Raw genomic sequence first — 72,089 nt, 5'->3', positions numbered from 1 at the left:
CATCCAAATATTATATATATTATACATTTTATTCAAATATGTATACATATATATATACAACATAAGTATATATGTATACATACAGGTATGTTACTGTTTCCATTCATTCCAATTTCTACAGGAACTTGTCTTTGTCTTTGCAAATAAAACTCTGAAATGCTGCTCAGGAAGGATTTGCAGCTATAAATAGTTGAAATGGGGTCAAATTATGGTAAAGGCTCTGTGGAATGCCTTCATGCTATGCACAGCTCTTACTGGAATGGAATCGTGTGTTTATAAAAACCACTCTTACAAAGTGAAAACTGACCCGACCTTGTAATATATAATTGCATCTCGACTCCTTATGGTGTGTGCATTTTCTCTGATTATCTCTGAAATTATTCTTATGCTACCCCTGCCAGATTTTTTTCCAGTAGCCAGGGGGATCAAGAAAACGTGACCTGGAATTGGTGACTTGTCTTGGATCTTGAAGGGAGCCAACCTATATGAATTCACTGTCTCCTCCTAGACATGGAATAAACCAAATGGACTTCATTATGTTCCTGTAGGACTTTCCTAAAGTTTCAGTGCAAGTGACCTCCCATGATTATCTAACCATAGCACAGCAGGGTTTAATAGAGGGGGTATTTTTACTGCCTCTCATTCAAGAGGGTTTATTTATTGAACCCTCAAAACAATTTCCTATAAGGTATTTCAGCTGGAAGGCAAGCCCACGACCTTTAATCAAGAGATGTTATTCCAAGGCATCTCCATGGAGTTAGGCTGAGGTTTCTCCCCAGGTATGAAAGAAGGCGCTCTGCCAGCCAAATGGCCAAGGATGTCACTCATCAGGTCCATCCTCATGACATCATCATTGCAGAAGTGGCACTTTAGTGAATGCTGAGCTTGTGGTCACATTGGTCTTCAATTTCTAGATAACGCTCTCCTCAAAGCCCCATTCTGTCGATGATGGAAACCAGATGCCTTTCTTAGCAAAGGTGTGGGATGGGGGCCTCTACTGAATTACCTCATTCTCTAAGTGGTCCTCCAATATGCATGTGCTGTCACTCTTTTGCCCCTTGTGGAATCAGTCATGGAAGCCTGACTCTTTCATTTCCTCCAGAAACTAATGGAGGACCAGGTGAAGGAGTAAACAAGTAACATAAGTCATGTGGACCTCTTTGTTTGCATCAGCCTTCGTTGAGAGTTTGGGGAACGAGGGAGAGACCAATAGCAAGCCTGGACAAACAGTTTAAAATTAAAGATGAAACAGCCTTGTCCCTTAAGTTTTTGGTAGCATTCCTACTACTAATGGAGATTTGTCATGGGTTCCACCACCCAGGGCGACCGCTAGCATCAGGTCCCCAGGTCCTCTCTCTCCCTCTTCTACTCCCTGCTCCCAGGCAGAAGCAAAGAAAATGCGAAGCATAGCTCCAGGGATGTCCCACCCTATCCTTACATAGCTGTTCTCCTTATGGTCTGCATCTTATCTTTGCAGATCCTCAAACAGGGTTTCTTGACCTCAGCAGCACTACTCACACTTTGGGGTGGATAATTCTTTTTGTAGTGGGGGCTTTCTTGCGCACTCGAGGATGTTGAACACCATCCCTGCCCTCTACCCATGAAATGACAGTTGGCCAATTATGCCAGTTGTTATGGTCCCAAACTGTCCCCAGACACTCCCAAATGTCCCCTAGGAAGCAAATTCACCCCTGGGTTGTGAACCACTGACCATAGATAGACAGATAGATAGATAGACACACAGCACATAGAGTCTCTCATGCTAAGGCAGAGTTTCTCAGCCTCAGTACTGATAACATTGAGGGCTGGACCATTCTCTGTGATGGGAGCTGTCCTGTGCATTGCAGCTGTGGAGCAACATCCCTGGTCTCCATCCACCAGATGCCAGCAACACCCCCATGTCCCAGTATGACAACCAAAAATGTCCCCAGACATTGCCAAGTGTCCCCTGGGGTGGGGAGGCAAAGTCACTTTTTGTTGGGGGGCTACTCTTCTGAACCTCATAGAGCTCTCTTACCAGCCATAAACAGCATCTGTCTGACCATTTTTATTCTGTTTCTCAAAATTGCAAACTGAGTCCTTTCAACCCTTTTGGTTGACTTAGGGTTGTAATGTCTTCACAAGTTTTTAGTAGACTGAACATCTTCAAGACCATAGAGGGTGAGGTCCCACCCTCTAAAAGCTTTCTGCATCCCTTATTTTGATTTTGAGTGACAGCAAACACATCTCAACCAGGCTTGCCTCTGAACGTGTGTCGCTGAGGGAATTAAAACTTTTTCCCCCGCTGCACTTCACAGAACCCACAAGCATCGTACAGCTGTGCAGCCTGATCAAAGTGCCTTAAGATTTTCAAACTAATTATGTATGTCCTCTCTTTGCATGCCAAAGAACAGGCTTCCAGGAGAGCTAAGCAACTTGAGCCAAGATGTTACTCTCAACGTTGAAATCGAACTAATTTTTGCAAGGATGAAAGAAGCCCACCAAATCTGCTTCAGTCATACGAGTTAAACCCACGTCATGATACCCATATCAGACACTTGGGCATATTTACTGACCACCAACTGTAGTGCGGAATTGGCAATTATCCGTTTAATCCACTGTGGATGGCCAAATCGAATAATTCAAAGCCCAAAGTAGATGCACGCTACAATTTACCAACTTGAGTTTATATATCTCAATTGCCCATATGTGTAATCTCCATGTTACTGATCTGAATCGAGCTTTTAATAGCTGTATGAACATTTTTCACAAAAGAAGACCTCCAATGCGGAACCATTGAAAATTCAGGCACTATCACAGAATAATACCCCCACCCCCAATTTTATTCTTGTACAAATTCAGTTTAAATGAAGAAACATCCATCAAAGAACCCCCAAAGAGGCAGGGAATCCCATTTTCCCATTGCGTTAACTCTTGGACTCTTGCTAGGCTGATAAAGGTTATTCATCCTCAGAAAACTGGCATATCATATCTTTGAAAGTCTATGTTCTCACCAAGTCATTACTCCATAAAATAAAATATTATTTTACCCCAAACCATGGGGCTAAAGTTTTTGTTATACTTTTTTTAATGCAAGAAAAGAATGCACACACACACACACATACACGTATACATATATAAGTAGTTAACACAAAGTAACTCCTGCACAAAATGAAAATTTTCAAAAGAATATAAGACCCTTGAATGGCTTCTCCTAGGAGATGCACCCAGGCTGTGTCCTATTCCATCCTATTAGTGAAACTAGTGGGTTGAAGCGTCTGCCCTCTTTTACCTGCTTCCAGTGGGGTAGATGCCGTTCTTCATGTTGGCTGGACACAGGGAGATCTGTGGTCAATAAATGCATCCATGCCAACCCACTCAAAACTAGACCAGGAGACCAGACCACTGGACACACGCCCTTTTGGTGTCTCACACTGCAGATGAGAACATCTTTCTTTATGGTCTTCTCCATCTCGGAACCTAAAATTTTATTTCAATGAGGGTTCTTTTGATTTAAAAAAAGGCAGCTCATATGTTATATACCCCTTAGTAGTTATGTTTACTGGGTTGAAGAGCAGGAAATAAGCAGGTAGAATCTGCTTTTACCTATGGGACATCTCAGAAAGCTTACAAATCCAGCTACACCTGAGACAACTATCCAAAAGTGAACTCCAGCACGGAACTCAACAATGAGTAATCAAAAGTGAAAGCTCTTCTGTTTGGGGAAATGTCTCTATATGGTCCTGATATTAAATGCTTCCTTGGGAGGATGCGTTGCTTCTGGTATTAAAGACATAAAATGTATCTGATTTAGTCAAACATGGGAGAGGGCTCTCAGAGTCTAAGGGATAACATAAAGGATGGAATTCATGCAAATGTTTTAAGTTTTTGGTGTGTTTCACAAGGCTGGCTTCCTCTGGGTTATATTTAGCCTGCAACCTATGATTAAAATATTTTGTCTGTCTATTTCTCCGTCTTAATAGACCCCTCAGGTGTCTAAAATATGCCCAGCATCAGAGAGAGGCCAAGACCTGTTGTGAATGCTGTCGCCAGATTAATCTCACGAAAACATCACTTCGATCTCCTTAATGCAGGAAAAGTCCTTAATCATCATCCACCACTGACAGGATGAAAAGAAAACTACATACTAGTCATTCAAAACCCACCATAGTATATAGTCTTCTTAGAACCCTATAGAATCATCTTATTTGAATTATCCTCAGTTTCCTTTCAAACAAAGATGACCCCAGCAAAGCTTGCCTACCAGTGACCAGCGAATGGTCCTGGACCAGCCTCAGAACCTCTAAAGAGCCAGTCTGTGCAAAATTAACCTCTCTTTCTGGTCATGGATGAGCCAAATGGGCTTCACCCCGTTCTCACAGGATTTTTCCTTTTTGTTCAATTTTTGGTGAATAGACGTGGCCTCCTATCATTATCTCACCGCACTACAGCAGAGTATTTTTACTGGCTCCTGGTCAAGAGGGTTTATTTATCAAAATGTCAGAACAATTTCCTGGAAGGTTATTTCAGCTGGAAAGCAAGCCCACAATGTATAATCCTGCTGGTGACTCTATCCTGAAGTCCCACGGCTGGAAAGGGGCATGCAGTGGGAATGTCAAGTGAAGAATCAGGGAGCATCAGTCCAGTTCAGAAGAGAGAGCCAGAGAATCGAGTGGGGGACTCGTTGGTGGAGGAGTGGAACCTACATTCGTTGAGTATCCTGAGGGCAAAACCAAGCCAGTGTCAAGGTGTCAGCTGACCACATGTTAGAATATGAACATCATTCAGTGTTCCAGTGTCCTCATTTGAAAACTCAAGCCAGGCAGGTTCAAGGAGACAATATTAGAGACACAAAAACCAACCACCGACCCAACAGCCCATTCCACCCAGAGACAGCCTTCCAACCCACCACCCCAGGAAAGGCGGGACATTTGGGCTTGGCAGTGGATGTGTCGTGCCATTGGGATGCAGGTGCTGATCAATGCCATCAAGGTCTGGCTGGCATCTGTCCTCACTCATGGCTAGACAAGTAGGGGCCATCAGCCTCTTCTCTGCCCTTGGTGTGCTGGAGCCCTTCAGGATCCGATCCTTTCACATCACCCTCCACAGCCTGCGCAGACCTCAGTGTTCTGAATGTTCAGAAGCAGCCCCCTGTTCCCCGTGAAGTTGACCGTGGTCTTCCTAGCAGCATGTACTGCCCTCCTTTTCCAGACTTCCAGAACATTCAGAATCAAGACCATGAATGCCCCCTCCTTCCTTCCCGTAACTTTGAGATATTTCACTGTGTGTATATCTTGAACACTCGGCCACTGGCACACCGTAAGAGCCTGGGCTTGTGTAGCATAAAAAACAGAGGAGTAAATGTTGTCCAGGGGACCTCTGAAGATCACCAGGTTGATTCCCTCTTTTTTCCCAGATGCTGTTCAACCATTGCCCTTTGATTACAAGGCATGGTCAAGGGGAGCCAGGAGGAATTCTCTGGCAATCCCAACTCCTGAGTTCTTGCCCCAAAACTGCTTTTTGAGATCCAACAAATGATGCTCTCTGCCTGGCATTTCTTGAGGACCCTTAGGGAGAAGCATATGTAACCAGTGGGTTGAATAAGCATGACTCATTGGGTGTAATCACCAAGCAATTTTATTTTGTCTCCTACCATCCTTTTCAAATATATTCAGCGAGGATGGGGGTGGGATGCTCTGTAGACCCCTGGAGGAATCATAGGCAGTCTCATGACTTCATGACCTTCCTCTGCTGGTTCCCTAGCTCTCTTCCTCTCTGTCTTTCTTTCCTCTCTCTTTCCTTCTCCTCTCTCTCTGTCTCTTTGTCTCTTCTCTCCTTCTTTCCTTCTTTCCCTCTCCCTTGGCTTCTCGCTCTCCCTCCGTCTCTCTCTCTCTTGCTTTTTCCCTCTCTCTCTCCTTTCCTTCCTTCTTCCACTCTCTTCTTCCCTCCCATCCCCATCTCTCTTCCCCCCTTAGGAAATGTCTTTCCTAAAAACATTTCCTCTCTCCCTCTCTCTGTCTCTTCTTCTCTTTCCTTCCCTTCTTCTCTCTCTCTGTCTCTGTCTCTTGCTCTCTATCTCTCCATCTCTTTCTCTCCCTCTCTCCCCCTCACTCTCTACCTGCAACAGGTGTGTGTCCTCTCATCTCCTTCCTCCTCCAGGTGGGGATCTCTGAGGAAGAGACAGCTGATAAGGGAAGGAGGCCTTGAGTCACACAGCTGCTCTGATCTCCAGCCAGCAGAATGAGCTCACTGAGGGAGGAGGGGGAGCTGGCTTGGGCCATGTGCCAAGCGCCCTTTCCAGCCCAGCTGGAGAGGCAATCAGCAGAAGTCTTTACTTCTCTCTGACACCCGTATGGACTTTGCAGTGGGCTCACAACCCAGCGGGAAGGGGTGTGCATTAGTTGGCCTTTCAAAGATTGCAGGTCAGGGTCTCACAGATATCCCCAAACAACATGAGGGGCAACAGACTTTGTACTGTGCTGCAGAATCACAGTTTTCCCTGTGGCCAGGCAGAGGCTGCACAAAGTTCTGGCCATGTGGGCCTGTGACCTTGCACTGTGCAGCAGCTCATATCATGGCTGGGGATATTTTGGGGACCTCCTCCAAACCTGCAGTTGGTGTCAGAAGTGAGGATGGTCACGTGGAATGTCCCCTCCATGGAGGGTCCACCTGCTTCCTTAATTCACTGGCCTCTGCCATCTCTCTACCTTGTGGGGACTTAGTGGGTACATTCAGTTCTGCAGGGAGACGGGGGTAGGAGGGAAGACCACCATGGGCCGTGTCTAATTCCTTTGCTTCTAAGCTAGCTCTGAGCTTAATGAAACAGCTGTTGGGTCATGATGTGAGTTCTGTGGATGTCTCAATTGGCCAAGCTAGGACTTCCCTTCCAGGCTATCCGGGAAGCAATCAAAGAAAAGAACATACACATCACTTTCTGTTCCTAACAGAAATGAAGGCCAAATACAGCCCCCTGCTGTGAGGGTCCAGTGATGACGGTTTGCTAAAATAAACCACATCCAGAACTTGACCCAGATGGAGTATATAGACTTGTCTCTGGCTCTTGCAATCTTAAGAAGAAAAAAAAAAAAACTAAACTAAAGTGTGGTATGTATATATACAATGGATTATTATTCAGCCATAAAAGGAAATGGACAGATACATGCTGGAACATAGATAAATTTCAAAAACATGCTGAGTGAAAGAAGCCAGTCAACAAGTCACAGATTGTTTCATCTCATTGATATCAAAGGTCCAGAAAAGGCAAACTCACAGACACGGAGAGCAATAGTGGTTGCCAGAGGCTAGGATGCAAGGATGATGAAGGGGCAAAGTGGTGGTAATTAAAGACATGGGGTTTCTTGTTGGGGTGATGAAAATGTTCTGAAATTGATTGTCAGTGATGGTTGCACTACTCTGTGAATATATTAAAAATCACTGAGTCGTACATTTTAAATGGGTGAATTTTACAGCATGAGAATTACAGTCAACCATCAGTATCCACATGGGATTGGTTATAGGACCCCACCCGTCAACAGATACCAAAATCCCAGATGTTCAAGTCCCTTAGGAGGCCCTCTGCATCCACAGGTGCCACATCCATAGGTATGGAGGATCGACTATATAGTATCTCAAAAGAGTAGTTACAAAAGGAAAACACAACTCTTTCTTCCCATTCGTCCACACTGGGTATTGGACCCATCTGTCTCTGGACATCACAGGCTGCACATTCCCTCCTGTAGGCTCACACACAAAACACAGCAATTCTCTGCCACAAACCACAGTGCTGCCTATGATAGCCCAATGCATGCTCATTTAGACATAATTGATACCCCACCTACTTCCGCATGGGATCAAAGGATTTGAGGTGGCTTATAATAAAATCACATATGCACATGATAGTTAAAATGAAGACACAAGAAATGCCACAAAGCAGGTGCGAGAAAGACACACCATTTTCTGGGAGCCTAAAGGAATTCTTGTCATGATCCTTTAAGCCTCCTCAAGACACAAACCTGAAAGCCTTGTAATTCTTCCCATATTCTTGGGGTTCTGTCGATTTTTTTTCATGCATTACTGAGACCCTCTCCTCCCCTTTACACAGCTTTTAAAATGGCCTTAAGGCTGACCTATATATTTACATATTAAAAAATGTTGAACGCTCTATTTCCTTCCCTGGAATGCAACCTAATTCTCCACCCGCCCCTCAATACAATGAAACTGCAAGCTCTTGCAAGAAATGGAATTCCAAGTGAGTCTGCCCTGTTATAAAAATTATAAATGATTTTATAGTTGTAATGCACCTTAAAAAGTCATTTCCAGCATGTCCTCACATTGCAGCAATAATAATAATAATGCCAATAGAAATAAGTTTCACAAAGACATAGCTAATAAAAGAGCAGGAATGCCAGCCTGCATATACCCACGCTTTCACAAAATTTCTGGGAGGTATTTAAACTTTCCTCTTCAAGCAATTTCCTAACTTTGGTGAATGGGACAATAAAAATAACGTTTAAAGAGCATTTGTAAGCAAATTCCATTTTCTTTTATGGAAGACTGCTCCTCACAACGAACACTTTGCTTCCTGTATACAGGGGATAGTTTTGTTAATCCCAGCTGTATAATCAGAGATTCCTGGATGCCAAGATGCACAGTGGGTGGATGCCCAACGGGAGAGTGGAGCCAAGCAGAATCCCCATGGACTGCCCCTGGGATTTATATGGCGTAGATGAACAAGGCTCAACGCTTTTGCCATCTTCAATGCTCCCCTCTCAGTCCTTTTGCTAGCCTTCTGATGATCAGTCAATTGTTGCCTCCTCTGTTCTGAAGATCCTGGGGCTGGTTGGATTCCACAGGCTTCACGTTCTAGGTTCAGCTGGCCCCTCAAGCCTTCAATCACAAAACCATCATTGACCAAGGAGTTATCTTTTGCTGGCAAGGGTGGTGCATGAGTTTCCTAGGGCTGCCATAACAAATTAACACAGACTGGGTGACTTCATCAACAGACGTTATGTCTCCCAGTCCTGGAGGCTGGACGTCTGAGATCCAGATGTGGGCAGGGCTGGTTTCTCCTGAGGACTCTCTCCTTGGCTTGTAGATGCTGTTTTCTCCCCGTGTCCTCACATGGTCATCCCTCTGTGCATGTCTGTGTCCTCATCTCCTCTTCTCATAAGGACATCAGTCCTATCGGATTACAGCCCACCCATGGGACTTCATTTTACCTTAATCACCTCTTTAAGGACTCCATCTCCAAATACAGTCCCATTCTGAGGTATCCTGGGCATTAGGACTTCAACATATGAATCTCGGGGGACATAATTCAGCCCATAACAGGTGGTTAGGGTGGTAGACAAGTGGGCACACAATGTGCCTGCTAAAAATGCCCCCAAATGTGGGTGGTATTTGCTCTCATGCTCCTAGCCCACCAGCCGTAGATTCCAGCTCCTGTATGTAGTCATATCAAGTGACGGACTGGTCAATCTGCCAGTTAACCAGTTTAATTCATGCTGTACTTGGAGCAGACATCTCTGACATAAAATAATAGGTGACTGAAGATACCTATTCTGCCATCTCCAAACTCCACATTGAAAATCTACCAGACCAACGAACCCACCTAACAAATTAGTGTCTCAAGAAGGTCCGGCATCTGAAAGTGTCTTGTAAATCTTGTGCTTCGTCCCCACCACTATGTTGTCCTCTGAGCATTTCAGGTTTTAGATTATCATTTGACTGGGGAAAACTTAGACTGTCTTTCTGCTTTCTGTAGTTAATTTAGAGTTGGAGGCCAATATAGTGTGCCAGATTGTGCTGGGCACGGGATGTTTGAGATAACCTTCAAGTCGAATTACATGGACTGTAAAAGAATTTTGTTTTAGGATCACGTGAATTGTCTTAGTCTATTTGGGCTGCTATACCCAAAATACCACAGTATGGGTGGCTTCTAATCAACAGAAATTTATTTTGCACAGTCCTGGAGGCTGGAAGTCTGAGATCAATGTGTAATCAGCTCCTATGTCTCATGAGAGTCCCAGTTTGTGGTTCACAGACGACGTCTCCTCTCTGTGTCCTCACATGGTGGAAGGGGCAAGGGAGCCCTCTGGGGTCTCTATCCCATTCATGGGGGCTCCACCCTCATGACCTCATCACTTCCCGAAAGTCCTATTTCCTCATACCATCTCCTTGGGGCTTAGGATTTCAACCTATGAATTTCATGGTAATGCAAACCTTCACAACACAGCAAATATCACTTATATTTGACTTTTTTGTTAATTTTTTTTATTTGGTAGGGTTATGTTTGTTTTTGAACATGTGTTTATAGATACTCCCCTCTGTCTCATGATTATGTTCCCCAAAAAAAATTAAAAAGGAAAAAATTAAAAGGGAAAAAAATCAATGTTATTCAAAGAAAATAAATCAATGCTATGGTGTCCAATGTTTTTTTTTAGATTGGCCCTGAGCTAACATCTGTTGCCAATCCTCCTCTTTTTGCTTGAGAAAGACTGTCCCTGAGCTAACATCTGGGCCAATCTTCCTCTATTTTAGATGTGGATGCCACCACAGTACGGCGTGATGAGTGGAGTGTAGGTCCGCGCCTGGGATCCAAACCAGCAAACCTGGGGCAGCCAAAGTGGATCCTGAGCCCAACAACTACACCATCAGGTCAGCCTCTCCAATGGTTATTTTTAATAAAAATCACTTTGAACCTGGTTTCCATCATGTCTTCATCCAAAGCTGAAGTGTGGAATCACATGAGAGCACAGAGGACCGGTGTACATCAGGACTCCACCATCACAATGAAGAAATCTCAAGATCCAGTCATGTTATCAACCAACAAAGAGGTGTTTTCACCAGTAGGTCACTTTCTTCATTTGCATGTAGAGGAAGGAAAGCATGTCTCAAGAGTGCCTTCCAGATCTGAAGCCCCATCTAACCCTCCAGGGTCATTCCAACGTTTTTGGAGATGAGAACGGACAAGGACAAGATTTAGGAAGGTCGACTGTGAAGGTTGTATCAGATGACTTTGTAGATAGAAAGCTGGACGCATGGTGACTTTTTCTAGAGGCAGCTATGTATGATCTTGATGTTTCACACCTGGGTATCTGGACATGATGGTTGAAACTCAGATATTACAAAAAGGGATTCGGTTTAAGGGAGTGATGGAGATGCTGAGGTTAACAGTTTTGGAAATATCCAACAAAATACCAAGGACACATTCTAATTTTAACAAGAAGTCCATACAATTTCTTTAACAGTGGAGGCATACATAGGAATAATCAAGAAATAATTCAGTCAAGAACAAATTTAATCGAGCTCCTTTCACGTCCTGTTTCTTTAAAAAAGAGTCAACGGTGCTCAAGTTTGTTAATTTTGGAAAAGTTCATAGTTTCTTTTCCTAAAAACAGAACTTGAAATGCTTCTTGGACGTCAAAGATTTCTATAAAACAACATATTTTTTTCTTTTGGTTTACTGAGGTATAATCACATACAGCAGTGTCTAAGTTGAAGGTGTACAGCATAATGATTTGACTCACATATATTGTGAACAATATTGTGATGAGTTAATTATAAATTAAACGTGTCGTTAAAAACATATGAATAAAGTGCTCACAATATAAAATTTTAAGAGAACTTGAAGGGAGGAATTTTTTTGCAAAAATCTGCTTTGCGTTTGCCAAAAATAAAATATTTGAGTCTATTTGGTTCACTCTAAGCAGCCAGATCTGACCATTCCCATTAGTTGGATCCTATTTGACAAGAAAAACAGAAAATAATTTCACATAATCCAGGGCAATATTTTCCTAAAATAAAAAGCCATAGAGCTGTGGGTTGGAAATTAATTTTTTATTTGAAACCTCTCATTCAACACTTTTATTTCAGGTGTGTTATGATTGTAGTTATTAGGTCACAAGAAAAAAGATTTTTGAAAGGTGAAGATTAGCATGAAGTTTTAAAAAGCTAGTTACTATGGTGGCATGCTCAATGAAATCATTTGAATTGAAATTCTCTCTCTTCAGATACAATAAAATGACACAAGCTTAACACATGAAATTGTCTTAGATACGGTCCATCCCTTTGTTTGTCGTAATTGGAAACTGAGGTTCAGAGAAGCTCATGTTTTTCCAAAAGATTCATAAGAATTAGTGATGGAAGCAGCTAGATCTCATATATCTTTAAATGACTATTTTAAAGTCATGCAATTACTGAAACGCTCAAAAAGACCAGTCGCAAGTGTTGAGTTCAGCATTCACGCTCTTAGCGCCAACATTTTATTCAACACTAATTAACTCTGTTTCCATTTCAGGTATTACCAAATTTACTCACCTCATTTCTTTTCCTTCATCCAAAAAACAGAGTTCACGCAATTACTGTAATCCTCAGCTTTCAGGTCGCATGCCTCCTCAACAACCTCCGTTAAAACTAGAAGATTGTTAATCCCAACTTGCTACAGAAATTTTACTAAATCAGAATTACAGAGAAAAAAGTAACACACATTCTTTCAACAACTCTTCCATACTTTCAGTTAAAAATGGTTGCATCCAAAAAAAACAATCTTTGTGTCCGTCAAAAAGTTGTAAAGAAACAGAGAAAGAGATTGCTGGTGAGTTTGCATTTAAGAATTTCTTTCCTTCTGAACATTAGGCAGCATTGGGAAAAACCCCAGCTCTACTTCTTTCAAGTTAAAAGTGCTTTGAAGAGCTGATCTTCACAGGTGAGTAAAGAGAGAGAGGAGATAAGAATGCAGTGGCCTGGGGGAGGCAGCGGAGGAGAAAGTGTGAGGGGCCCCCATCTCCTTGCATCTGACAAGGGGGGGAAGGCTCCTACGAAACACGAAATACCATGCTTTAGTGAGGACACGGCCATTTTTATGTAGCAACACAGGCATTTTCTGGCAGCTTGGGTTCTAATTAATGGTGAAGAAAGCATGGCCCAAAAGAAACTAGGAGGATCACAGACAGTCGTCTTCGTAAGTTACTCAAAGCATAGATAGCAAAAGTGTATGATAATTTACTATTCTTAGGTATTACAAATACACAACCCATTGAAAGAAGAATAGACAGACATCAGTATACAAAGTTCCAAGCATCGTCCAAATAGTTACCAAAAGGTCTTTAAACAATTTGCTTGCTTTTTTGGCACACTGAGTGGGAACCTACTTCAAGGTTATCAGAGTAACAGAGACAAAGAACATAGCATCCCAGGCATCAAATCCACAGGAAATGCAGACCTCAGCCTGAAGCACGATGAAAAGGCTTTTTATCGGAAATGTTGATAACGTTGCTTTCAACTTCAGTTACGGGACAACATGGAAGAAACAGGCTTTCGGCGACAAAGAAGAAAAAGCTTGTTTGTGCTCCACCGGGTTCTGTCCAACTTCTCGATGTCCTTTTTTTCATAAACAAACTTCAAAGAACATTTGTCTAAGGCCGAGTTAAAGCACAGTTGAGATGCAAGGTTGCACAACCTGGGTCTGCAATTAAAAATATAACATAATACTAATAATTTTGTAAAAAGGTGTTGTCTCGCCAGCCATTCGGAGGGACCAGGATCACTTTTAAGGTGTGGTGCCACTGTCTCTGTGTGTGTTCGTATATAGGGTGACAAGGAAAACATCAAGACTCCACAAGGAAGACGGGAGAAATGGCTGCAGATGAAGTCTTTCGTTGTCTACAGAAGGCTATTTGGTTAGAGCAGCTCATAATTCCCTACTTTTCAGGGAGCCCCCTGGTTATTTTATGAGAATGCATGAGGACTTATTTTAAGTCTTAAGATATGACCCCACTGTGGGACCCAGTTCAAGAGCAAAGTGTGAAGTTATTTATCACACAACACCTCTTGCCTCGGTTCAGGATTAAGATCCCTGTAATGACACGTTTTCTGCTCTGAGTACTTTCCGTAGATGTCCCTGGATTATTCCCTTTTAACTAAATGAAGCAGGGCTTTCTCAGAAGTGGTAGAAATGTAAGGCATCCTTGCAGGGCAACTCGGTTTTAATGAGATGAACTGTGCAACATTCCAAAGTGGAGGCAAGCCCAGTTGGGACACTGGGCATCCCGGTCACTGTGGACTTGCTCATGCCCATCCTTCGCTATGCTCACCCCGTAACTTCTTCACAGTTTATCCAGCCTTCACTAGGAACCCAGTGTGACCCCTGTAATCAGCACTCATTCTTTGCCAATAATCTCAGCCATCCATCATCTTACCAGATACCATTTGCAGCAGGGCGAGCTGAAGCGGTGCCTCTGGGAGACACACAGTCTCAGTGATGCCAGAAATGGCAAAAGCCCAAAAACGTAATGTCCCCACTGCTCCCTGGCATGCAAAAGCTTTTCTTACTGAATCACCCATGCTTTTCACCAAAGCCAGTTTTCCTATGCTGATTCTTATAAGAGTGCCCTTGGAAAAACAAATCAAACCTGTGAGTCAGTCCTGTGGGATCTGGGCATCATGGCTTTAGGACCCGAGGCAGATACGTGCCTAGATCAGCAAAAATTCCCTATTCTCATCACCGCCATAGATCTGGTCAAGAGACTCAGAGGCTTGCCAAGAGCTGTGTTTTTAAGGCTATTACTGTAGTTAACTGGAGGATGAAATAATAATGACAATAGTCATAATGACAGTAATCATAAACCTCTTGACTTGAAAAGATCAGGCAAAGGAAGTGATGAGAGCAGAAGTTTATTTGTGCTAAGCTCTTGCTTTCTAACTCCCTTAAAGATTTGAGGTGGGAGGGAGAGCAGACCTCTCCATTGCTCTGGCCATCATCGGGATGCATTTGAAGCTGTGTTGTCATCTTCCCAGCCAGTTGGTACATTGAACTTTGCACAAGAAAATATTCTGGGAAGAAAAGTACTTTAAAGATACAGTTTTTAAAAGCCAAGCTAGATCAGAAGATTAACAGAACCCATGTCACCTCGAATGCACAGGAGACTCTCAATGAAGATAAACCCCCATCATGGCTAGGTGCAAAGAGGTAACTCAGAGAGATGGAATCTGTGCCAGGTCTCTGTGTCAGGGTCTCTGCCCACACTTTTCTGGTCCTCACGCTATCTGCTGCCCTGGTGGTACTTAGCCACAAGTGTGCATGGGAGAACATTTCTTGGCCCCCTTGGGGACTCTCGCTTGTGGTTCACTGTGGCCATGGTGGCTGTGACCATGGGTCCGGCACCCACGGTGACTCCTGGCTGCAATCCAGACAACCTTGGGGTGGAGGAGATGCTGGCAGGCTGGTGTCAGGCTGGTGTGCCCAGCTTTTCCCCCTCGCAAGGAGTTCTAGAGAGCCAAGAAAGGGAACCAGCATCCATCTTTACAGACGATCAGTGCAGACTTGTGTATTTTTCACAAAAGGGCAGTGCTTCCTCTCAAGACACCAGTGGGGAAACCAAGTCACTCTCCGACACCTGGGCCTTTTGGATAGATTGACATATGCAACATCTGCTTCCCGTAATTGATTATCCAGGAAAATGAAAATAGCCCCTTCTCAGAAATGCACCTTGAACCAGCTCAGAGTGAAGAGTCTGGGAAGGATTTTTTGGCTCACGTCTTCTGAAATCAAGTCCGGTTCTCCTATTTGGAATCTTATCATGTCATCCTTGCCACCACCAAGAGACAAAGTCTAAGGGATTCAGACAAGTTCTTGGGCTCCTAACTCAATACAACGGTTGAAGGAACGTGTTAGCTTTGGGTGGTACTTTGTAAAGTTTATAATAAAAATGCTCACTTTGTTAAAAATCATCCCATTCTATGACTGGACTTTTCTGCTCTTTCCATGTCAACTCTTCCCCAAAAAAGACCTTATTGGGTGACCTCTTTGAAAGCCAATTGCAAAGGATTTCAGAATTTCTCTGTCACAACCAGTGCTGAGAAGGACTTGACCGTCTGCCGTGTTGCTTTTATTTATCCACTGCCAAAGTCTGACAACAGATGTCTGAAACCCGTTCAACTTATTTTTATCTGCCCAAATTACACATTTGGCAGAACACAGCCCTCTGAGATCCCAGGCAAGACATGAGACAGGTTTCCTCTTCGGAGTTACTTTGAAGGCGTTGGAATCTCTTTGGTTTATTGTTCTTTATTTCTAGCTTTTAACGATAATATAAACGCTTAATCCAATGTTGTGTTTAAGATAAACATGATCATTCTAAAAGGGCGTTGTTAGGTTATGTTCCACTAATGATTTTACATCCTGGGCATGTCCTTCCGCCTGGGATAGCGTGATGGAAATAAAACACAGTAGATCTACGTGGAATGGAAGCATTGAAGAAGGGCATTCTTGGTTTGGGGACAAATGGGTGGTTTTGCATCATCTCGAGATGATGTATTATTAGTGGAATATGAAGTGAGAATAATGGACTTTGTCCAAAGGTTCTGTCACCTAAAGTGGTTAGGTGACCTAAATCGTCAAGGATCCCAAGAAGACGTTTCAGAATCAATGCTTCATTGAGCCACCATTTCGATGGTTAAACCCACTTAGAGAATTCTACTTAGGTCTATGCTTATTTAGCCAATGAATTTGAAAAGAAGAGGAGGGTAACAAATCCATTTAGCATCATCAAGGGAACACAGAAGAATACAAACACCCTTATGTCTTCAGCGTGTAGTAATGGAGTTTCTGCCCATAAAAACACACGCCCTCATTGCAGGCTCACCAACTTTCATTCTAAAGGCTCTGAATACCTGAAAACATCTTCCAGATGTGCAATAAAATCCCTGTTCAACCAAGTTTCCTGGTAAAATTTCTGTGATTTGTTTTTCTCAAACTCGGTTCACAGAAGACCTCGGATTAACCAAGACCTCTGTCTGCCTTCCCCAACTGCAAGAAAGGCTCACCCTCTGAGACTGTCCAACCTTCCCCTCTGGGTCGCTGCTTCCTGTTTTAAATTAAGCCAAAGCTTTCCCGGATTTTTGTTTATAAACCAGCCTCATATGGCTGGAGCCGCGATCGTGGCAATAGTCCCTCGCGTTTCAAGGGGAATTCCACATGCAGATCTCTCTGCCAGAAGAAGCTTTTGCCATTCATCTTCCCAAAGAATCATCCCACATTCGTGATGGCATGGTGACTTTATCCACAGACACAGCAGTGACTCCCTGGGTTAGGATATAAATTCCATTTTCAGAGTGTCCTGTAGGATCCTGGCTTTTGAGATGTATACATTCCTTAGCCCTCTGCTTGCTATACCGGACCAACAGCCAAGACTAGAAATGGATGATAAATCCACAGATTAAAAAAAAAAGCAAAACCAACATTTTAGGTGATTTTTAGGTACAGAGTTTGGCAATCTGGTTCAGACAAAAGTTCTTCTCCCAGAAAAATTACATTTGTGAAAAGTAACTCATATATGGGACGCAGACATGAAGTTGACCATTTATACCAGCATTTAACTCAGTGTAGGCATTTTATATGCAAGAACGTATAGTTTCTCAGAAAAAGTTCCCTTCAGAGAAGAGATTTGCTACAAACAGGCCCTTATTAATACTGTTTTTAGCATTTGCCTCTTTCTACTTTTCCGTACCATACTGGTTGGAAAAGCTATGTCCACATCAAATGCCTAAAACCTCAGAATGTGACCTTATTTGGAAATAAGGTCTTTGCAAATGTGATTAAGTGAAAGATTTAAGATGAGCTCATCCTGGATGAGGTTGGCGCTAAATCCAATGACAGTGTCCTTATAAGACACAGAAGAGGAGAGATACAGACACAGAGGAGAAGATGGAGGCAGAGATGAGAGGGAGGCAGCCACCAGCCAAGGGACCCCTGGAGCCCCCAGAAGCTGGAAGAGGCAGGAAGGACCCTCCCCTGGAGCCTCCGGAGGGAGCACGACCCTATGACACCTTTGTCTCAGACTCTGGGCTCCGGGTGGGGGAGGATGAATGTCTGTGGTTTGAAGCTCTTCAGTTTGGGGTCATTACGAAACAAACACACACGCTGATATAGAATGTGCATTAAGTAGATCTATGAAAATACATCTTCATATTTGGAACATGATGTCAACAGTCCAGCTGCTATTCCAGAGCAGATTTCCCTTGGTGGAATCACACAAGTTCAGAATTGGAAAAGTGATGAAGGATGAGGAAGGCTCCACACGCTGGTGGATCTGGGCATCCTCTCTTCCCACCAGGGTCCTCCTTGCCTCCTAGAGAACGCAGTGCCTCTCTGGGCAGGAGGGCTTGGCAATGCAGGCAGAGGATGGTCTGGTAGATCAGTGTCCCAGGGCTTAGATTTGGGCACAGATGTCAGAGAGCGGGACTTGCCCAGGCTCCCAGGAAGAACCAGAGATGTGGGATGGGTGAAAATTGGCCTGAGAACCACATGGTGGACCCAGAGAGCTCCCTCATCCAGGCGGACGGGAGAGCTCAGCCAGCATCTCAGGCAGAGTGAGGGCCAGCAAAAGAGGGAGTCGGGAAGGAAGCCCTGAGTCACTGCCAGTACTGGACTTCAAAAGGCTGATGACATCATTGTGACCAGGAGGGAGCCATGAATGGCCCCAAGCTGGTCTGGACCCCGCCCTGCAGGCGTGACCTGTCCCATCCCCAGCCTCCCTCTTTGTCATCCTGCCCTCCTGGTCTCTATTCTCCTTACCTCCTCCCTCTTGCCTTCCTTCTGGCTCTCGGAGTGTTGGGCAGCACCCTAGCCATGCCCAAGTCCACATTACCAGTGTATAATAAACTGGCTGTTTGACCATATCAGGGGTTCCTGGAAGAGAAGGGGGAGCAGGTGAGAAAAGCATAAAAAAAATACCCCCAACTTCACATCTCCCAGCTATTATCGCAAAGTATACTAACACCAAAGTTGGTAACAAGACCCACCCCGCACTTTCCAATCTTATTTGACCATAAAACGTTTTTATTTTCTTCCTTTCTTCCTTGTCTCTTTTCTTTTTTTCTTGTCTTTTTCAGAGTTCCTCTCAATAGCTCCAAGAACAGTTTGCGAGAAATGCTGATTTACGTGAACGCCTCTCGGATTTCTGCCTCCATTCTTCTTTCTTTCCACGTTCAGCCCCGATTTCAAACTTCTCTTCTTGCGTATTTCAAGCCACCTGGCCACTGTCCCACATGCTCACCATGAAGATGATAAGATGTTCCTTCATCTTAATCCTCCCGATCAATTCCGTCCACTCCCAGGCTGCCCTATTTCTAGATATTTTGACATGGAGCTCCCATCTCTCTTCCTCCATATTCTCTTCATTCCTACTGGCTTTTCCCACTGCTGCCAATCACCGCCTTTGGTTGACTAGTTGTCACAGACTGAATTGTGTCCCACCCTCAAATTCGTATATGAAGCCCTAAACCCCAATGTGAATGTATTTGGAGAAAGAGCCTTTAGGGAACTAATTAAGGCTAAATGAAGTCATAAAGGTGAAGCCATAATCTGATCGGACTGATGTCTCTTCCTCTTAGAAGCTCCTCTCCAACTTTCTCTCTCTCTCTGCAGGTGCACAGAGGGAAGACCACGTGAGGACACAGTGAGAAGACAGTGTCTACCAACCAGGAAGAGAGATCTCACCAGAAACCCGCCTTGAGGGTACCTTATCTTAGACTTCCAGCCTCCAGAACCATGAGACAATAAATGTCTGTTGTTTAAGTCTCACAATCTGTGGTCCTTTGTTACGACAGCCAAGAAGATTCGTACACAAGTCCGTAAGCCTCTGATACCCTCTCTGCTGTCACTGCCCTCATCCAGACCTTCATCAACTCCAGCACATCTGGTCGATACTCAGTAAATAATCTGCCAAGTTTTCTGTGTGGTGGCTGCCAAGAGAGGTTGATTCATCTGCTGAGAACTTTTAAAATTTACAATGATATGGCAAGTTGTGTTGGACTCTGCTCAGTCACTCAGAAATGGAGTAGAGACAACGGCTTTAATCAGTTCCATTTCCTCTAAGGTTGCTTTTTTTTTCTTTAGACATATTTTACCAGCCTTCTGCCAAGACTTTTCATCATTTTCCATTTCTCCCTGGAATCTCCCCAACTTCTTCAGGTCTCAGTTCACTCTGGCCTGCCTTTCAGCCATGAGTCAACAAGCCAGCTCTTCTTGGATGTGAGATCTAAGGACGCTGGAGATATTTCGGAGTCCATGAGAAGAGCAGAAACGTGACTCGATTATATACAAGGCTGGGTCTTGCTATAGGGGGCGACTCATTCTCCGGTAACAGGAATATGCCGATCTGAAAAGGTTTAAGCACTACAGAATCATTCAGTTTGCATCTGGTACTCTGTGATATTCTAAATACCTACAAAGCAAGTTTAGGTTACACGTTCTGGCCATTGAGGTCAACCTGATGGACTCCAACATCAGGTTCCTCCCTCTTATATAAATTTATAATGCGGTTATTGCATCTCTTATATCTTTTATATGGTGATTGTGGTCCCAAAAAAGATATGTTGAAGCCCTAACTCCCTCAGTCTCTGAGAATGTGACCTTATTTGGAAATAGGGTCTTTGCAGGTATAAATAAGCCAAGATGAGGTCGTCTGTGTGGGCTCCAATCCAACAGGACTGGTATCCTTATAAGAGGAGTGTTTCTTTCTTATCGTTTGAATATTAAACTGATCTTTATTTTAGGAAATCTTGAGAATAATGAATGAGGCTTAACTTTTTAAAAAAGTGATCTGACTTAGAAAAATTAAAAAGTCGTCAACTTGGCCATTGAATGGACAAAGAAGATGCCATATATATATATATATATATATATATATATATATATATATACAATGAAATACTACTCTGCAATAAAAAAGACAAAATTGTGCCATTTGTGACAAGATGGATGGACCTTGAGGATATTATGCTAAGTTAAATAATGCAGAAAAAGAAAAACACCATATGATTTCACTCACATGTGGAAGATAAACAAACACATGGATAAAGAGAACAGATTAGTGGTTACCAGAAAGGAAGGGGATGGGGGGAGGGCGAAAGGGGCACATATGTATGGTGACGGATAACAACTTGACTTTGGTGGTGAACGTCATGCCGTCTATACAGAAATTGATATATAATAATGTACACCTGAAATTTACACAGTGTTATAAGGCAATTTGACCTCAATAAAATTTTTTTGAAAAGCAGTCAACCATTGATCAGTCCTCAAAACACTTTTTTTTTTCACTCTTTTACTCTCTGGAACATAACATAATAATTCGTTATTACAATCCTTTTAATTTACAGAGCATTTTTTTTTAACGTGCACCATCTAATTCACCTGTCGTAGCATCCCTTGTTGGTAGAGTCATCCCCAGGGTGAGATTGGCTGACTTGTCAGGTCACATGGATCTGTGTTTGCTCAGGACTGTATCGTGCTTTGAAGGGAAAATAGACTTGCACGTGCATCAGTTCAAGATGGTGCGCCACTGAATGCAATGAAAAGATACACTGCATACAATGCAAGAATATCTAACGCCATAAAGGGATACGTTAAATGCGATAAAAAGACACAGTGAATACAATAAAAGGACACATTGCATGGAAGCAAGCCAACACCAGTCAGGAGAAGTCAGGCAGGTGGAAAACCATGTGGGCTGGCATCACTGCCTGCATCTGGGCAGCTGGGAGACCTGATTCATCCCTCAACAAGCTACTAGAAGACACTTATTTCTCAGAGTCTGTTAACATCCAAACCATGAGTTGATGGAACCTCTAGATGTGCCCTTATCAATCGTGGCAATTTTACAGCGACCTCTTGCCTAGCTGTGTGTGTCCTTAGGTCTCATCACAGATTTCAATCCCCGAATATTAACCTCAACAACCACTAGAGACGAATGTGCGGTAAGAGTTCAGAGGAGGAGGAATGTCAGCAGGATTAGATTTAAAAGAAAAAAAAATACATGGTCACATTTCCAAGGACACATTGAATATTATTCATATTCATACAGAATAGGATTGATACCTCTGTTTCTGCTTTATGGCAGGTTAAGCACTAAGAAGGAGGAGCTCACCGCTTGCAAAACTAGGTCCTCAAAAGAGTTCTACACACATCTATGGAATGACAAGAGTAGCAGGATGTCTCCAAGTCATGCCCAACCTCCACCCCCAGCAGAGCAGAAGAGGGTAGACTGGGGTCCAAGAAGGAGGCAGCCAGGCAGGCAGGGTGCCCTGAGGGTAGATGTCCATGGCAGGTCTTCTGTCGGGTCACCAAACCCTGGACACATGGGAGAGAAGTTGCACTTGAGAACCAGGCAGTGACACCAGGTTCCCCCAGAGCCCAGGCTCTTAGGAATGGCTGAAGTGATCTCAGATGACCTCTGGCTGCTAGCAGAATGGAGTCAACTTTCCTGGAGGAAATCACATTCAGATTTTTTTTTTAATTACGCTTGTAAGTCACTCCTGGGTCAAAGAGGAAATGATCATAGAAATTGTATGTGAGCCAGAACTAAATTATAATGAAAATGTTACCAAGAAACATGGATGGACCTCCAGGGTATTATGTTAAGTCAAATAACCCAGACAGAGAAAGAGAAACACTGTATGATTTCACTCATATATGAAAGATAAACAAACACATGGATAAAGAGAACAAATTAGCGGTTACCATAGGGGAAAGGGGAGGGTGAAAGGGGTAAACAGGGACATATGTATGACTACAGATAAAAACTAGACCGTTGGTGGTGAGCACGATGCAGTCTATACTGAAACCGCTATGTAATAATGTAAACCTGAAATTACACAATGTTATAAGGCAATATGACCTCAGCAAAATAATTAAATTAAAAGATAATAATAAAGGAGATACAAAGCCCCCTCCCCCTCCCAAAGAAAATTGAAAGAAGTAGCAAACAGTAAGGGGAGGAAAATGCATAGTCTTAAATGTGTATATTCGAAAACAAGATACACTGAAAATTAATGAACTGGGTATCCATCAGGAGAAATTAGATAAAAACAGCAGAATAAACTTGAAGAAGCCAAATGAAGTTGCCAGAAAAGATAAGGCTATAAGTCTATGAAAGAGATGATGGATCAGCATTTTCTGTAAAGGACTGAATAGTGAACGTTTTTGGCTTTTCAGGGCTAGATGTTCCCGCAAATGAGAAGTTACGTCCGCCATGATGGCGTGAACGCAGTCATTGGTAATCCGTATTGATAATCCCATAAAGGGATCAGGGTGGCTGTGTGCCAACATGTTATTTACAAAAACAGAGGCAGACAGATTTGCGCTGCAGACCAAGGTTTCTGAACCCCTGAAACTGACAGTAAAACAAAACGAAGGGATCAATAAATCCCAAAGTTGGAACTTTGGGAAGACTTGAAAGACAGCAGTGAGATGGATCAAACCAAGAGAATGAAGAAGGGAACACAGTGATAGATCCAACAGAGATTAAAGACATAAAAGAAAGTGCTATTAAAACTTTGTGCAAATAAATACAAAAATAGATAAACTGACCTTGAAAATCAAAATACAAATACCCACCAAAACAAATCTCGTGAAGAAGTAGAAAGTTTGATCTGTTTATAACTCATTAAAAAAATTATATTGCACTTTGAAATATCTTCATCTACAAGACAGCAGACTTAAATTATTTGTGGACAAGTTCTCCCACATTTTCAAGATACCAATTATTCCAAAATATATATTAATCCAAAAGGATAGAAAAATGACTACTTCTTCATTCATCTTCTGATACCAGAATAACCTGGATCCCAAACACCAGACAACAAGAGAATGAGAAAGAAAAATTCCAGGCCAATCTAAGTTTATCTAAAGAGACTGAAAACGGAATAAGACAAGGAAGTCTGTTACTATTTCTATTCAAGACACTATGTTGAATTTCTAGTCATCACAGTGAGAAGGAGAGAAAAAATAAATTAGTGGTATGAAGATCAGAAAGAGACAAAAATATATTTGTTCATAGATGATACTGCTTTCTACATATATCTACATAAATATGAACATATTCTACAAGATTTTAAAAAATATATAATAGTTTAGCTGTGAGTATAATATATAAAATCAGTTTAATTTATATGCATTAGCAACAAAAAAATTGTAATGTGAAGTAATAAAAGAGACCGTTTACAAGAACAACAAAAATCTCTAAGACTCCTAGGAATAAATTTATTGAATAACGTGCACACCCTGTATCAAAAAAATCATAAACATGTATTAAAATCAATTATATGAGATCTAAATAAATGGATGGGGGCTGGCCCTGTGGCTGAGTGGTTAGGTTCGCACACTGTGCTTGGGCAGCCCAGAGTTTCGTCGGTTCGGATCCTGGGCGTGGACATGGCACCACTCATCAGGCCATGCTGGCAGCGTCCCACATGCCACAACTAGAAGGACCCACAACTAAAATATACAACTATGTACTGGGGGGATTTGGGGAGAAAAAGCAGAAAAAAATAAAATACATAAATGGATGGATATCCCATGTTCATCATGAGAGGACTCACTATGAGAAAGATGTTCATTCTCCCATGTTGCATCTACAGGTCTAATGCATTTGAATAAAAATCCCAAATAAGCTCTTTCCTAGAACCTGATAGGCTGATTCCAAAATTCTTATGAGTTGGATGATGAAGGAGTAGGCAATTTGCATAAACTGCCCCCGAAGACAACTAAAAATACTGTATGAAATGTTTTTTTTCCCCATATCTTGCTATAGTTAAAGTGCTGACAAGACAATAAGGAATCCTGGGCTTAGATAAACGGACAGACAGAATTCCAGAAGGCGAGCCCAGCATCTGGGGCGGCTTTGGTGGGAGGGCCCCAACACAATCCAGACAATGGGACTGAAAGGCTGAGCAGAATGTTTAGCTTCCTTGCAGAAGTAGGGAGATAAAAGTTGGAATCTCAGGCTCACCAGGAGTAAGGATAAACATCCTGTTCTTTAGATTGGGAGCTAAGTGATTACACCTAGGAATAATGATGAACCAAATGTAAGTGTGAGCCCCTGTTTGGAAGCAGCTTTGGGTCATCTGGGTGACCCAGAGAATCTGAAGCCTAAACATGGATTAAGGTGATTGTGATCCTGATGTGGCAGGGCCCCCAGGTGCCGGGAAACAGCAAATGAAAATGGTTCTTTAATTATGATCAGATATTGAATTCTCTCTGTCTTTTCACTAGGACCTTTGTCTTTGGCCCATCATAGGGACAGTGGGTAGATACAGTAGAGAGAACTCAGTAGTTAGAAATAGCAGATCAAATTACGTGTAGATAGATACACACAGATCTCATAAAGTTTTAGTGGGAAAAGTAAAAATCCAATTGACATAGAAAACATAATGCCATTTAAAGAAGTGAAAAATACTGCCCCCAAAGAGCCCCCAAAAATGCAGCTTTTGCAAGAATGTACTCAAATAAAGAGTCACAAATTAAAAGGTTGCCTCTGATAAAGGAGAGCAATGGTAGGGCTGAATGGAGACAGAAGGAAAAGTTAACAAATAAGTGAATACATAAAAACAAGAGAGGGTCTTACAAGGAAGGATGATAACACGATGTGGAGACAGAATGATCATTAACTCTGTCTTGCATTTGAGGTACAGAGGAGGAAAACAGACAGAAAAAGGAGGAGGAGGAACAGAAGGAGGGGTGGAGAAGGAAGCGGAGGAGATGGTGAAGGAATTAAGGACTTGTCTGATCGTGTACCATGGAGTCAGGGATAAAAATATCACCTATGCAAAATAGGGACCAAAGAAAAAGAATAGAGAGATAGATAGGTGACAGACAGATGGATAGATATAGATAGACAGATATAGATAGATAGATAGATAGATAGATAGATAGATAGATAGATAGGTAGATAGATAGATAGATAGATAAGTGGATGAATGGATAGATACATGATAAAAAATATAGGATGATGATAGATGATAGATAGGCGATAGATAAGTGGATGAATGGATAGAAAGATGGTAGATATAGGATGATGGGTAGATAGATAGAGTAGATAAATGGGTGTGTGTGTGTGTTTGTATCAGATATACATACCCTTTTGTGTACCCCTTTTAGACTGGGTTCCCTCAGAAACAGACCTTGAATTCTATAGTCAGATTATTTTAGTAGGGAGGACCAACAGGAAATGGGGCAGTGAGGCAGCGAAGGGAGGAGGCAATGAACTGCTGTTTATCAAGCAGGTTACCACCTTGGACAACTGGGTTCAATCTCGCTGAGAATTTTGGAGAGAGTGTGGAATATGCCCCAAAGCTATGCCAGCTGTGGGGTGAGGGAACTAGAGTACTGACCACTAACACTTATCATTCTTTACATCAGGGTTGTTTCTTGGGGGCCCTAAATCCCCTGCATTCTGGCCTGCCTCCAAAGTGTCCATCAGGCTCCAGTGGTCACACAGAGGCCCCAGGAAAATGGACCCAGGACCTAGGATTGGAAGTGGTTGGGTCAGCAAGAGCTATAACATACAACAAAGGAAAGATCAGTCAGTAAATGAGGGATACAGTGCTGGGACGATTGGCTTTCCATATGGAAAAAATGAAAACCATATGAACACACACACACACACAAATTCCAGATGGATTAAAGTTAAACTCCTTCAAAAAACAACACAGAAAAAATATCTTTCTTTTCTTGGAGTCCAGAGAGTTTCTTTCAAGAAGACACAAAAATGTTAACCATGGAGGAAAATGCCATGTGAGCTAATTTACAGTTAAGAACTTCTGTTTATCAAAGGACTCCACAAACAAAATCAACAGTGGATGAATAACTTTGAACAAAATCTCTTGAACAAAGGATTCAAATGATGCATATCTAGGACACGTATAGAGCTTCCAATTTATAGGAAAGACATAATCCTTTAGAAAAGTCAATGAAATCAATGAGGGGGCATTTCACTCAAGAGGTATATACACATGGCCCCAAAACACTTGAATTGATGATCAATTCTGTTCATTCAAAGAAAGATAAATCAAGACCACCACATAATAAACATCAGTATTTCCATCTGATTACCTGCATGTAAATGTTCTGAAAATGCCAAGCATTGTCAAGAGCGTGGATCTTAGATAATGCTCTTGGATCTGTAAATCAATATGACCTCTTTGGAAAACCATTTTGCATAATCTGTCAGTTCTAATCATACCACCATGACTCTGGAATTCCTCTCCTGGGTGAATATTCTACGGAAAATCAGGCAGGCGTGCACCCAAACACATGTATCTGAGTGTTGATATCATCTCTATTGGTAATAGCCAATCCTGGATGGAAGCCAAGTATCCATCAACAGGAAAATGTAGAAATATATTGTGGTCCACTCGCTCAATAGAGTATTTTGTAGCAGAAAAAAAGGCAAAAGAAAAAGAATGAACAATATAACAACAACAATATAAGAAAATCTAAGTGAAAGAATATTGAGTGAAATAGAAAGCCCAAAAAGCTATTATAAAGATACCATTTTTTAAGTACCAAATCAAACTGTATATGCTATATTAATGATATATTTATAGTACACATCTGGTTTAATATCATATATATACACATACACACAAGTACACACACACATACATGGTTTAAACTTATTTGCATATACATTAATGCCATTTTAAAAGCAAAGAAATGATAAAGTCTAAATTCGCGTTAGTAGTTAAAGCCAGTTGGAAGTAAGGGATGGGACAGAGAAAAGGGAGATAAATATAAGGTATTGTTAATGATATAATTCTCATGTTAGGCAGTGGGCATTTTGCTGATCGTTTTATTATTATGCCTTACACATTGCGTATTTTATATATACCAATTACAGTCACGTGCCCCATCACGACGTTTTGGACAGCAGTGGACTGCATGGACAATGGTGGTCCCATAAGATTAGCACCATATAGCTTGGCTGTGTAGCAGGCTGTGCCATCTAGGTTTGTGTAAATACACTCTATGATGCTCACACAAAAACGAAATCACCTAACAACGCATTTTTCAAAACGTATCCCCATCGTTAAACGACACATGACTATATTCCTTTAAACTATAACAAATCATTATTTCTGCAAAGATGGAGAGCTCTTATTATCCTTGCAAGCTTCATTGTCTTGTATTTATGCATCTGGTGAAATCCAATGATGTCGAAGAAATTCTGCCCAAATTAGAGAGCAGTTAGAAAATTGTCCTTCTGCTGCCCTTCTCTTTATTCTGATTCGGTCCTCAGTGTGAACATTCATTGAATATTTCTGCAAAATAATGCACTTTTTATTAGTGAGTGTTTGCTTAAATTCTTTTAGGTTCATGTGGTGAAATACGAGCTACTTGAAGTTTCTTGCTCTACCTAGACAACTTCCAGCCAAGAAGATGAGGAGCACAGCATGCTGGATGTCTTTACTCATTAAAAAACACGGGGAAAGTTTTCATGTGTCAAAAGAGACATCAGCCTCAAATCTCCTCTACACATACCTTCAACACACCTTCAGCCTGTTTCGATTACACATCACCGAGAAACTTGTGCATGCATTGGAGCGCAGTTTGATGTTTACCACGATGCGACCAGCAGCCTATTTACATTCTTTTTTTTTTTAATTTTTTATTGAGTTAATGATAGGTTACAATCTTGTGAAATTTCAGTTGTATTATTATTGTCTGTCACTCGTGTTGTAGGTGCAACCCTTCACCCTTTGTGCCCACCCCCGACCCCCGCCCCCCTTCCCCCGGTAGCCACTAATCTGTTCTCTTTGTCCACAGGTTTAAATTCTCCATATGAGTGGAGTCATACAGAGATTGTCTTTTTCTATCTGGCTTATTTCACTTAACATAATTCCCTCAAAGTCCATCCATGTTTTTGCAAATGGGACGATTTTGTTTTTTATGGCTGAGTAGTATTCCATTGTATATATATACCAAATCTTCTTTATCCAATCGTCTGTTGATGGGCACTTAGGTTTCTTCCACATCTTGGCGATTGTAAATAATGCTGCAATACACATTGGGATGCATAGGACTTTTGGAATTGCTGACTTCAAGCTCTCTGGATAGATACCCAGTGGTGGAACAGCTGGATCATATGGTAGTTCTATTTTTAATTTTTTGAGGAATCTCCATACTGTTTTCCATAGTGGCTGCACCAGTTTGTATTCCCACCAGCAGTGTATAAGGGTTCCTTTTTCTCCACAACCTCTCCAACATTTGTTACTATTTGTTTTAGTTATTTTTGTCATTCTAATGGGTGTAAGGTGATATCTTAGTGTAGTTTTGATTTGCATTTCCCTGATGATCAGCGATGATGAATGGCCATACCACCCTGAACGCGCCTGATCTCGTCTATTTACATTCTTGAATGGATTGGAACTGGGCTCATGGAGGAGCCTTTGGGAGAGCCGACCAAGTTCTGTTTCTTGACCTGATGGTACTTCCATAGTGTGTGCCTGCTAATAATTCACTAAGCCTCATTTGTGCAGTTTTCTGTATTTGTTTTATTTAACTAAAAAATTGTTTCAATTTTATTTAACAATAAATTTTTATTTTTTAATTTTTTAATTAAATAGTTTGTTTAAAAGTATATTTCAACTTCATTGGATGATAAAAAAATTTATTGTCAAATGAATTACTTTTATTTAAAAATTTAGAAGTTACTTAACACTGAGGGTAAAATACAGACATTTCAGAAAATGAAAAACAAAGATTTTTAGTAACGATACACACTTGGTACGAGTAATGCTTGGAGGTCACGGAGTGGTTGAGTTCCCTTGGAAGCTAACTCTGAGATGGAGTTTAGCCCACAGGATGCTCTCTACTGATATGCACAGCTTGATTCAACAGCAGAGTTGCATTTGATGTGAAGATGTCAATCAAAAGAGAAGTTTATCTTCCTTGAGGGATGATGACCCACGCATTATATCTGGACCCAAATGAATTTTACCCTTCTTTTTCTTCCAACAACTCAGGCTGCTGCCTTAGTTTTTACAAAGTCATCTTCCATCCCATTCCGAATCCTCTGATTAGTAGACAGGAGACTTTCAAATTTCCAAATAACCCCTCTGAAAGTTTCTAGGAAGGGCACATTGACTGTAGATAGGTAATAAACAGATAATACATAGATACATACATAATAGATGATAGATAGATGATAGATTAGATACATAGATAGATAATAGATAGATAGACAATAAACAGATAGATCTAGATAGGTAGATAGAAGGATGGATGCATGAATGGATGGATGTGTTTGTGTGTCAGTGGTGGACAGGTGGATGGATAGGTGGATAGATAGATATGATGGATAGATAGATACAATGGATAGATGTAAATACACATATATCATGTATATGTACTTAGAAAAGAGCCTGGGTCATTGCTCATTCACAGCATCACTAGGCACGCACTTCATTTTTCATCCTTGGTGAAGTAGTTACAGGCTATGATTCAAAAAGAAGGAAGAAAGGCAGCTGGGAGTTCAGGAGATAAGGCAGAGTGGGGCCAAACTGTGTAATTAGAGGCACCTCTAATTTCACCATTAATTTCCCTGCAAATAAACCATTTCCTTCTTGTTATGGACACTGAAACTATTATTCTGTGAGTCAATTCCTTTTTAAGGAACCCACCCTTATCGATCACATTGCCTTCAAAGAGACTTTGTCATCGGAAACTTTGCTTGTGGGTGGGAGTTGGGTTTTGATGGGGAAGGAAGCTGGGCTTGAAGGGTGGACAATAAGTAACTCAGGGACAGACGAGGGCACCGCAATGAGGCCACGTTTTGTGGCTGTACACTTTGGCAAAGCATCCTTCCTCCGTGGGGAAGTGCATCTGCATCCGAGGCCATTTGAGGGACCAGGAGCTCCAGGAGGAAATCTTGGCAATGACATGTGCTGTCACATAAGCACTGGTGGACTGGGTGGCAATGAGGGGAAGCAGGCACAGGAGGGAAGTTGTGCCTAGGATGACGGATGGAAACAGTGTGGTTTGTGTGGAGCCTGTGTGGCTGGAAAATTATGGACTGGTTTCTAGGTACCAGGTGGGTGGTAAAGAACAGAATGAGGCCACTAATAGGGAGAGCTCTCATCCAGCCTTTCATTTCGGCCCTGGAGACAGTTAAAAAGAAACCAACAAAAGCTTGACCAACTGGCTTTTGGAATTTATTTTGCATGAATTGGACACATTGTATCCAATGGCACGATAATTGTGACTAAGTTAACTAAATAGTGATGGTTTCAGAATGAAAAATAATACGATGGTCTAGAGGGAAACAAGGTATGGAATAAATCCTTAAATACTGGATGTAGCATTAATCCTCTTCAGTCTCTACATATGTGTTTGTGTGCATGTGTATGTGTATAGTGTCTGTGTGTGTGTGCACATGCATACTTTTTAAGAAATTAACAGATGTCGACTGGCAAACTTCCCTTAGAATAATCTGGAAACATATCCTGGATCTAGCAGGGGGATTTTGTAGTTATTATCAAACCACATAGACAGACACGAATATGGGTCAAGAAAAGGCCAAATCAGAGCAGGAATTTGTTATGTTTAGTAAACACACTTCTCTGACCGTCTCTGACTGCTAAGTGAAGGCAATGTGATAACACAGTTGCTCAGTGTTAGCAAAGTTCTACCAGCTGGTACAGCAGGTAGAGAGAGTTTCTCATTGCTATTAGTGACCAAGATGTGTCCCAGCAGAGTTTTCTCCACGTGGAAGTGTATTTGCTTATTTCTAAATTCTCTGGGTTCAGTCGTAATGCTGGCTCTGTCCTCAAATATAAGATGCAACCTACCCAAGTTTATCAGCAGCCAGTTTATGAAACGTCTCCTAGCTCCAGGGCAAGGGGTATATGGTCATGGTGAATGAGCCTCCAGCCTTCTCCCAGACTCACTCCTCTGACAAAGGAGACAGAGCAGCTGCTAATTTGGGTGGTGTGGCCAAGACTTCTTGGACCAGCCCCTATTCAAAATACTCTCTCTCATTTAGGAAAGAAAAGGAAAGGGTGAGAGTCACTCATGGAAGAAAAAGGGAGATAGGATAGGAGAAGAAAGAAAAGGATAGAGACTCCTATTTACAGAACCCTAACTCACCAGCCTTATAACAAAAAGCAGATAGAATCCCCACTCCATAGACAAGGAGATGCAGGTTAACGGGTTAACTGGAGAGTTAAGAGCATAGAAATGATCAGTTCCAGCACAGGAGTTCCAAAACCAGTGTTCTAGCTTCAGTGTCCGTCTTTGTCCCCGTGCCCTCTTCCTTCTCCATACTCTGCCATGTGGACTGAATTTGGTTGGGACAATATGACCACCATATTGCTGGCAAAGGGATCAAGGATGAATTGTACCAACACCAACGGCGCATGAGTCACTCCACATTTTTTTTTTTCTCTTGAATTTAAATGCTCAATGCTTTCATTGCAGATCAAAAAGAATTTTTTCTTTCAGAGAGGAGAAACCTAAAATTTAGCTGTCCTGGCTCTATAAACCCAACATTTTAGGAATTCAAAGGGAAGAAAAAATGAAAAGCCTCAATTGTCCTTTAGTTATTTCCCTTAGAAGAAGAACGGAGAGAAACAAGCCAACAACCAACCAACCAAGGCCATCTCCACAATGCGGCAGGGCCGTGGCTGTGCCACATGCATCTACCAGATACTACATATATCTTACGGGACAGCCTGAGCAGATGATGGAAAAGTCAAGCCATTGATTCCAACACATTCGCAACAATACGAATTGCTGAAAATGAAGGATATACACTAAGAAAAAAAAAAATCAAAGTTCACCCATAGTCGCACCATTAAGAATGTCAGTATTTCACAATCTCTCATTTTCATGTATTTACTTCTACTGTAAATAAGCTGGAAATAAATTGCAAAACTTGAGATATAGGTTTATATATACAGTCATGTGTCACATAACGACGTTTCGGTCAACAATGGACCGCATAGATGACAGTGGTCCCATAAGATTAGTACCACACAGTCGAGGTGCCCCGTAGGCTGTACCATCCAGGTTTGTGTAAGTACACTCTGTGATGTTCACACAACAACGAAATCACCTAATGACACATCTCTCAGAACATACCGCGGTAGTTAAACGATGTGTGACTGTAATAACATGGTCCCCTCAATTATCAGAAAGTCGTGGGCAAGAAAGTGAGATGCAAATTCACAGCTCACTAGAGAAGATAGTGTGGACATATATACATATAAATTTACTAAGAGGTGCCAATGGGGAATTCAAATTTAAGGAGTAAGGAAGAAAACCTTTGTAAAGTATTCTTACTTTACACAGGAAAAGAACTAAGTTTAAAGATAAGGAGCACTTAAAACAGGACAAGGACACAGAGATTAATTACACTCTCTTGAGCTCTTGGTAATAATATCTAATACTTATCCTATACTGAGTTTTACACGGAGATGCCAGGTAATTAATTCACTCAAAAGCACCTCGTTAATGCACATTCTAATTAATTTGGGAGAATTATAAAACATAATACACAGCCTCAAAGAATTAAAAGCTTACAACTCCTTTTTAGGAACATTCACATTGTGTTTTTATGGTCTGTTTCTAACAGACACCAGTTTGGTCAGCAATGAAAAGGGAAACAGAGATTTCAATATGTATCCACTAAAATTATATATTGCACACTGACAAATTTTACTGAAGACAACAGAATCCCGTTTTTCCTTTGATTAATTTTTAGTCCTGAAATATCCAAGTAATAGCATAATTTAATCTTGAACACATTGAGATGTAAATCAAGGAGAGTTTCTGATCAGGTGAAATGTCATAGATACGTTGTTATGTATTAACAGGCTATTCTAATCTCTCAACAGGAGTTTTTAATTTAAAGTAGAAAATTCTTTTCTTTCAAGTATTGAAAAGATGAATTCTCCCCCATTCTTCTCAAAGATAATATTGATATGAATTGTGAGGATTCTCCTTGCCTATACAAAATGAGGCCAAAGAGAAATCACTAAACTCAAAAGGCATTGTTAAGAAGGTAGTGCTTAATAAAAAGGAAATCTGGATGTCCTCTTTTCCTTTCTGTACCCAAGCCTGACCTCAGAGCTAGGCTGGCTTCCCTAACATCAGTTCTGACAAAGGATAGGGGCTACCAGTGAAACCAAATGGATCCCAAGATCCAAGAACCATGAAAATATAATGAGGGAATGACAATGCTAAAGTTCCCTTGACGTGTGGACCACAGTATTAAAGCTAATATGCACTGGAATTTCCATGATATTGAGTGCACACTAGTTTGAAATTAGGTAATGCAAGTGTTCTGACAGATGTTCCGGCTAATTTTAACAAGTTATACAAGAAGGAAATTGAAATAGGTCAAAGGATTTCTAAAGAGAGAAGGAAAAGAAAAACCCTGTTGATTCTTGATTCTTCACAATCAACTGTACACCTCCAAGATAAAGTTTGAATATCCTGGTACTCACAGCTCTTGAGTAAAATGATTGTGGATAAGGACACTTTTTCGCAACTCTCGTGGAGCTCTCAGTGTCATCCTTCATCTAATCTCCACTTTTTGTTGCTAGCCAAGCCCAGGTTTTTTGGGAGTACGTTGCTCCTTCCTGAGGTCATATATTCCTAGGGAGGATTTTGGTGAAATGCTGCTTGCACCAAGCTAAGCATGAGTGGTTCTGTTTTCTACATCATGTATGGGTCAGGCATAGGCGTACAACACAACTTTATGTAAAGACACGAGGTTGGGTCTTCCAGGGAGCTATGAGGTAAAAATTTCCTTTCACTTGAAAAGAGCCACAGGATGAAAAGACTCCTTTGCTGCCACCTCTGGACATCGTGAGGGACATCTGGTCTACATCTGAAGACCACAAGGGAAGCTAACCTATAAACAAAGCTGACGGTAGGAGGAGGCCAGAACCCTATCATTTCATTCCTGGAACGTCCCGTCATGAGCAGTAACGTATTTCCTTGTTGTGTGAACCGGTTAGGCTGATATTTTGAGTTAGTTTCTGCTAAAACTGTTTGTGTAGACCTTCTAGCTGGGGAAGGGGAGATAGGCACGCCCAACAGTGAACCCTGCAACAACCACATTGATTTTAAAGACCGCTGTATCGAATTCATTTCTGGAATTCCTATTCCATCTGCTTCATTTAGATAAGGGAGAGCAGACGCTCAGCCTTTGCACAGTGTGCTGTCAGATAAAAACAAAAGGTCTAAATTCAGTCAGCGGCAGAGATTTGGCAATTGGGAGATGAGGAAAGAGAAACCATGGCTTGGAGTGTTGCTGAAGTCGATAAGTGAGAATCTATCAAGATGGATGGAGCAGACAGTGGAGGACGAGATGCTCAACATGGAGCACGAGAGAGCTCAAGAACCGTGATCTAATTTTGGGGACAATTCATCATTGGTCATTGTTTTAACACATTCTTCTCCTTAAAGGGTGAAGGCAGAAATCCAGTTGTGGACCATATTGATGGCCTACATGAGGAGATAATGAAGCCAGGAAACAGAGAAATCTAACCGTGGGAGCATAGAGCAAACAATGTGGGACCTCCGAGAGGAGCAGCAATGGTTGTTGGGGTGGCAGCATCATTGAAGACTGGCTCCATGCGACACCTGAGGAGAGCTCAGTCTGCACCCTAAACCGCTTCACCTTGCATCTTTGTCCCAAGAGGGAGATAGACACATGCTTCACGGGAAGCCAATATTGAACCAATGTGAAGTTAGCTGCCACTTTCTGCAAAACAGAGATCAGAGTCTGCCCCAAAGGTAAACTCAACTCTCCCCTTCTAAGACCATGGAAACTGGCAGTGCTAGTCATTTTAATTACTTTCTAACTAGAAAAAGTTAAGATAGGAGACAAAATTCAGGAAATTGCAAACTGTAAGAAGAAAATCTAAATTGTCCAAGATGGTCTCACCCAGAGATATCAACCATTAATGTTTTTATTTTAAAAGGAAATAAATTTCATTTAAAAGAAAGAAAAATGCTTGAATATCATGCATATCACAAAATGAGATATTATCTTATAAATAATTTTGCTAAGGAAAAAAATCTGAAAATATTGAATTTACTAAACTATATAATATGTCTTATGAGCTTAGCTTTTCAAGGAGCAAAATATAGTTATTTCTTTGATTGATAAAATTGTGACTAATTTGAGATCTACAAAAGCACTCAAATAAGCACTGTGTTAAAATTAAAGCAAAAAAGAGACAATTTACAGCTTAAACCACTCTTCAGCATGAGCCTCTCAGAAAAACCATTACATCTAATAAAGTAGAAAATCCATTTAAGAGGAAAAGAAAACTACACCCAACACGAGGAAATTATTTCAATGGAAACTCTATTAGTTCAAAGAGATGTTAATGAATTCACAGTGGCTCTTGTTCCCGGAGAATTGCCTGAACAATGAAGAATTATCCTCATTTTCTTTTTTTGTTCCTGACAGTACTGTTTCTTACATGGCATTCATTATTTAAAAACTAAGTGCTTACACATTTTGGTTTGCTTCATATTAAGACCTAATTTGAACAGCAAGTCATTTTTCCTAATTATTTTTCATTCGTGGAAGAAGCATAGTGTTTCATCTGCTCAACAAGTTCTTCTGAATCCAACTCTTTCATTGAGCTACATACTTTCTTTCTGTCAACATTCTTCCGGGATTGTTTGACTTTCTCTTCTCCTTGAATCCAAATGAATTAAGCCCACTGCTCCTGGGGTCCCACCACTTCTTCCTTCTTGGTCTGGAATACATCAACTATTAGTTCTTTGTTTTGTTTTCAGAAAGGAGATTTAGAATATAAACTCTCTGACATTTTCCATATCAAAATTCCTTTTTTCCCCCCTTCAAGTTGATTCACAAATTTCCTTAGGATTCTTAGGAATCCTAAGAGGAAAAAAAAAAACGTGTTCATGGAAAGTTGAAGGCGTTATTCCATTGGCTCTCAGCATCCGATACGGCTGATGAGAAGTTTAATGTTATCTGACTGTTGTTTCCACTTGGGCAACTTAATGTTCTCTTTATCCTTGGAGGGTATGGATCTTCACTACTGCCATTGTATCAGTTAGTTCTTGCTGTGTAACAAATCACCGTAAATTTTGGTGGCTTAAATCAACAATCCTTTCTGAGCTCAGAGTTCTGTGGGTGGATGACTTGGGCAGGGCTCAGCTGGGCTCACTCAAGTATCTGGGGTCAGCTACTGGTCAGCTAGGTGGCCTTGCTTATGGTGGGTGGCTGGCTGCTGGCTGAGGTGCTGGATGCAAAAAGGTCACTTAGCTCCTATCATCTAGCAGGCTGGATAGCACTTCTTTCCATGCTCTGAGAAAGGAAGATCCAACCAGAGGTGGAATCAGCATGACCTCACTTTCCCTGAATATCTTGGGGACAGTGAGTCAGAAGACAAGCCACATTCTATGGTGGGGAAATAAACCACCTCTCGCTGGGATGAGTGACAAGACTTGTGGCCTTTTTTGGCAATCTCTCATAGCCATCTTTTGCACATTTATTTTTTTTCTCATTACTTAGTAACACCTTCTAATTGGAAATTGCAAGTGGATTTTTTTTGTCCTGACAAACAAATATATATATATTTACAAATAAATATAAATATTCATATATGTACATTTGTATATTTATTTATATTTATATATTTTATTATATATTATTTAGTATATACTTATGTTATTTATATTTATATATAAAATATTTTATTATATACATATATGTATATGTGATCAAATCATTACATATATATTTATATGTGCTTATATTTAAATATGCACATAGTAGACTTTATTATATTAATATATACAAATTTATATTTTATTATACCCAGATAATGCATGCACACATACTTTTTTATATTTTCCCAATTATTGTGTCTTTCCTCCTTTTTGCAAACTACTTATTAAGGAAACATTGGCTGTTCTTATCTTGCTCAGGGTTTCTCCACGTCAGCATTACTAACATTCAGAGTTGGATGACTCTCTGTGATGGGGCATCCCGTGCACTGTAGGATGTTGAGCAACATCTCTGGTCTCCACCCACTGGATGCCAGCAGCACCTCCCCAGATGTAATAAGTCAAAAAGCTTCCAGACACTCCAAGGGCCCCCTAGTTGTGGGGCACAATCACCCCAGTTAAGCACTATCAATCTAACTTTCTGAGGCATTCTCTCATCTTTTCTATAAATTTGTCCTGCACCAAACAAAGTGCCGTGATTTATCTCCCCATTTTGTCATTAATTAGAGCATACTCAATCTCCGTTGCAAAACTCAGCTCGACAACTAACGTTTCTTTAAACTTCAGCATCAGCCATCATATAATTGATAACTGAGAATCCTTGCCATATTTTCATCCCTCCTCTCTCGTTTCAGCCAGCTCCCGCTTTATGGAATTGCTGTCTTCTCGAGCTAGGGTACTAATTCCTTCTTTTGAAGTTGTTTTTCCCTCATGAACCTACGTTTCTCTCAGGGTTGGCCATTCTGTGTTCATCCTAACTCTTGCTCATGACCCCAAATATCTGCGTTCCATTTAGGTTTTGGAATGAATTTTCTCACTAGAGGAGAACACCCAGCTGACTCCAGCTCCCTCGGCAATTGCACGGAGCTCTTTCTCTCTGCTCATGGGGAGGGCTCAGCAAAGCATTCTACAAGTGGTCCGAGTTTATCAAACTCAACAGCTCCCTCCAGGGTGAGGACAGCACTCCCACCACTGCCAAAATAGGGACATTTCTCTAGAGGCACTGACTTTGTGTATCATATTGGGGCCCAAGCTCACTTTCCCTCACCTTGTGCGTCCTCTGGCATGACCCAAATTCATCCTGGACCCCTGTCTTCCCCTCGTCCACATGCCATGACAGAGTCCTGCCCAGGCTGGTTTCTGCTCTGTTTAGAAAGAGTTCTTGGGGTTTTTGCCAGAAGCAAACTAAACAGCTCAATGCTCTGCAAACACGAGGGAGACGCCAAATGGCTCAGCTGTTCAGCAAAAATAAATAAATTAACTTATTGCCTAAGTCTTTACTTCAGAACCCAGTCCTGATGTTTGCATTTCTTTTTTTTTTAATTCAGATATTGAAGATTCACTCAAGAATGATGGTTGACTTCATAACAGCACAAGCATTTTTTTAAAAAAATATTTAATTATTTAAATTGTGGTAAAATGCACAGAACATAAAATTTACCATGTTAATCATCTTTAGGTGCACAGATCAGTGGTATTAAATACAGCCACATTGTTGTGAATGTATTTCATTCACCAGCAGCACCATCCATCTCCAGAACTTCTTCATCTTCCCAAACAGAAACTCTATCCCCATTAAACGCTAATGCCCCATCCTCCTCCCCGAGACCCTGGCATCTTCCATTCTACTTTCTGTGTCTATGAATTTGACTCCTCTAGGGGCCTCATAGAAGTGAGATGATAGGCTATTTGCCCTTCTGTGACTGGCTTATGTCACTTAACATAATGTCCTCAAGGTCCACCCATGTTGTAGCATGTGTCAGAATTCCCTTCCTTTTCAAGACTGAATAATATTCCATTGTATGTGTAGTCCACATTTTGTTTACCCATTCATCCTTGGAGGGACACTTGGGTTGCTTCCACATTTTGGCTACCATGAGTAATGCTGCTATGAACGTGGGTGTGCAGCATAAGCATATTTTAAATTATATGTTCACCCATTCTGATGCCTAATTCTCTTTTCTTTGCTCACCCCCATCCAAACCACTTTCCTGGCTATCTTTGGAGCAACTTTCTGTTCCCAGTGAAGCAAATTCTGGGTGATGGATAGAACTTGCCAGAGTCCGTCTTGGCTCTGCCCTCGGCTGGTGTTCTCACACATCAGATAAAGCTCTCTGGTCAGTATCTTAAGGCAAAAGACAACACATTGGTTCCTTTTTCCTCATGGACCACTGAAGGCCATGGGCCTCCTCCCAAGATAAGGAAAATAGTTTTGTTGACGGTCCTCGTGATAATTAGGGTTTCTTTCTCTTCCTCTTCCACATAGTGACTTTTCTTTCCTCCTTCCTTCCTTCTTTCCTTCCCTCCTGCTGATAAAGTCCTTTGTCTAATGATAATTTCAGCATATTCCCTTTACACAAGATACCACATGTTCAAGGACATCAAATAAGAAATTTTGAAACCCTTAAAAGTATTCCAGAGTGGAGCCTCGTGACCACTGAGTATAAATTCATGATCAATATCTTAACTGCATAACCTCTTTTATGCAATCATTCTACGTGTTAGAGAAATAATCTTGGCTTTCAAAAAAAAAGGACATTTTTAAACCACGTAAAAAAAAATGTATTCAAAAGACATTAAAGCTCTACAAGAACTGTGGTTTCAGAAAAACGACAATTATAAATTTTTTTCTGCAATCTTAGTGGCGTCCCTGTTATGCTTTGTGTAAAAGTTAATTATGGTCTGATGTCACACAGGTGTAGAAGTGAAATAATTTTCTGGGGAACTGAATGATTTCTGAGGCGTTTGACCAGAAATCCCCTAAAGGTGGAAAATTAGGAAGCACACCGTAGATTCCATCCAGAGTAACATGTAACGATGTCCTTTGTTTCTCTTCTCTTCCCATCACTGCCCAGCAAGTCAGGAATGATGGGCCATCTGTATAAGATACAGGACTGCAAAGAGGCCATGGGTTTAAATAAGATGTGACATCCTGAGGCTGGTACCGGGTGGAGAGGTGAGAGGAAAAGTAGATTTTGGATGTTGATGGCCAATCCAAAAATCCATTGCTTTTGACATTCTTGGTTGTAAGGACAGTCCTCCCCACCTCGTCCACCTTGGAGAAAGATTCCTTCCACGAATCACGTACCTTCTCTTCCAGAACTTGTCTTATCCTTATGAATCCTTGAAGATCCCCCTCAAATTATATCTCTTCCTTAAGGTTTTCCAGCTGCCCGAATCTGTGACTATTCGTTCTGCATGTCGAATTTCTCATGGATGAATGTTTTTATGGCCTGTCTCCTCAAGTCATTTGCAAGAACCCTGAATGCATGGATGACATCCTACTCACATCTATTTGTTCCCTAGTCTACAGAATTCCCAAACCAGTGGTGGCTTAACTGACTCCATAAACCAGGCATCAGGAAACATTTCAGGGCCAAATAGTAAATACTTTCAGCTTTGCAGGCCACGTGGTCTGTTGCAACTCTTCAGCTCTGCCATGATAAGGAGAAAGTAGCCACAGATGATACAGAAATGAATTTGCGTGGCCGTGTGCCAATTATAAGATGTGTCACAAAATATTATTTTTCCTTTGAACTTTTTAAAATATTTAAAAACCTAGAGAAAACATTCTTAGCTTACGGGCCACACAAAAACAGGCAGCGAATCCGATTTGACCCTCGGGCCATAATTTGCCAAGCTCTGTAATAAACTGAGAAGGATTGAAACGTTTAGAAAGTCATGTAAAACCCCAAAAGGTTAACAAAATTGGTCGCGCTTAGATTTTCTTTAAAACCACCCTATCGTTTTAGAAGACGTGTTTTATTATTCCTTTCATTTTCTTAACTTGTAATAAAATGCAATGATATTTGTGGCTGATGGAATCTGTTCCAAACCCATGTTAGCTTTCTAGAGGCACTGTAAAACATAAAATTCTCCTTCAAATTTATTCGTGGAAAGTTCCATTATCCATTATCCATTTTGCATGTCAAAAACCGCCAACACATAACTGCTTTCTCCTAAGGCTGAGCAGTAAGAAATCTTATAGAAGTGCTGGCTCAGCGTCTGGGCACCGATTTATTCTTGAGAAGCCACTGTGTTTGGTTACTCTATTGGAGAGTGGAAGAATTGCAGAAACTGTAACAAATTCATCATTGAGTAATACAGTTGCAAACATCCCCAAGGGCGCCTTTTCAGACATAATATACTTTTATAAGTTTAAAAATCTCACAAGAGGTCTTTGTTGCAAGGAAAACTCAGAAGCCAGTAAAAATAGAAAAGATACATGCTTTCTTGGAAAGGTCTCCACCACCACCACAAAAGCAGAGAGTGGATCATTATTTTTATCTCGTAAAACATTTTCGAATTAATCGAAACGGTCAAATCATAACAGTTTTCAAATCTCCAAGACTGTTTCAATTTGGAGGCTGAGGGTTTGGATGGCCTCACCCACCCACCCAATTCCTCCGGGGCAAACTGGCCACAGCTTCACGGATTCCACGTCGTAGGTAAAAATCAATTGTATTTACAGAGCATAGAAATCCAGCCAAACCAACCCTGGCTCTTTTAAAACGTTATTCTTCAGCCATCAACACAACCTGTCACCGACTCACCACACACTTCTGAAATATTTGCCTGGGTTCATAAAAACGATAGGATGGCAGTTGATATGTGCGTTTTTCTCAGCCCTGCAAATTCAAGGACGGTTTGCATGGCCAACCTACAGCTCTTCCAGCCACATGGCATGTGGGCATAGCTATTACTCAGAGAAGCCATTCTCTGCAATCTGAGACCACAGCGGTTTCAATTCTCGTGACCCACCCCCAAGGCCGTCACCAGACCCTGGCTGGCCCCCACCAGCCCACAATACCGGGGCCGCCCCGCTAACACCATCATAAAACTCCTGCATCTGCAAATCCTCTGTAGATTTTCATCCATTACTATTTTCCTTGGAAAGCCGGAACCACTGCCATACCTTGTAACCCATTTCCAGTTTCACCCAGTGCAGAATATCGTAGAGAGAAAACAGGTCTAAATGTGAAGCCTCCAAAATGGTTTGGTTTCAGTAAAAAAACCTCTTTGTTCTTAAACTTCCCAGCCGTTTAAAACAATTTGTATCAAATTGCGGAAACATGATAGCAGTACATTCTTTGTGTTCCTTCAGGTCAGAGCCAGGTTGGGACTGAAATCTGTTTGCAAGGATATCTGATCGACAGCAAAAATAAACCACAGCGTGCAGGGTGCTCCTTCCCATTAACCCAACTAAATGTGGGGTCTTAGGACACTTCCCGGTCCCTCCATGAGAAATAAATCAGAGGGTCCTGCTGTTCCCTCATTTATATTTAAACGCAAACAGATGTGTGGATGCAAGTAAGCAAAGACGGGTAAGTCACCAGAAAGATCCAAAAACCAAAGGCGGGTTACACACAGCCTGTCTACTGCAAGGTTTCTGGTGGAAGCTTTTAACTCCAATAATAGGACAAAGTCATTATTCAAATTTCATTACGTAGCTCCAAACCACACAGAAACGAGATGGACTCTCTCTTGCTTAATCTATCTCTCACACACACACATGCATTCATTTGTGAAAAAAGTAGAGAAGAATTGTGATGAAACCCAAGATGGAAAGGAGCCTCCAGGAGCTGCAGCTCATTAGTTCTTTTTTTTTTTTTTTTTTTTGGTGAGGAAGATTGGCCCTGAGTTAACCTCCATTGCCAATCTTCCTCTTTTTTGCTTGAGGAAGATTGTCACTGAGCTAACATCTGTGCCCATCTTCCTCCATTTCGAATGTGGGACATTGCCACAGCATGGCTTGATCAGCAGTGTGTAGGTCCATGCCTGGGATCTGAACCCACAAACCCTGGGTTGCCAAAGCAGAGCACGCTAACTTAACCACTACACCTCCGGGCCAGCCCCTGTTAGTTCTTTTTTTTCAAATTTATTTATTTATTTTTTTATCTGCCATATATTTTTTTAATTGAATTACCGTTGGTTTATAACATTATATAAATTTCAGGTGCACGTCATTTTATTTCGATTTCTGCATAGATTACATCATGTTTTAACTAAGTTAGGAAAGGTGCAAGAATTAGGCAACTTCACAGAGGGAACAGTTCCCAAAAGACCACCCTCACTTCTGACACCACCTGCAAGTTTTGGAGTCCCTAAGCCCACCGTCAGCTTTGATAATTCAGTAGAAGGACCCCAGGACCCAATGAAAGCTGTTATACAGGCATGGTTTCGGTGTATGACAGAGAAAGGACACAGACTGAAATCAGCCACAGGAAGAGGTGCGTGGGACGGGGTCCAGGAAGGCACCAGGTACAGAGTACTCAGCTAACGTCTATGGCAGTCTTCCTCTATTTTATATGGGATGCCACCACAGCATGGCTTGATGAGTGGTGTGTAGGTGCATGCCCGGGATCAGAACCTGCAAACCGCAGGCTGCCGAAGCAGACCACGAGAACTTAACCATTATACCACCAGGCCAGCCCCACAAGCACCTAAGCATTTTTACTTACATAGCAGGACTCACTGCAAACGTTATTTGTCTGATTTATAACAAAAGGCTTATGGTCCCTGAGCACTGTGTGTGTGCATGTATCGTGTACCTTGACTCCTGTATTTGATTCCTGTGCCCCCCTGAAATTTTATGCCAAGGTGGCTGGTTCTCTCACCTCACTGTAGCTCTGCCTGGGCAACCAAACTGGTTAAAAAATCATAGATGTGTATGGGCATGTATACACATATGGACATACGGTTGGTTATAGTGACATCTATGTTTTCACTTACATATTAATTATATTTCATACATATAAGATTATATATGTATATGCAGATAGACACGTGCTTATGTGTGTGTGCATTTATATAGCTGGTTAAAATATAGATTATGCCTTATACACCTAAAAATTATATACTTATATATGTACATACATATAGACATGTTTATATATACACATGCGTGTGTGCATATACCTATAGTTAGCTAAAAATATGTATTATACTTATATTGTTACATTTGTACTATGTTATATTTATATTATATATAGCTGGTTAAAATATATATATTATATTTTATATATATAAAAGTCATATACATATATGTATGTTCATTTATGCATATGTGTGTATACATAGCTGTTTAAAATTAGATCTATGCATATACATAGATATTATATTTTATACACACAAATTTATATATGAGTATATATGATATACATACATGTATATTACATAGCCATTTAAAAATTATATATATACACATATATATTATATTTTGATACAATTAACTAGCTGTTTTTAATATAATATATATTACATTTTATACATATAAAATTTTAGACATACAAAATTATGTATATGCGTATATACATACATATGTACAAATGTATACTATATAGCTGTTAAAAATTACATATGTACACATATATATTATATTTTGAGACAATTAATCAGCTGTGGTTAATATGATACATATTATATTATCTTTTATACATATAAAATTTTAGACATGTGAAATTATATATGCATATGTGCATGCACATATATAATTCTATATGTATAAAATTATACACCAATAATTCTGTTTATGCAGAATTGTATATACATCCATATGTATATATGGACAGGCATACATATAATCTTTCTTTTTAAAGATTTTATTTTTTCCTTTTTCTCCCCAAAGCTCCTCAGTACATAGTTGTGTATTCTTCGTTGTGGGTCCTTCTAGTTGTGGCATGCGGGACACTGCCTCAGCGTGGTTTGATGAGCAGTGCCATGTCCGCGCCGAGGATTTGAACCAGCGAAACACTGGGCCGCCTGCAGCGGAGTGCGTGAACTTAACCACTCGGCCACGGGGCCAGCCCCCCGATACATATCATTTTTTAAGCAGCTGTGGTGCTCAGAGCAGGGCTAAAGCGAGGCTGGTAGAGTAAGAACTTCAGGCACAAACTTTCAAGGGGCACCAAAAACTCAGTCATCAAGATACATAACATCTTAATGCAATATTATAACAAATCAAAATGAATACCCAAGAAATCCATGATGAACAAACTCTCAACATTTGAGTAATGACCAGTTTCCTTCCTCTGAAAGAGGCTATTTTTATGTCCGCCACAAAGACTCAAGAAACAGCCCCAGATGCCCAGTGACCCAACATGCCTTTCCCTGTACTGCCTCAGGATCCTTATTGGGCAAAAAAACCTGTGATCTGGAACAAGGAAGCCATAATTGGATTAACATGCTGAGTGCTTAATTGGGCTTCAGTCGGGCCCAACTACATGGAAGCCACAGTGAGCTGGCACTGCAATAACCACAATCATTGCCATTTTCAATGGTTATTCATGAACTGGACCGATACCAACAAGACTGTTGTCTGGGGTTGACTTTTTGCAGAAAACCACTTGGAGCGTGGAATCCAACTGATCTCCTGAGTCATGCCAACCCGGGAAGGAATGGTGGTTTCTGAGCAAAATCTGGAGAGAGGATCAGCCAGTGAGAAGTGACAGAGCCCAGAGGAGACTGGCAAAATATATCTCCCAGTGGGAGGCCCAGACATGGGAACTTTCTCCAGGGGCTTCGCCAATGAATCCAGAGAAACAAGCATGAACTGCTATGTTCCTCAGAAAGCTTCAAGGATGCCATCAAAGTTAAAAACCATGAAAAAACATGGAGTCAAGCAGCTCGCATTTGGGTGTCCTCAGTATCTAAGAACACCCAGAAAACTGGCTTGTCTTACAAACATCGTGTTAGAATTTTGCTATCAGAGCTTTGTATTCAGAGATACTGGACATGCCAATGCCATGTTTCTATAGTTTGCTTATAAATGTGTACTTTGCAGGCTGAGACTTACTTGGGAGTGTGTGATGGGGTTCAGCCTGAGCTGTGACGATAACCCATCACATAGACCCCAGGCATGCAGGAGACGAACCTGGACCATAACGAGATGCCTGTAATGTCCCCCAAAAGGACACCATGAGGAAGACCCAGGCATGCACACATTCCCCTCTCCCTTCCCTGACCACTTTTATGGGTACTAGGGAGGAGGAAGGACAGAAGGAAGCCACTCTAGGCAGAAGAGGGAGGGTCCCGTTGACAGGCTGCCTAAATTTGGGGGGAGGCCACCCCACATTTTCCATGGCCACTTGAGTACCACCCTTCCTCACGTGACAATCTGAGCCCACCTTCGCTCAGTGGGGCAAGCCTAAGTCAACAACGCGCCCAATGCTGTCCAAAGCAAGCTCCACTTCCTTCACAGAAACAATTTCCTGCTTCCGGTGAAGTAGCCCACAACGACTCTGAATTTGAAGAATTAACTCCCCAAAGGGATCTTAAAAAGAACACAGCAATCTATCATCCCCTAATCCCCTCTACAGGAAATTCTCCCAGCCTGCCGGGCTTTTCAGTCGGCAAATAGCAACAGCCATGGAAATCTCTCTGCCGAAGAGAATTTGAGAATTCTCTTTGAGAATGTGTATTTCCTTATTTGTGGTTTTCCTACTTAATAAGCTACGAGAAAGCCAATCCTTTTTTCCTGACGACAGCCTAAATACACTCTAAAGAACCACGTTTAGGGGCTGGCCCCGTGGCCGAATGGTTAAGTTCGCGTGCTCCGCTGCAGGCGGCCCAGTGTTTCGTTAGTTCGAATCCTGGGCGCGGACATGGCACTGCTCATCAAACCACGCTGAGGCAGCGTCCCACATGCCACAACTAGAAGAACCCACAACGAAGAATACACAACTATGTACCGGGGGGCTTTGGGGAGAAAAAGGAAAAAATAAAATCTTTAAAAAAAAAAAAAAAAGAACCACGTTTAATTGCATACACCATTTTTGAAAGTACCATGGGGATGAACGGCTCTGCCTGCCGCGGGGACCAGAGGGTACCCAGTTGAGGGGATCGGAGACGTTGTGTTAACTGTCTGAACAAGCCAAGCTGGGGTGGTTGCGGCCAGATTTCACAACCGCGTTGACCATCTTGCAGCTTTGAAACCACATCAATGCTTATTTTACAGAGCTTTTGTTTAAAAAAAAAAAATTTAAGTTTCAAAAAGAACCAACCGTTTCTTGCCAATGTTGTTACTTTGCTCTGAAATGCTCCCCCTAGTCATCAACCATCAATAAAACCCCCACAAATGATTGATCAAGTGAGAAACATGATTCTTGTGCTCAAGGCTCTGGGGAAAAGCATGACGGGTGTGCATGTGAGTGGCTCCATGAAAATGGAATTCCCTTTATGTCTATTTAAACAAGGAGATTCAAAATGAAACCAAATAGTAACCTCTTAACCCACATTCTCTTTCCAAATACACAAAAGGGAGGAATTTTGAATCATGCACTCTTATCACTTGAGAACAAAATGAAATGAAACGATCTAGGGTGGTCCGCATGGGCATCTGGTATCCATTGGCCGCAGCGTAAGTTTTTATGTTGACTGCATTTTTTTTGCCCACAGGTACTCTGTAAAAGTAGGGAAGTTGGTTGTGGCTCATTCCCCTATATACGGATTTTTAATTTTGATTTAGAATTGATACGAACCTCAAAGGTAAGCATGAAGTCTCAGGTATGGCCTTGGATGATATATTCACAGAAGGAGGGAGTTGACCCAAGTAGCCACAAACGATTATCTGAATATAGACTAGAAAAATAATAATAAGATTGATGACGTGTTGCCAGGGACCGGCATTTTCTGTCGTCTCTTTATCTTCGTTTTCTTTCATTAGGAAACAAGAATAAAAATGGTGACCACAAAGGCATTTCTGACAATTGTATGGTTGCCATATATGCTGAGCACCAAATATTTGCTCCTCTGGGCTTCCCGGGGCATAGCATCAGCCTCCTGTAGCTGAGTGGGGCATTTCCAGGAGTTCTAGCCCCTTGCTGTGAGCAGAGAGGATGGATCATCTCCCCTCAGAGCATCTCTTCCCCTCTGACAAGGTGACTGCCCCTGATGAAGACGGTGATGCTCTCTCAGGTGGGATATGGAATGACTCCAGTGAACAGAAGCTTGCTGAAGACGGAGCTCAAAGCACTAGAACGACTTTTCCTACGTCCTGAAACCAGTAGGGGTAGAGAAGAAAATTGAACTCAGTTGTTTTCTGACATAACCTTTCCATAATTATATCATTTTGTCTTCTCTTCCAGGGAGCTGCAATTAAAGAAGACTTGGATGATGGGAAGCATTTTGCTGACACTCTTCAACACACCTGGGCTGCTTCTGTGGGAACCTTGATCTCCCCTTAGCATGGGGCTAAACTGAAACTCTCAAACAGAATCTGAATGTAAATGCAAATAGCCCTGAAGGTAGAAACACACTGGCTTACGTTCCAAGGGATGCAATGGGGTCATCCAATTCCTGACGAATTGGGAGTCTCAACCAGGGAGGTGAGAAGGGCACCAGATGATTGGGTGGAGGTAAAAGGCACCACAGAGGTAAGGCTGGTGGTAGGACCAAGTGAGGATGGGGGAGGCAGACACTTAACAGAGAAGCAACCTGCCATTTCAATGCCCGTAGAGTTTAATCTTGAGCAACGTTTTATAGGAAAACACAGATGCTTTGGGGGAGGAGAAGGGTTTCCTTTGCTTTTGACAAAGTCCTCATGTTCTAGTCGCCTTTGGGAGAAACTGTTGTATCAGATTCATTCATGGCAGACTGCAGTTCCATGAAGAAGTCACTTGAGGGTGAGCAAGGACTGGAAATGCATGTCCGTGCAGCTAATCCTAGGAGGAAATACTTTTCCTTAATTGATTGGATGCACAAGAAAGGGAAAGATGTCTCAACAATGGCTAGAGGGATGCAGAAATGTTCCTATGTCCAAATAGGGAATGATTTTAATATTTTAGTTTAGGATATCGATAGATGGATAGATAGATAGATAGGTAGGTAGGTAGATAGATAGACATAGAGATGGGTGGATGGATTGATGGATGGATAGATGGATGGATGGATGGATGGATGGAGAGAGAGAAAGGGATAGATAGATAGATAGATAGATAGATAGATAGATAGATAGATATCTACATTTGTCTCTCTCTCTCAGTCTTTCTCTTCGGTCTTTGTTCTCATATGTGGAATATAGGTCTCTTCCTAGCATTACTCCATGTTAGTTGGCACGTGGAAAGGGGAAAATAATAATTACCTTCGCCATGAAAAAATCTGACGAACTCGACCTCAGTCACGTGACCAAGGTCAACATGGACAGTGATAAGCCACGTTGACAGTACATACCTTTGATATGAGGTGATGAGAAAGGCATTTCACTTCTGCAGTCTTCCTCTCCAGAAACCACAAGCCTAGTTGAATCATGAGAAAAACATCAGATGAATCCCAAATGAGGGACATTCCTTAAAATCCCTGAGAAGTTCTCCTCAAAACCATCAAGGTCATCTAAAACAAGGAAAATCTGAGAAACTGTCACAGCCAAGAGAAGCCGAAGGAGACATGATGACCAAATGTCATGTAGGGTCCTTGGGCAGAAGAAGGAGTCCAGGAAAAAGCTGAGGGAATCTAATTAAAGTATGGGCTTTAGCTAATAACAGTGTTTCAACATAGCTTCACTAATTGTAACAAACATACTACACCAATACAACATGTTAGTAACTGGGAAAACTGGACTATCTTCACAATTTTCTGCAAATCTAAAACTGTTCTAAAATTTAAAATGTTTGTTTAAATGTACGCAAAGGTGTTAAAACAACCCAGTAGCTGTACCTATACACTATAACTCAACCACAGCCAGGAAAAATCGCCGTGGATTAACATTTTCCCTGCCAGAGGTCCATGCACATTCCAGAGAACCCCTCAGGTGCACAGACGTCCCCAACTCTGGGCTTCTTCCATTCTCTGTCGTCTAATTACCATGCTACTTCCAAAGAAAATTGATTGTTCCACTCTGACTGTTTCCATCAGAGTCAAAAAAACAAATCAGGCGCAACTTGTTTAGTGTACCTTGTCGAAACTACTAAAGTAATTTTGAAAGCTGACTTGAGCATCGTTGCATAAAGTCCATTCACCTACTAAAGGACATCTGGGTTGCTTCCACTCCATTCTTCTCCTTGCAGACTAAACTTCCCTTGTATCTACATGCCATATTTTTTATATCCATCCACCACACTTGGCTCCTTGTGTTTGTTACAAACAGTTCATGGCCCTCACATCTCCAGCAGGCCCTGGATGTGCCCTCATTTAGGATTTGACTCTCTCTAATATTCTCTTTGCATATCAAGAGCCACTTTTAACCTTGGCACCTTTTTATTCCAGCACCATCTTTCCACCTTCTGGCTCCGGACAGCAGGAAACAACTTGCAGCCACGTTATGGCAACAGACCTGGTGTCATGGAAACTCCAGGACCTCTTGAGTTCCTCCTAACTCCTCCTTAAGTATATCTGGAAACAGAATCAAACCGAGCCGGCCCCCACATAAAAGTCCCCCACCTCCAGACAGAAGCCTCCAGCACTTTTTTAATCTCCTTGCTCCTGCCCCTTCCCCTCCTCAACTATTTGTGAGCTCACTGGCAAAGCCTCTCGCTAGCCGATTAATCTCAGTTTTGTTTCTTTTCAAGGACGCAGAACAACTCTCCCCCTAAGCCCGTCAGTGGCGGGGTTGCTCTCAGAGGGCCAGTCATGCGTGTGGAATTTTAAGACCCTACACAGGAAAGCCACATCCCAAACAAACCAAATGTTAGTGAATTCTGATGCAACCGTATCAGCTCTTTGGGGCTGGCGATCTTGCAAGTTCAAAAGGAAGACATTCCTAACATATCATACAAGGCTATAAGAGGGAAACGGTTGTTCCTGTAGGGGAGACAAGATGGGGCAAACCCTTCCTCCTGGCAGCTTCTCCTTCCTGTCTTCCAAAGGGAGAGGATGTGGCTTGTTCTGTTGGTGACATCGGGGTCAGACCCAGCACGTCCTCTTTCTGAACTGCCCCCAGGAATGGGCATGCTCTTTTCTCTTCTGGATTAATCTCGAGAGCAGAAGATTCTTCCCCTAGACTTTGCATATCTTTTTCTAACTAAAATGATTAAAACAGGTTAACACCCGCTTGCACAATTCCCAGTGCCTGCCATTGAGATGCAGGATGAAACATCTCACAGCTGATGCGTCTCCTCTCTCTTCGTCACATCTCACCCAGATCACCTCTTAGAGAATCCTGGTGGGAGAGAGAACTCCGAGACTTACTTTAGAACTAGCATGTTGACAAAATATTTTCACATATTGAGCTATACGGGGTAACTATTCGGGTTCAAAACTGAATCGGCTTGAATTACAGAAGCATGTCTTTATACACTGTATACTTGCTTTAACCATTACAGAATGCACTTTCTTAAGATAAGAATGCAGACTTCCCCTCCTATGCCCCATCGGTAACACTCTTAGTCCTTTTCTCCATATCCCAGTCATGTTGACTTGCTAATTTGCAACTGCATACCTCTTTGAAACTTTGATGAATATGTATCCTGGGCATATTTGATGTATGTTCTTTGTTCCAAAAAGGTATCAAATTGTACTTAAAACCATGCTTTTCCCTGATTGTAATACCCACCCTGGCTCAAGTAAAGCTCACCTTGTCTCTCTTATCTATAGAATGGTTATTGGTTATTTTACATCAACAGTACCAATCAACTATAAGAGTGGAGAGGACGTAAAATTTCCGGTCATCAGTGTAAGGAAGGTCAGAAAGAGGTCTGAATAAAATCAAACACATCTTCACTAAAACAGATGAATGGAAGTCAAAGAGAGAGATTCATGTCATCCATTCATACTTATGACCAACAGCTGTTGCAATTGTATGTAGTCAAATTTAGCAGATCTTTATAGATGTCTGCAAGCTGGTTTAACTATATCTTCTGTTTCTGTTGATGGTTGTACCAGGTTGAAGAGTGTTCCCCCCAAATTCATGTTCACCCAACATCTGCATGTGACTTGATCTGCAAAGAGGGTCTTTGCAGATGTATTTAGCTAACAGGAGGTCATACTGGAGTAGGGTGGGCCCTTAATCCAAAAGGACTAGAGGTCTTATAAGAAAGGAGAAGAGACACAGACAGGGAGAAGACGGACACCTGATGACGGAGGCAGAGATGTGTGATGCATCTACAAACCTAGAAATGCCAATGAGCTTCCCGGCTCATCAAGCCATGCTGTGGTGGTATCCCACATAGAAGAACTAGTATCACCTACAACTAGGATATATGACTATGTTCCGGGGCTTTGGGGAGAAAAAAAGAAGACACCCAGTTGGTGACAACTTTTCACAACAATGCGAGGAAACTAATACAGTGTCTTTGTATTGTCCAAGAGCAAATTAAAACATTTTTAACAAAAATAAGATCACACTTCGATCTTCAATGGCCTGAAGACATGGAAAGGACACAAAAATAACAGCTTAAGATGAAAGCTGCTTTCTGCATTGGACCACGAATGTGCCTTTTCTCATACAGAATTCTTTCACATAGTGGATATGGCAGGATTATAGGACGTGAGCACCCAGGATGTTGAACCCAGTGGAAGCAGAGAGGTGATTGAGGAGCAGAATTCTTACAGTTCCACATGCCGTAGCCTGTGGATGGTGGGTGATGGGTTCCCTGGGCGCTGGCCTGGGCGCCTCTGTAAAGGTTTTTCATGACAACTAGTATCTGCCGGGCCATTTTAATCTGCTAGCTGAAATAGGATGAAGCTGGCCAATAATTACAGCAAGCAGCCTCGGCAATACCGTTAGACTTTCCCAAATTTAATAGTCCATAGTTCAAAGCTATTGTAGTACTCGGCTGCAGGGTTTCTCCATCTTGGCACTGTCAACACTGGGGGCCAAATAACTCTTTCCTATGGAGGGCTGTCTGGTGCACAGTAGGATGTTTAACACCATCCCTAACCTCTACTCAACACATTTCCAGAAGTACCCCCTCTTCATCTAGTTCTGAAACCAGAAGTGTTCCCAGGTACTGCCCAGTGTCCCCTGGGGTGGGTGGAAAGTAGAATGTCTCCTGGTTGAGGACTGCTGCTTGAGGAAAGACGGAGTGCAGGAATGGGTTGAAACAGGAGACGAACACCATCATTTCTTCAATTTCTCGTAAGTGAACTGAAATGGAGGGTATATTAGAAATTAAAACCTTGGGCAAGATGATGTGTCTATTTGTTTGCTGGGGCTGCCATAATAAGTTACTACAAACTGAGTGGTTTAGACACGGAAATGTATTCTCTCATGGTTTGGGACAACAAGAGTCTGAAATCAAGGTGTGGGCAGGGTTGGCTCCTTCTGGAGGCTCCAGGAGACAGTCCGTTCCATGCCTTTTCCCCAGCTTCTGGTGGTTTTCTGCAATCCTTGGCATCCCTGAGCTAGTAGACACGTCATCCAGATCTCTGCCTCAGTCTTCACATGGCCAATCCTTGCGCACGTCTCTGGGTCCAAATTTCTCCTTTTCATAAGCACACCAGTCATATCAGATTAGGGGCCACTCTGATGACCTCATTTCAACCTCATTACACCTGCAAAGACCCTACTTCCAAATACAGTCACATTCTGAATCCTGGGCATTAGAATTTTAACATATGAACTTGGGGGAGACACCATTCAACCAACGAAAATGGGTTAGTCTTAAAGAGGGTAATTATGTTAAGTGATGCAACTGTATATATCACAATATTCCATTTCTGGGGTGGTAGTTATTTCTTTATGTGTGGGTTGTGCTAAAGTGAACTTGTGGAATCTGGTATTTCCATCTCTGGTTGGGGAAGGAGCTCCAAGTCGGCTTTGTGGTTTCACAGTGCGGCTTTCAACAGGTATGAACATATCAGAGCCACAGTCTAGGCAACATTTCTCTCAAGGCAGCAGTAAGACTGTGCACATTCAGTCCTCTTTCTGGAAAGAGCATCCATGAAAGAAAGATTAGAGAGAAAGCAGGCTTATAAGATCCTTCATTCAAAAACAAAGATTGAGACTTTGTGTAAATGGAGTTTTTCCAAATGGCATTATCATTAATAATTTCAAATAGAATAACAATAATTCCAAGCTAAATTTCCTATTAATACTCCTCTGACATCTTTCACTACTTTTCCTTTCTCATTCTCCATTCTTTTATACATCTCTGTTTCATTCCCCCGGTTGTGAAGAAAAGATGGACATAAAAATCTTAACAATATCTTCTCTGCTAAGAACCCTCCCATAAACTAACTTAAACATTAAACACGTCACTTTATTATGGGTATTTGCTTTAAGCAACTTTCCTCCAAGTTGTATGTCCAAATATTAAGTCAAATTAGCAATATGCCATGATACCTTGCAATCCCTCTACAAAGTGGGATCTTAGGACTATTGGAAAACCTTACCCACCATCTGTGGCTTCCTCTGGTCCAATTCTGCTCAAGCTCTGCTCTTGGCCACCACATCTTCCTCTCCTGTGTGGCCTCTCACCTCCAGGGACTGCGTCACAAGTATTCACAGATGAAAGAACTTCATGACCATTTCTGGGACCCACTGGGAAAGAGCATTTCTTGGTACCCCAAATTTCCTCCACCTGGGCCTCATGACCATTCCCCAAGAGCCCACCTCAGCCACGCAGAACTTCCTGCAGAAATGAGAGAAATGGCTCTGCTGCCAAGCTTAGTCCTGGCCTGTGGCTGTCTATTCTACATGACATGAGAACATTGGAGGCAATATGATTATATTTTTGTTTAAAGAAAGTATTATATTCACAGAGAGAGAGAGAAAATGAACCTAATGTTTCAACCAAGTTCAGTCCTACCCAGCCATCCAGAGCAGAACTTCCCATTTCCATCCAGCCACCGAGGCTGGACCACAAGAGGTGGGGATGGAAGTGTCAGAGGGGTAGGCAGCCTCTGCATGGAGGGGTACCAGAAGAAGTTCAGACATGTCTGTGGCCCTTTGCCATCCCACCTCTCACTACTAACCAAGGCAGTCAAATTTCCAATGGTAGAGGCAATTGCACCTGTAAATATTAAGCATTGATTCACATTGCCACCGGGACCATTAGTAAGAATGTGTTTGTGACATCTCTTTGGTCATTCATCAGGAACCTGAAGAAAGGGATCAATGCGACATAGGCAGTCAGATGTAAAGAAGGTAGGGAAATGATTCTACAGTATGGAAAACTGTCCAGGCAGCAGGCACAGTGTGCATCTCAGTTGGGCAGGGAGAGGCCAGAAGGTTCTTTTTAGGGGGCAGCACAATTGCAGGAGGGAGAGCTACAAGAGCCCCCAAAACAAGCTTGACCTACTTTCTCCTAAGCAGTTTTTCCAACAGCTCATCTGCCAGGAAATCTTGAGCTTGTTAGCCAGCAAATCATTCTAGGACCACAGGCTGAAGTGGAAAATCCCGTATTTCAAACACTTGTTCTAGTAAAAGTGAAAATTAGATGATCACCACCCACCATCTTGGTCATTGACTATTTTTCCTGGACTGAGCTGATCACGGTGAGCAGGGCTCACCAACTTGGTCATTGACTGTTTTCCCTGGACAGAGGTGATCATGACCACCACGGATCAGTCATAGATTATTTTCCCTGAACCAAGATGATCACTACCCATCCTCTCTGTCATAGATTAATTTCCCTGGAATAGTAAGATCATCTCTCACTATCTAGGTCACAGATTTTCTCCATTTCTGTTCATCTTAAGGTCATCCCTGATTTTTGAGGTACAACTGTAAGTAAGTGACCCATTGAGAACATAACCTTATTTTTGTGTAAGGAAATCTTCCACAAATCTTTGAATATGTGGTTGTTATAATTTAGAATTGGACTGATTCTAAATAAACATTCACGTGTTTATTTGCTTTTTTGGGTATTGTACTGTGTGCACGTTGCATGTATTACTTGGAAATGAAGAATTGCATGAAGAAAACTGTAAACCATAATATATGACAACAGAAAGAGAGAGAGAGAGATCTTCATCTTTGGGGAGAAGAATGACTCATAGAAGAGAGCTAGACACTAGAGCAGGTGTGAACATATCCAGAAAGAGAGAGTGTGCCATCCTAAGAGTCTAGTGAAGTGGAACAAAGAAGAAGGTCATAGGGGCTGGGCTGGCAGTTCATGCATAACCCTTCCTACAAGAGGGCACACTGGCCAGCTGAGGTCAAGTCCACACTTCTAAGGAGGTGCACCCCTTTTTATAGAGATGAACTTTTCAATCACGTTGTGTCTCAAGTCAGGAAATATTCAAGTCACTTAAATATGATGACTTTGTGAACACAATATGATCTTTCTAAATATCCTTTAGCCTCCCAAGTATATTTCCTAGCTGGAGGAAATGGGCAGATCAGAACGACACCTGACAGCGACAGTTAAAATATTCACTAAATGAATTTTATACATTAATTATAACACATTTATAGACTGTCATTCTACATGGCAGTCCGATTCTTTTTCATGCAATTAATGGATTCAGCATGAGGCAACATCATGGACTGCAGCAAATGTTCTAACAACGTGATGTTTCTGGACGAGGCTTACCCTCTCATAGCCCATCACAGTGCTTCCCCACCTGTTTGTGGCTCAGCTAGAGCACTGTCCAGAAGCCTTATGGCAAACTCCTGCATTCATTGGTCAAGACAAAGAGGGTCAGCGAGCTAGTACAACCTGCTACGGCCACAGCAAGAGTGGTGACCCTTGCACGCAAATTTGCATGCCGTGACTCCATTCAAGCTATTGAGGATGGATGGAAGAACTTATCCACCAAAATGGTCCTCTTAAAAGTGTATCTTCTCCAAGAGCCTTGCAGTATTCCTACATTAGTGTTCTCTGTAAAATGGCAGCATGATTAGGAACAAATGCCAGTTTCAACTTCATGAAACATGATTCCCTAAGACAAAGGCAGATTGGTGAAAAAAAGAGAAAAGAATATCAGAAAAATAACGGAATGCTTGGCAGGCATATGAAATATTCATATTTATACTTTCAAGTGTTCCCTCAGTAATTACTTTGGAATGGAATAATTAGCAACAAATGAGGATAAAGCATATTGTCATAGTTCAAGGGAAGAATGAGGTCAGGCTACAGAGTAATTAGGGTCAAGATAAAGCCAGGGGAGTAAAAAAAACAATTCTTAACATGTGGAATATATTAAGGACCTTTCTCGTTCTTTTTATTCATTAGTAATGGAGATTAGTACAGCCTCAGGTCAAACCAGTGCATGAACCATAATTCTGGCTTATTTATTTCTTTATTGCCAGAAGGCTTGATTTGGGGAACGGAGAACTCATAAGTAACACATGTTTAAAATCCCCAGCCCTGCACACATCACTCATTACTGATCCTTCACAATTTATCATCTTGCATTTGAGTCAGTAATTCAAAAGGGTCATTTGACTTCCCAAACTGGATTTCATAATTCCATCATCGGAACTGCTTTGTCGGCCATACCATTATACAACGTTACTTCTTCCTCTCTTTTTTAAAAATGTAAAACTGTTTCTGTCTAGATATGCTTATTTCATGATGTTTCGATTTTATTTATAATGCTCTGCCATTTCTTGCTAAAGACTTACATTTAGTAGGTATTCTGCTGTGTAAAAACACGCTTTACTTTTTACTTCAAATGGAGTGAGGATGGCATCATCCAACATTTCTCAACGGTGAATTATCCTTCCAATATTTGAGCGATAATTCACCTTGAATAACCCATGAAAGGCCAACATCGCTCATTCACAAAAGTTTTATTCCAAACAAAGAGTAGGAAGGGGGAAAATCTCTCTACATTGCAAATAAGGAAAAAAAAGAGATTTGGGAAATTTATCTTACTCTTTGTCTTCTAGAAGCCTCGAAGATTCGTAAGGAATGCTCAAGATGATCTAGTTCAACCTTCTTGGTTTGCAGCTAAGGAAGCTGAAATGCAAAGCGATGGTGCATGTCCAGTGTCACACAACAAAGGATGCACACCAGGTTGTCGATGGTGTCTGTCATAGCTCAGCCTCCTTCCATCCTACATATGTAGCGTCTCGTGCAACTGATCCACGAGAAGACAGAGATTGGATAGGGCATAATCAGTTAAACCCTATTCTTTAATGATGTACACCTTTCAAAGTCCACTCATTAATTTGTTGGCTCTTTCATCCCTTCCTCCACATCTTCCCTCTTCAATTTACTTGGAGCAGGACCATGCATCTGCCAGCAGGGAGGCAATGGAAGGAGCCAAACCTCCTGACTTCTCTCTCATTTGCCTTCTCATCTTCTCCCGTTGTTTCCCTTTCACTGTGTTCAACCTGAGTCCTATTGACACGTCCACAGGAGTCAGCCTTCCAGGGCCTGGGACATGGCGAAGGATGGAGAGAGGAGCCGCAAGGCCACAGAGAACATCCAGGGTGCTCCCAGCAGCTCTTGGTTGATTCTCAAGTAATATATGAAACAGGTCTCTTCTCAAACAGAGGGAAAGGAGAGATTGTTGAATGATAGTGTTGGGGAAACTGGTTCAGTGTTTGGAAAGGAATCGCGAAATGAAGTTAGAGGTTTACTTGACTCCACATACCAAAAGAAATTTGAAGTGGACTGAAAATTAAATTGCACAGCGAAGCCATTCAAAAAGGGGAGGAAGAAAGGAGGAAGGGAGGAAGGAAGGAAGGAAGAAAAGGAAGACTATAAGAGGTAGGAAGAATGTTACCAACAACAATTAAAGTGGGAGATTCACATGCAGATCGTTGATAGTTCCTGCTCCATAAAAATTACTCCACGTTAAGAATGAAAATGATAAGGGAAAAGCCTGGAAAATTATCTGCTGTGCTTGACCGACAAGGATACATAGCACTAATATAGAAATGCATTTTTGTTACACCACACTTTATTCTGACATTTGCTTGTGTTTGAAAGTAAATATTTTAAAATAAAGCCTTACGTTTAGAAAACGGTTACAAGAACCACACTTACTCAAATATGCAAACACCTACGTTCTTTGGTTTCTGAGGGAACTTCTGACCCAGTGTTCTAGAACTGCCACATTTCACAGATGGGTCATTTTAAGATTTACCCTCTGCAGAAAGACCTCTAAACTCTGTAAAGCTTTGGATATAGTGCATGAATAGGTTCCAAACCACCTTTTCCAATGTATTTTCCATTAGAAACCCACTGAGGTAGCATTCACACTCCATTTTGGTAGCACAATTTTTCGAGTCTGCTGAGCGGAGCATACTTATGCTCCACAAATCAAGGAGCATCTTAATTTTTAACACCCAGAGCATTTTTTTTCCTCCTCTGAGAAGCCTTCTCATAGGTGGAAATTGATGACTCCTTGCTCTGAATTTCCCTATTGCTCAGCATATAGCAGTTTATTCTGTCTTGTCTCAGAGCTGGGAGTCCACTTGTGTGTCTTAGGCTCCTCTGCTAGATTGAAAGCTTTTAATTTTGTTGCTGTCTCTGTATTATTTCTTAGTTCCTTATACAGTACTGAAATACCACTCATCATCAGAAAATATTGAGCTGAGGGAATCACTGTCAATCCATCACACATTCCCAAAGAAAACAAATGCCTCACACAAGTACATTTCACCATTATTGGAAACAGAAAATGATTTTCAAATACGGTACGCATGCAGTGTGCATGGGAAGGTTAAAAACCAAAGCCAATGAGGATTATTTCGAAATGGATGAGGTTAGCTCTCTGTGGAAGTGATACACCCTACAAATTGACTTATAAATGTGTGGCCAATAAGATAAGCTAGCACCCAGAACCTCAAGCCAAGAGATTCACACATCTCTTGCGGAGAGAACCCGAGATACAAGGCTGTTATTCATTTCAGCATGTCTGAGGCAAGGCTGTTTGGTCACAAAAGCTGGGCAGTAGTCTGAGAAAATTCTAGATAAAAGAAAGCCAACAGGAATGAATCTGTCAGTATTTATTCTGCACTTGGCAGAGTTCTGACTCCAGTCAAAGACGCCATTGTCCTGGACCAATATGCAAAGAAAAGGATGCCTCCTTGATCGACCCCAGCCTGATCTTTTAATTTCTAATGCTGTAACCAAGCAAAAAGGGGCTGGTTCTGGTTGCTGTAATCTGGTGCCAATCAATTGCAAAGAAGCCAATGGTGGAGAAAGGAAAATTTATCCGATTAGTTAGCATAATCGGAAGATGGCAGACTAGTGTCCTGAAGAACCATCTTAAAATCATACGGAATCTTGAGGCATTTATAGAGGGCAAATAGGAAGAGAAGGAAGGGGTTTAGGCATGTGGACCATCTGGTGTGACAAACTTCCAGGCACCACATTATCTCTTTCTTCTGTCATTCATGAGGGGCACCACCGCAGAATTTTTCTTCCTGGAGATCTTGATGTTCTGGGGAACTCAGAGAACAAAGTTGTCTTATCACAGCTGGGAGATACATGTGAGCAAGAATCATAGAACTAATCAATCACATATTTTGTAAAAAGGGAGAGGTGCTTAATCATCTAGGCTACATGCAGCCTAGACCGTATTCACAGAGACTAGTGAGTAAGGGTCATAGTTACAATATTGCTTCCTTTCCCTAGGATGGCTTCCCTCATGTTAACTTAAGACCTAGCTGTTGCAATGCATCCTCCTTTGCAAATCTACAAATCCTGGGGAAACACTTGAAGGATTTGCATCATCTTTCTGGATGTTTCTCCTAGGTAGATAAGTGGAGGGATATCTTGGTGTATCAATCAGTTGCCTGTTGGGTAGTAGACAATTTAGCCTTGACCAAAGAGAAGGTCTGGCCTTTGTCCTCAGCTTCTGGGAGATAATCCCCAGTTTCCTTGTTGGCCTTGGGGTCTTGTGTGGTGCTGGATAGTCTATCAGTGAAATTTAGGGTGGGGCTAGCCATGCCAGAACCACCAACAATGTGATAGAAGGTGATTGCTTTGGGTCACGCAGTATCAATTGACCTAGAGAATGAGGTCAACCATTCGGGCAAAGAATGAAAAAATGAATCAATTAATCAATTATGCCTACATGAGGGAGCCCCACTCATGGCTCCAAACACCAGGCTTAGGGAGCTTCCATGGTTGGCAATACCATAAGTGTTGTCACCCATCGATGCCAGGAGAGTCAGCACTGTCCATGAGTCCATGGGGAGGACAACAGAAACTCTATCACCACCCCTATCTCCCCAACCCCTCCTACATACTCCATCTCTCCTGGACTCTACCCCATGCACACCTTCTCTTGGCTCATTTTAATCTTTACCCTTTCTGTGTCCTAAACCACAACCATGAGCTTAAAAACACTCACTGAGTTCTATGAGTCCTTCTAGCATGTCATCCAACCTGAGGGTCATTGTGCAGAACCCCCAAACTCACGATTGGCATCACGGGTGAGAAGGGTCTTGGGGGCTGTGCCCTCAACCTTGTGACCCAAACTTGTCACATCTATAAATTTGGTTCCTGGGAATCAACTCCAATTCGGGGCTGAGGTTCAGGACTGGGTCCCCAACGTTCCTCACCAGGATATAGCCACAACTTGAACTCACTGAACCCCCCAGACAGCTTCCTTGCCCTCCGAATGGCAGCACCTCAGGATCCCAAGTAGGGGGCTCCACGCGTGCAAAGAAAGGCTCGTTTCCATGGAGACGGAGAAATTCTGAGTGTCATCAACTTCCCATATCCTTCACCTGAAACAGCATCTCTTTCTCTTCTCTTTATGTTTATTGCTTCTAACTTTAAAGAAATGCATTAAAACCTTCCCCCTATAGACAGCTACAAAGTAGACAGAATTGTATGTTGAAAAGGAAAGAAATTTCTTTTTACCTTCCCAGCCCCTGTAAGCAGACTGCCCCACAACGGGCAGCTAATATTAACAGTCAAAAGGCATCAACTTTGAGTGTGTGCATATACAAATACGTATGCATATGTATAAATACCTATGCACATGATGCCACCTTTGTGTATCTATATGTGTGCATATACCATATCCACACACAGCCATCCAAATAAGTATACTTAATCCCATGCATTTCCTAGTCCTTTTTGCAATATCAATAGAACTCTACTATACATATTGTTTTTGTGTCTTGTTTTGATTTTTTACTTCCATAGCCAACTTGCGAAATAACTTTTTTTTTAAATCGTGGTAAAAGACATGTAACAAAATTTACCACCGCAAGTATACTAATATATTCACACTGTGTGTGACCCCTCTCCAGAAATTTTGCATCTTGCAAAACTGAAAGTCTGTTCCCCATTATACAAATGCTCCCCATTTCCCCACCTCCCAGCCTCTGGCACCCACCATACTTTAACAATAACACTTTATTATACAGTACCAATAAATCATGCCGTGTCAACATTCTCCCACCACTGACTATCTAGATTGTTTCCAATTTTGGTATCACCCACGTTGCTGCAGTGTGACCATCTTTTGCATCGAGTGTATGCTGATAATGAACTTAATCATTCAACAAAAGACACTGCACACCTACTAAATGTCAGGCTCCATTTTTGTCCTAGGGATCACGGGATATAGGAGACAGAACTGGCATTTTCTCTCATGCAGCTTGGATTCCAGCATAGGGAAACAGAAAAGTTTTTTTAAAAATGGTAAAATGCAGTATGAGACTACAGGGGACAAGAACATGACACTCCAAACTGTGTCACTTGGGCGTAAGGATCGTTTTGAGATGGAGGCAACTGAGAAGCAACAGATGCAGAAAGACAGCTTCCCAGAGCGTCCCTTATCTGACTAAAAGCAGAAACTTCTGCAGAATGGGGACTGCCACAGATCCCTTTCCTGGGGAGGTTTTATGGCCATGAAGTGGATGGAGGGTTGGCACGGAGATGGACCTGCACAAACACACCCACTCTTTACATCCCCTATATATTTACCTTCCCACAATTCACCTGAAATTCTTTGCCTCTGTCTTGTCCTGTCTCCACACATGTATTGTTCTCTGTGATAACCAAAGGAAAAGCATTAGCATATATTGGAGTATATGAGGAAGCCATTTGGTTTAAAACTAATTCGGCCTGACCTTATTTTTCCAACAGCACCAGAGGTGGCCTGCTGGGCATGCATTGTGCATCTTCTTTAAACGTTTATGATGTCCCAAAGACAAGAATGACGCCCTTATAGATAAGGATGTAGTTTCCCGCCGTATTGGCATTTCTTTAAGGATAAGCCTCTCTTCCTGGAAACTAAGCATTTATTACTGACCCGCTGTGCTCACTTTGTGACCACTGACCTGTTGGCCACCGACCTGCTGTGCCAGCTAAGCATCTCCTGACAGCAGTAAAAGAGACATTCCTGTCATATGCGATGGGTGCTCTTTATTCCAAGATGGTATATACCCACTCTGTACACCCCACTTCTTTGGTGCTCTTCCTTCCTTGGGGAGGGAAGGCCCCAGGCTATTAGTCCTCAGACCTAGCTCATAATAAACTCATCTCAATTTTGATTTATAGATGGATTATGGATTATTTGCATCGACATTTGTTAAAATGCTATACAAGCCCAAGTTCCACCCATCCTTATGAGCGGTTCATCGCTGAGTTTTCCTATGTGTGTGCAAGAGGAACGTGTTAGTAAATTGTTCGTCATTCTCTTGATAACCTATCTTTTGCCAGTCGAATATCACAGGTCCCCAGGTGGAGGAAGAAAAAAATTTCTTCCTCCTCTAAGATCCTGAGTTGGATCTTGGAACAGAAAAAGACCATTAGTGGAAAAACCGATGAAATCCAAATGAAATCAGCAGTTTCGTTAATAGCAACATACCAATACTGGCTTTGTAGCTGTGACAAATGTACCATGGCCGTGTAAGCTATTGACATCAGGGGAAACTGAGAAGTGTATGTGAGAGCTCTCTGAACTATCTTTGCTGTAAAACTAAAATCATTCCAAAGTATAAATTTATTGTAAAAAGAATAATTAAATTTACGAAGCCGTGGCAGACACGTGTTTTTGGATGAAAATGAAACTGGGCAAAATGATGGGAAATAATTAGAGGCTGCATTGCATTTAGTCTTAAGAACAGACTTATTTAGGGGATGAGGGGTGCTAATACTCTAGAATTGCAGAACCACAGAACTTACCCCAAATCTACTGCCTCCAAAGCTCTGTGGGGTGGGGGATCAGCGATCTGTATGGCACCAGCTCTCCAGGGGAGCCTGATGCAGCTCAAGTTTGAGAGCCGCTGATGCAAAGGAAAGTCTTACAGGAAATGAGAACAGAAACAAAGTCTGAAAGATAAGTGGGGCTTTGCAGGCAAGGCGAAGAGTTTTGGACACTTTCTTATCAGCAATGTGAACGTGTCAGGAGGATCCTCCCAAACTGGTTAATATTATAAATCCCGCCTACGTTACTGCTCTCTCGGACTGAGAGGTGGCAGTGTTGAAGAGCCAGAAGACGTGAGGGAGATGGTGCCGACAAGAGATTTTCACATACTGAGGTCTATGGGTACATGATATATGATTCAAAGCTGATTCGCTTTACTAAAGAAGTCTGACTTACGGCTTGTTTATCAAACATACTTTGTATATCTGCTTTAACCATTAAAGAATGCATTAAACATTATCTCAAAGTAAAAGAACGCTCTCTCTTAAGAGAAGAATGGTTCTTCCCCTCCTGCGTCCTATTGGTAATACCGGTATTAGTCCGTTTCCCCACACCAGGGTCCTGTTGACCTGCTAATCTGCAGCTGAACACTTCTTTGAAACTTGGAGGAATATGCATCCTGGCCAGGCTTAATGTATGTTCTTTGTTCTAAAAAGGTATAAAATTGTACTGAAAACCACGCTTCTCCTGAACACTTTTCTCTTTCCTTTTCCTGGATTATAATCCTCACTCTGGCCCAAGGAAAGGTCACCTTATCTTCCTGTCTACAGAACAGTTATTGGTTATTTTGCATTGACAGTGTCATGGTCAGGTTGAGATCTGCTGGTGAGTAGGACTAAGGGGGTAAACAAGACCTGGATTTTGAAGGTGCAGTTGACATGAAGAGCTGAAGAAAGGGTGTGGGGAAAAAGAAGGTGGTGAGTAAGTACAGACAAGCTTCTGGAAGTAGATGTGTCACTTCCAAAGTCCCCAGCATTTAAACATTGAGAGCAATAATCTCCCCTACCATCTTGTGACACCACCCGAGGGCTGTGAATTAAGCTAACAAAAGACAGATTAACAGGAGAAAAAAGGATACAATTTTATTAGTACTTTGGGTGCACTGAAGTTCCCAGAAAAGAATTAAAAACTCAAAGAAGTAGAAGACTCAGGGGCTTAATTACCGGGGTTTTTTAATTTTTATTTATTTATTTATTTATTTTTTGGTGAGGAAGATTGGCCCTGAGCTAACAGCTAAACTATCTCTATTTTTTGCATGTGGGATGCCACCACATCATGGTTTGATGAGCAGTGAGTGGGTCCAAGTCTGGGATCTGAACCCTCGAACCCCAAGCTGCCGGAGTGGAGCATGTGAACTTAACCATTATGCCACTGGGCTGGCCCTTAATTACCATTTCAAGGAAAGAGGGTTTGGGCTTTGGAGGGTGGTCAATTGTGAGAAAGTGACTAAGATTTATGGCGGAAACTAAAGGAAGGTCAAGGTGATTTTAGTAAGGTTTCTTCAGGCAGACTCATCTTGGTGTCAACAGAGACTTCCAAACATGGTACCTGCCCACGCCCTTGCTGCCACTGGCTCTCATTCGGATTCACTTTATTGAATTTTCTTTCACAGCCTGATCATTACAATCTCTTTCACTGCGATGCCAACGCCCTTTTTCTGAATGCTGCTGAGGTCAATCGCTTGCCGTGTTCGTTGGCCGTTTGAACCATCCCTCCCTTTGCCTCTTCATCTGTTTTCCTACGATGCTATCGGTCTGAACCGCTCACACTTCATGTCCTTTTTTCTCAAGCTAATTTGAAAGGTTGCCTTTACATAATTAGATTTAAAGGTCAGATTTATCTTGGGTTGCATTTGTTTCTACTGTTGCTCGCAACATAAAAATCTCAGAGAAAAGTCCAAGACCTTAAGAGGAGCATGGGATGACAAGAAAAGAGATAGTACAGTATTCTTCTTGGGTAGAGAAGTGGGTAAGAAGAGAAATGTCCTTCCCACAAGAACAGTTCTCAGTCAGCCATAGATGGAGTTGGTTTTCTTCATGCTCATCCTCTCCCTCTCAATTTAATATTAAATCTTTATTCCCACCCAAAGACGGTCACGCATTAACAGATACTGCATTGCAACCTTCTCATAGGTCTACAAATTCGTATGAAGGAAATTCCACACTCCAAAAAATAAAAAGAGGTTTATTTTTTTAATCTGTTTCCTAACTTCCTTGGTCCTTCCTCTTGGAGGGGAAGGACATTAACAAAATAATCAACATCTTTTATTTAAATGAGAGCATCCATGGGTGGACTCTGGAGAATGTGGGGGACCAAAAAAGCTTCTATTTATTCCTAAGAATACTTTGGTCTGAATTGAGCAGTCTCTTCTTCTCTTTGAGATGTTTCCCACGGAGTTAGAAACGAGGCACGAGAGACAAGTTTGCAACAAGATACACAGTTGTTCAACTGAGCAACATTATAACATAATAGGGGAGAAGCAAGATGTTGTAACATAAACGCCAACCACAGCTAGCATTCAGGTGAGAACACTGCCAGAAAAAATATTGGTGTTATAATTTATTTTTCCTGGCGTTAGTTATCCCATCTTTGGAAATTCACCTCAAATTCACAAACCTGACACTCCATAAATCAGAGGTCATCAAACTGCACTCCCCAAGTGCCTTCTGCCACCTGTCTTTGCGTGGCCCTTAGCTAACAGTTTTTATGTTTGTGAATGGTTGGGGGAAAAAATGAAAAACCATTTCGTGAATGTGCAAAAATTATATGAAACTCAAATTTCCATGTCTGTAGAGATTTCTTGGAACACGCTCATTCATTTCTGTGCTGTCTCTGTATGGGGTAGCTGACCCTCAAGCCTAATCAAATGAATATTTGTCCGAAGGAAAATTTAAACTCGCAGTCTCTGGATTCAATCACTCACATGTTAATAATTTTAGGGGAACAGTTATTATTAGCTCTACAGGATAATCAGTTTAAATTAGCATCAGAAAGGAAAACAGTTTTTATGAATTATGCATTCCATGTGGCCCAGCAATACCACATCACACTTGAGATATATATATATATATGTATATATATATGCAAGCATATACATAGACGAATATGTCCATATATGCACAAAGCTATCCGCAGTGTAGACACACAGGGAGGCATTTTCCTTGGTATGGGCTCCTGCATCCGTGGATGCTGGTAACATTTGTTTGTTGAGGAGGAAGATTTTCCCTCTGCCCTCCCAGGTTCGAAAACCGGGTCTATGGAATAAAGTGACAACAGGCAGATTAACAGGAGAAAAGAGACGCAAATTCATCAGTGCTTAATATTATGTGCACGGGGTGTCACAGAAAAAAATGTGAATACCCAAAAAAGGGGTGAGTTTTGAGAGCTTGTCTACCGTCTTAATAGAGGAGAAGGAGGGAGATGTGGGTCCCACCGGGGTGAGTCAATGATTTTAAGAAAGACAGCTGGATCCTTAGAAGAACAGACGGGAGGGGTGACAGTTTGTGACAAGGTCTGTCCGAGTGTGGGATCTCGTCTCCTCTCCTCCAACGAGAGTCCATCTTCCAGATGGACAATTTCCAGGAGGGGATTGATGACAACTGGGTTCCTTTTGGAGAAACGTTAGGCAGATAATTCAGAAACAACTTCTCTGGGTCTGCAGGTTTTCAAGCGTCTCCAGCTCAAAATAATCACTACGCCAAAGCAGCACAAGGTCACACGTCCCAAACTCCTTTATCCACTTTTCCCTGTGGTAGGCGTGTTTCAATTCAATATTTTTCAGTAAGAAAAACCACGCTTTCAAAACACGTGCAGGCAACGTATTTCTTGCCTCCTTCGTGTTGATCCGACGTTGTTGTGTGTTGACATGTGGGTGCATTTATGTGCCTGTTCCGTGTGGCTTTTTTATTGATTTAATTCCGTCCCATCTGCCTTCCACTCCATCGGTGGTCCACAGACTTTAACCAGCTGAGGATTACGTAGGGGAGGAAACAGTTTCCCTTGACCCTCTGAGGGTCTCCGGCTGGGTCTGAAAATTCAACTGGCAGAGATAGAGGAACAGGACAAAAGCAAGCACGTTTATTTAGTATAAGTTCTACGTGACGCGGCACCCATCATAAGAAAATGAAGACCCAAAGAAACAGTTGAACCCAAGCACGTCACACCGAGCTCGACAAAGAGCGGGCAGCCATGGAGGAACACTGCAGGTTTGAGCGTGTGGGGTTAGCGTAGGACGTCGGGGGAAATTTAGCTAGGTCTGCTTATTAGGATTCTTCTCTGGTCCCCCTATCTCGAGGATAAGGATGCTCCTCATCTCTGGATACAAGGAAGGCCTCTCTCATATGAGGGTCTGATGGACCTGTTTCAGGAGAGAAGGTCAGAGACATCTTCCTGCTTCTGCCGTTTTCTAAAAACTCCTTTAGCTGAAAATATCCTGATGGATAAATGAAAAGCAATACGATATATTGGAGTATATGAGGAAGCAAAATGACCCATAACCATTCAATAAATAAGAGAAATCAGGTGAGATTTACCGGAGCCAGAGTGAGGATTATAACCCGGGAAGGCCGGAGACAGTGTTCTGCAGAAGCATGGGTTTCAGTACAGTCTTATATTTTTATAGAACAAGGAACATTCATTAAACACACCCAGGATACATTTTTTGTCAAAGTTTTAAAGAGACGTTCAGTCACAAATTAGCAGGTCAACGTGACCCCAATGTTGGCAAAGGGACTCATCTGGGCGTTAGCAACGGGATGGGAAGTCTGCATTCTTATCTTGAGTGCATTTTCTGCTTTAATGGTTATAGCGGATGTACAATATATGTATGATAGGCCATAATTCAGGCTTTTTTGTTCAAGCTGAATCAGTTTTGAACCCGAATAGTGACGCCGTACACCTCAGTATGTGAAAATCTCTTGTCACCATTTGGTTTAAAACTAACTCAGCCTGACCTTGTTTTTCCAAAACGGCCTGACGTGGCGTGTCGGGCATGCATTGTCCATTTAGTTTAAACATTTACAATGTCCCAAAGACAAGAATGGTGCTCTTACAGATAAGGATGTCGTTTGCCCCACATCGGCATTTCTTTAAGGACAAGCATCTCTTCCTGGGAACTGAGGATTAATTACCGACCTGCTGTGCTCACCTTGTGACAGCTGATCTTGTGACCATCGACCTGCAGTGCTGGCTAAGTATGTCGCGACAGTAGTAAAAGAGATATTCCTGTCATATGTGATGGATGCCCTTTATTCCAAAACGGTATATACCCACTCTGCACACCCCACTTTTGGGGTGTGCTTCCTTCCTTGGGGGGAAGAAACCCCCAGTCTATAGCTCTCAGACTGGCTCATAACAAACTCACCCCAAATTTTGATTTATAGATTGATTGCAGATTACTTGCATCGACATCTCAAAATGCCAAGGGACCGTATTTTGGGGTAGCCCAAATCCTGAACTCTATAAACCACCTAAAGAATTAGGGAAGATAGAATTTTCCAGCTTGCCCCACAGGCATTTTAATTCACTTGGTCTGGGCTACATTTCAAGAACCTGCAGTTTTACAGGGACTTAATCATTAGGATGCAGTGGGTTCCTGGACACAGTTTGAGAAAACCTACAACCCAAAAGCGACTCCGTGCAGACCGGGAGGATGGGCATTTTGAGCCGGAAGCAGACTGTCCCTTGATATGTGTTTGAACGTGAGGCTGACATTCATCGGTGTGGCCAACACACCACCGTGGTTCCGTGCAAGGCAGCATATGCTCATCTAAAAAACAAAACAAGAGGATGACGGAGGATGGAGTTGACAACGTGACCGTTCATCCCTCTGGGGGCGGGGTGTGTGTGCCAAGTTTCTTAGAATAGCTGACCAAAATTCTGCTTCATTCAAGGAGAATTTGCTGTGTGCTCTTAGAGAGTCACTTCACAAGTGATGCCCACTCTCTGAAGACCTTCAGCGAGGGCTGTCTGTGGAAATCGCCAGTTGTGAAGTCAAAACGAGAGCTGCATTAAAGTTTTGGGTTTTTTCAAAGAAATTTTTCCTCCCTTAAGTTCCGTTTGAGCCACGAAAACTGTATGACTTCACATGTGGCAAAAGGATCTTTTCCTTGGTTTTCTTAAAACATACCCTTATTTATATCGTGCAGTTTGCCACTTAATCCTAAATGTTTGGTGCTTATTAATTTATGTCCTTAATAAATAACAGGCTCCCTATAGAGGGATCTTTTTTTCTTGTTGCCTTTGCATCCCCTCCAGGGGGTTCTTGGTATGAACCAGCAAGGAAACCTTCAACTCTTTGTTGTTGTTGTCTTTTTTTTGAGGAAGATAGGCCCTGAGCTAACATCTGTTGCCAATCCTCCTCTTTTTTGCTGAGGAAGACTGGCCCTGAGCTAACATGCATGCCCATCTTCCTCTACTTTATATGTGGGACACCTACCACAGCATGGCTTCTCAAGCACCGCAAAGTCCGAACCCAGGATCAGAACCTGCGAACCCTGGGCCCCAAAGTGGAACATGCACACTTAACAGCTGCACCACAGGGCCGGCCCCAACTTTACACACGTTCTATTGGTTCTGTATATACACTCATCCTATTGGTTCTGTGTATATGCACATCCTATTGGTTCCGTATATACTCTATTCCTATTGGTTCTGCATATACTCTCATCCTATTGGTTCTGTATATACTCTCATCCTATTGGTTCTATTTATACACACATTCTATTGGTTCTCTTTAGACACACATTCTATTGGTTCTGTATATACAATCGTCCTATTGGTTCTGTATATACACGCATTCTATTGGTTATGTATATACACTTGTCCTATTGGTTCTGTATATACAAACCTTCTAGTGCTTCTGTATATACAGTCATCCTATTGGTTCTGTATATACTCTCATCCTATTGGTTCTCTATATACTCTCATCCTACTGGTTCTGTATATACACTCACCCTTGGGTTCTGTATATACACACATTCTATTGGTTATAAATATATGCTCACATCCTATTGTTTCTGTATATACATACATCCTGTTGGTTCTGTATATTCCCACATCCTATTGGTTCTTTATATACTCTCCTCCTATTGGTTCTGTATATACTCTCATCCTATTGGTTCTATTTATACCCACATTCTATTGGTTATGCATATGCACACATCCTATTGGTTCTGTGTGTACGCACATTCTATTGGTTCTGTATATACACCCGCCCTTTGGTTCTGTAGATAAGCACATTCTCTTGGTTGTGCATATACGCACATTCCATTGGGTCTATATATACACTCACCCTATTGGTTCTGTAAATACTCTCATCCAATTGCTTCTTTATATACTCTCAGCCTATTGGTTCTGTATAAGTTATTCCTATTGGTTCTGTATATACTCTCATCCTATTGGTTCTATTTATACACACATTCTATTGGTTCAGTATATGCACACATCCTATTGCTTCTGTGTATACGAACATTCTGTTTGTTCTGTATGTACACTCATCCTATTGGTCATGTATATACCCACATTCTATTGGTCCTGTATATACATACATCCTATTGGTTCTATTTATACTCACATTCCATTGGTTCTTCTATAAACGCACATCCTA

The sequence above is a fragment of the Equus asinus genome, chromosome X, assembly GCF_041296235.1.
Source record: "Equus asinus isolate D_3611 breed Donkey chromosome X, EquAss-T2T_v2, whole genome shotgun sequence".
NCBI classification, from domain to species: domain Eukaryota; kingdom Metazoa; phylum Chordata; class Mammalia; order Perissodactyla; family Equidae; genus Equus; species Equus asinus.
Note: the sequence above shows the minus strand (reverse complement) of the source record.